This window comes from Strongylocentrotus purpuratus, unplaced genomic scaffold (genome assembly GCF_000002235.5).
Source record: "Strongylocentrotus purpuratus isolate Spur 01 unplaced genomic scaffold, Spur_5.0 spur5_scaffold_8, whole genome shotgun sequence".
NCBI classification, from domain to species: domain Eukaryota; kingdom Metazoa; phylum Echinodermata; class Echinoidea; order Camarodonta; family Strongylocentrotidae; genus Strongylocentrotus; species Strongylocentrotus purpuratus.
In genome coordinates, this window is record NW_022145614.1 from 29,495,057 (window position 1) to 29,554,584 (window position 59,528).

Below are 59,528 nucleotides of genomic sequence, written 5' to 3' on the forward strand. Positions count from 1 at the left end.
AAGATTGTTTCGTGACAGTTTATGGCTCACAAAAAAATCTCAAGTTTAATAAGGCTTAATTAAGTGCGCACACATAGCTATAGATATAGCAAGCGCATTTGCATGCAGGTTGTAGAACATTTTCCTATATCTATTTATCTATCTTTCCTAGTTTAAGAATGAGTCAATTTATCATATTGATAATTCCAAAACCTTGCTGTACACTTAATTTTTATTTATTATGTTATGTATATGTAATCAATCTTTCATTGTTGATTCAAGACAGTCAGAACTCAATTACCATAAATATCTGTGTATAAGACGCACCCCTATTTTTAAGACAAAAAAAAAGAAAAAGTGTTATTTTAGCAGACAACGTAGTATGTTTGAAAAGCCAAGCGACTTTCATTTTGCTACGAGGTAAAGTTGAAGGCGCCGATTTGTGATTGTGAAATTGGCACAAATAATATGAACAATGTCATTTTTTAAATTAAAGATTGCAGACAAATTTTCCTCCGAGTCCTAATTGTGCACACACTTTGTATGGTTCTTTTTATGAGAGTTAAGAAATGTTAGATTGTACACATGTACCACATGTATACTGCATGTAGGTCTAGTTTCATAGTAGACAGGTTATACATGTATGTGTCACGTGTCATGTGAGAATGAGCCATTTTGTACATGTAAAGCAAAAGAGGCATCCTTGATAAGGGAAGTCCACCCTGATATTAAGTTGGTTTTGATAGAAGCAGAAAAATGAGAGAGAAAGGGCCGGTGAAAACCTATCAAAAATAAGAAAGTTATGAATTTTAGAGGTGCGATCAATCAAACATGAATTAGCAACTCTGTGACGTATCTTGCAAGGTCCCCTCACATTTGTCCTGTACAAAAAAAAACTTAAAACTATAAGTAAATTTTTAATCATACATTCACCCTAAAAATAATTATTGCAAATATGTTTTTATACAACCCCTGTATAAAAAGGATTTTATTCCATCATCAATACGTAATTTACCACAATAAATCAGATGTATCTACCTATTATTGATTAGTCTTCCAGACAAAGCAGTCATCAAAATAAAAAAAGTCACAGTTGTGCATACCCCACCCCAAGACCCCGCTATCCCACCTAGCTTGCACGTGTGCACCACGCACCCATGCAACTTCCTCTCTCTTTTTCGCTGTCAATCGATACAGGTAAGTCACTAACGCAAAATTTGGAGTTTTTGACTCCTAGCAGCGTTTTGGGTGCCTTTCTTTCTGTAATTTCCATTTCCATTTTTTTTTATACAATTTGGTATGGGACTTTTTAACCCTCAGTCACTTTAGTTTAGCAGTTTTAGTGTTCACTTTTGCCAAGCATATTTCCTTTTTTGAGTTCAGTTTTTTTGTGTCCCGGGTTTTTCACAGTAAAACATTTTCCTGTAATTTGACTGGGTCGGGGCCGACAGGCCAGTGGTAGAGTCAAGTTTTCATGAAAATCTGATTTTTTTAGGACACTCAGTCTGTTTTTTATGTCAAGAGGTATTGATCTTGTTATCGAATCAATTTTAACAATAACATGCCTGGACGATATACCTTTGTATACCATTGAGCTCACAGTTGATGAAATCGTTTCTAAAAACTTATGATATTCTCCATGGGTGCAATGTTTCTTTCTTTCTTATTATTCTTTCTTTTTATTTCTTTCTCATTCTTTTTTGTGCAACGGATAACTCAAGATCAATACAGTCAATTTCTTTCAATTTTGGTGCAGTCATGGGTCATCATTCTCATTAGACGTAACAGGAAAATTTTCAAATTCATCAAGTACTGATGACCTCATCCATGGGTCATTTTTTTTTCTTTTCTTTTTTTGGACATTCCAGTTATTGTCCGTGCTCTGAAACTTGGTATCTTGTTATAATCTACAAGCATATAGATTTTCGTTATGCTGCCTCCAGTGTTCCAGAAAATATAGTACACACACAAAATCAATGGATATGTTTGAAAGTATCTTATTATCCTTTAATGAATCCCTCAGGTACTAATACAAAGATCTGATTGAAAGCTAATTATCTTGAGATGCCATTTTGAAACATGGATTGAAGGCCAATTAGCATTCATGCCCTCTAGTATTTCCATTTCATTATGTATCAAACAGGAAATGACTATATTCTATAACTATTGAGTCTTTACGTCACAAAATGAGGAATCAAAGCATCGTGCATGATGTTGGGTAATATTTCTTTTTACAGCAGCAGTCAGATCAAGCGTTTTTCCCGCTTCAATTAACTTAGAATTGCTTCCGAACAAGAGAATGGTAGGAAGAGGAAAGGAAAACTTTGTCTGGGCATGATCAGCAGTATACATCCAAACATAAGACATTTAGATCATTCAATGATCTGCTTCTGCATTTGCATGCAGTTTGTAGAACATTCTCCCTCAGCTACTCTGCTCTTGCTATACATTGTTTGTTTTCTACCTTGAAGACTTTAAGTTCGCATACAACCAGCCACTCTTCAAATCTTGAAGGAAGGAATCATGGACTGCTCTTGTCATAGGTGTCTTTTGTCAGGCTTTTAAATGCTTGCACTCTAAAAGTTCCCAGATTGACTTCTATGGATTGGACATTCTACTTCAATCTGCTTTCGCTCCTGTCCATTAAACCGGCAAGATGAATCTTCATATCTTCTTGTTTGTGCTTGCCTTCATTGGGAGAACAGTCCAAGGAAAATGTCCTGTTGGTTGTGACTGTGACACGGTTAACGGTTTGGTCAATGTGGACTGCGCTTGGTGTGGTCTTAACAATGTTCCAGAGGACATTCCATGCGATGCTGGTGAAGTTGACCTGCATACTAACTATATCACTAGACTAAATAAAAAGTCGTTCTCCTGCCAAGCCCAGTTGAGTAAACTTTTCCTATCACAAAATAAATTGAAATACATTGAGAAAAATGTTTTTGAACGCTTGATGAAACTAACATACATCGAATTTGAATCAAATGAACTTGTGAGCATTCCATATCTTGGCTCATTACCTCGCCTTATTGATGTATCTATCTTTAAAAATTTCTTTGTAGAGTGGCCACAGTTGTTTCTTTCTAGTATGCCAGAAAGACAGCCTTTCAAGATGAGTTTGGCATACAACAAACTATCTGATGCACCAAAAGTTCCCTTCAAAATATGGAACCTTAATCTTGAAGGAAACACTGTTACTGATCTGTCCAATGCAGTGTTTACACATCCTGAAGTGATTTTAGAGCTGAATATTGATAAAAATAATGTAGAGTACCTGGAGAAGTTGCAGAAGATGGACAATCTTACGATACTTTCCCTGGAATACAATGGAATTCGAAGCATTGCTGACACAACATTTGCCTACCTTCCTTCACTTAAAAGAATTAACCTGGCAAGAAATAAAATTGTTGATGTCTCACCCTTCAGAAACATGTCATACATTACAGATATAATACTGGCAAAAAACAGTATAAGACATATCCGTCACCCTGCTTTTACTAACATTCCAAACATAGCTGTCATCTATCTTAACGATAATGAAATTGTTTGTTATATGCCTCACTCGGACTTCAGTGTACCATCGAGCCTTCTTCTTGGCCGCAACAAAATATCAGTTATGGACATGAATCCTGCAGGGAACTATTCAAACGTAGTAATTCTATATATCGACAACAACCATCTTGGTAACTTTTCCATTCATCCGTTCCCTGGTTTATCTAGTCTTTATGCTTCAAACAATTTCATTAAAGATGTGATATCTCTCAAGTATGAACATCGTTTTCTAAGATACATCAACTTGTGCTATAACCAAATCGGGAGTGTGAAAAACTTTGAAAACCTACCTGCCCTAAAGTGGCTGTTTCTCTGTCATAACTCCATCAAAACCTTGGATGATAACAGCCTCATCGACTCGTTTAGTCTTCTTACCCTTGACCTAAGCTACAATAAGTTGTCAGAACTCCTAAACTTCACAGCTTTGCCTGCTCTGAGACGTCTTGATTTATCAGGCAACATCCTTCATGTGATAGGAAATGCAACCTTTGACCACCTACCAAGGCTTGTTACTCTCAACCTTAGCCAAAATCAAATCTCAAAACTTGGTTTTTTCAGTTCGATGCCATCACTTGAAACTCTATCTTTAAGTCACAACCAGCTGAGGACCATCCACCCCCATGACTTCTCTAATCTAAATAATCTTAGAGTTTTGCAGTTAGCTTCCAATTTTATTGTAGAGTTTGAAAACATCAACTTGCCTTCTCTTCAAAGACTTGACATCGGTTTTAATTTCTTAACTCGTATGAATTTTAATCATGTATTGGATCACAGAATTCTATATATCAATGTTGAGAGTAACAGAATAGCTGAGGTTATATCCACTCATGCTCCACTTGTAAGTATCATTGTAAACAACAATCGGATTGGATCATTAAATTCAAGTTTGTTATCTGGGTATAATGTTTTTGCATCCAGCAATAACCTGACCGATTTCAACCAGGTTCGTATTACACCCGGTTTGATGGGACTTTACCTCTATAAAAACCACCTCTCGTGCATACCTGATTACACTTTCTCCCTAGCATCCTCTCTCATATTTCTTGAATTGGCTGACAATATGATAGTCAAAGTAACAAATTTATCCTTTGTTGGCCTTCAGCTTGTTAGAACTCTGAATCTGGAAAGAAATCAAATAGTCCACCTTCCTTCTGGGGTGTTTTCATATATTGGGGATCTGAAAACTCTTGAACTGAGTGGAAATCCTTTGACATATAAGTCAAGTCGGCCATTTATGGGAATACAGGGTCTTGAATATCTTAAACTTGCTAATATGCCATTTTCAAATTTGTCCCTTCATGTGTTGGAGGACATTCAACTTGTATATTCACTAAACATTGACAAAAACATGGCTTTAAGACAATTTTTCATCAACAAAGCAAGTGTCTTACCTTTCACAAATTTCCCAAACCTACGGCGTATTTCCCTGTCGTCCAATGAACTTAGAAACCAGTGTCCATTATTACATATTAAATATTTACAAGTGATAGATTTATCCAATAATCTGTTTAGTTCTATTCCTACATATTGCTTGCCAAACTATGCAGACTCTCTGAACTTGTCTCGCAATAGAATCAGGAGTGTCAATAAAGATTCTTTTGGAGAACTTCAACATCTCTGGGTACTGGATCTGAGTTACAACAGAATTGTGTCTTTCAAATTCCGTGCCCTGGAACATCAGAAGAACTTGGCAACTTTACATCTTGCAGGCAATCTACTGACAACACTTGATATTAGTTTCTTGTCCTTCTCTTTGAAGTCAATAGTAATGGATTTACAAGATAATCCTTGGTTATGTGATTGTGACCTGATCATGGCTGTCCGTATGCTGGAGTCCTGGATAGATGATCCTGTTGTTTGCAGTCAACCTGCTGGTTATTCCAATTCTAGTTTAGCTGAACTGGCCATGTCCAACAACTTCACATGTCTGCCTCAACTGTGTTCTCAGCCACTGCAGACACTGTTGACATTCATTGGTGATCAGTCCGTCGAGATACCTTGCCCAATCATCACCTCAAATCTGTCAGTCATCATTCACTGGTCATTTACCTCTCATAGGCAACAACTGCCCTCTATTGGTAGTGAACTACTAGACAGTGTTTCTGTCCTTCCTCACAATGCCCTCTTTATTGAACATGTCAGCCTGAACCTGACAGGGACCTATACCTGTTGGAGTGAGAATGGGGCTGGGCGGACAAAATTCATGGTGAACTTGCTTGTAGAGGAACGATCAGGGACGGTTCAGAAACTTATGGAGGATAATACGTCTACAGTGTTGGCCAAGAATTGGAAGGAAACGCTCTCCTGTGGTAACTCTGGACGCCGTAATAATGACAGATCAATCACAACAATGATATCGTCTTTATTAGTAGCCCTCTGGCAGCTGAGGAAATGGAAGAAAAATATTTAATTTGAAAACAAATGGGATGAGTGTAATTTCTTGGAAGCGTAGAAAAAAGCCCTTTTTATTCAAGAGAGCATTTTTGAAAGTGAAATGTTGATTTTTTTTCCCCTATACAATTGTGCTATAATGAACACTAAGCAAAATCAAAAATACAAATGTCTTTTTCTGAGAATTAATTTTAATCTTTGTTTTTATTGATTGTTTTTGTCTCGCCTGTGTAGCAAAAAGCGAGACATAGGCGCTGCTTTTCCGGTGACGACTACGGCGGCGGCGGCGGCGGCGTCAACATCAAAAACTTGACCTAAGGTTAAGTTTTCTTAGTTAATGAAACTTTGACTTTAGGGTAATCAAGTCTCCCCAATCATGTGAGTAGAATTTCAGATCACAAAGTCAAGGTCAAAGGTCATTTCAGGTCAACAGACTTGGACTATGTTGTAGCATCATCATCGAAAACTTAACCTAAGGTTAAGTTTTTGAATTTTTGATATAATTTTGAAAGTATAAGTTCTTAGTCAATGAAACTTAGACTATAGGGTTATCAAGTCTCCCCAATCATGTAAATAGAATTTCAGGTCACTAAGTTAAGGTCAAAGGTCATTTTCAAGATTTTCAAAATGCTTCTTTTTCGTTATTTTTCAACCGATTTTGATTCTGATTGTTTCATATGATAGGACTAGGAGGGGGATTTAAAATTTCTACACAAAATCTTAAAATTCATTATCTATGCTAATTTATGCAAATTTATTCGAAATCACAAAAAAGGCTTCTTCTCCTTCATTTCTCAACCGATTTTGATTTGGTTTGCTTTATATCGTAGAGCTAACTTTGGTACACTAACCTTCTACACAGAATTTCGAAATTGTTCTCCATTAATTAATTGTTGTAATTTATGCCAATTTATTCCAAAAATAACAAAAATTGCTTCTTTTCCCTCATTTCTTGACCAATTTTGATTTGGTTTCCCCCATCTGGTAGAGCTAAATTTGGAACACTAAACTTCTACGCAGAATTGTGAGATTTTGCTCCATTGATTATTTTTGGTACTTTATGCAAATCAAATGAAATTATGTCCCTTTCAGGACATCAGATTTTTATTTTTTGACCAGTTCAAAAGTGTACCATATAAAATTTACGATATTTGTTGTTGCGAGATCTGGATGAGCGCTACGTCATTGATGTTCTGGTTTATCATATTGAATTGCGTTATGCAGGCGAGACCGCCGAGAGCGTTTCCCTTGTTTATTATTCAAACACTTTGTATGGTTCTTTTATTTGTGAGAGTTAAGAAATATAAGATTGTACCAATGTACCACATGTATACTGTATATATATATCTATCTATCTATCTATTTATCTATCTATATCTATCTATCTATCTATCCTAGTTTAAGAATGTGTCAAGTTCTTATCATATTGATAATTCCAAAACCTTGTTGTACACTTAACTTTTATTTATTATGTGATATATATGTAATCAATCTTTCATTGATGATTCAAGACAGTCTCGCTTTAACAGAGTAAGCATATTTAGAACTCAACTACCGTAAATCTCTGTGTATAAGACGCACCTGTGTATAAGACGCACCCCTATTTTTAAGACAAAAAAAAAAAGAAAAAGTGGCTTTTTTAGCAGACACCTTAGTATGTTTGAAAAGCCAAGCGACTTTCATTTTGCTACGAGGTGAAGTTGAAGGCGCTGATTTGTGATTGTGAAATTGGCACAAATAATATTAAGAATGTCATTTTTTTAAATACCGTAAATCTCCGTGTAATAGGCGCACCTGTGTATAAGGCGCACCCCTATGTTGTTGTTTTTTTTGTTTGTTTTGTTTCGTTGCCGAAAACCCATGCGGGGAAGGACTTTCATTTAACATCGAGGTACAGTTGAAGGCGCCAATTTGTGTTTGTGAACTTGTCACAAATTATAGTAACAATGTCGTTTTTTAGAAGAATGTGTAAGATCATTGATGTAAATTAAAAACAGTAGATTACCTAGGATAGAACCTGGTGGTACTCCATGTAAAAGAAGAAAAATTTGAGGAATTATTATTGTAAACTACATATTTTGATCTATTAGGATTACTTTCAAACCAAGATGACAGCCAAATTTGAGTGTTGTTGTAGTTTCCGAGTGGTCAACACACAGATTACTGAGCTGGGAGACATTGCCAGGCATATGGTGCCAGGTGGAGGGGCATAAATCGAAACTTTAAAAAAAAAAAAATTTGGCGGCAAAAAAGTGCGGTTAATACAACGTTAATTACGGTAGGCTATATAGTTCTAGTTTCTGAATGGTCAGTCGACATCCAGTGTGTGAGTGAGCTGGGACCATGTTGGCGCTCTTCCGGGCACGGGTGGGTGTCGCCTGGCACAGAGCTACAGACAGTGCTTGAGAGTGAGCATTTATGCTGCAAAAACTAGTGGAGTTTCAATTGCGTTTCAAAAACCCAAACTCCAGAGGTAGGAGTTTTTTTAACTCTGGTTTTAATTGTGGTTTTGGATAGTTGCCTAGCAACTTCCAACACAAGTCAGGAATGTGAACAAAATGATGGTTTCTGCTTGCAGTGTAAATGTATCTTACAAAAATCAAACCTGATTTATCTAGGGAGTCTAGGCAATATAATAGGATGAGGGAATTGCCCTGAAGTTTAGTTGATTTCATGAAGGTTTATAAGAACATATATTCTTAACCCTTTATATGAAGGGAAAGATAAAGGGAATGGATGTAAATGTAAAATAAAGATTTATAAATTCATAATGTTTTTAGTTCATGGATGTTGAATCTGTATTGAAATTCATGCACAAAGAAAAATCAATAAAACATTGACTTAAAAAGATAAATCCTCACCTCTTGTTTATATTACCTTGTTCTGTATATTTGGTTAACCTTGGTTGCTTGATGTTTGAACAAGAAAAAAGGGGGTAACCCAGAAAATTAAAATAACCACCGATTGAATATTATAGAAGGAATTATGAGATAACAATCAGTCATGTACAGGATGATTTTCTCAATTTCACAGAATTATCTTTTTATGTTTATCCAGATTGAAAAGGACAAATACTTTAGCTGAAAGTAAAATGGACATTTACACATATACTCTTTTCACACTGGTTTTGCTTAAACCCGTACTTTGCTTAGCCCCGTACTATCCTTAACCCCGGACTATTTTTTTGGCTTTTCACACTCGCTGTTTTTAGTCCCGTACTAGCGCCTATTCCGGAGTAAGAAAATTTCCGCTGTTCTCACTGCATTTCGTTAACCCCGGATATCGTGTATGTTATGATTGGACATACTTCGCATCTGGCCAGCTGCGATACGCTCCATTGCGTAGTACCGGACTATTTTTCGTTTCTGTTCTCATTCATTTGCTTAACATCGTAATTGCGGGGTTAGCAGGAGTTAGCACCACAATTGCGGAGTTAGCCCTGCTATTTTGCAGGGTTAGTTAACCCCGTACTATAGGTGGGGTTAGCCAACTTTAGCCCACTTTGGTAAAAACCAGTCTGAACAGAAAGTGGAATAGGCTTAACCCCGTACTATAGGTGGGGCTAAGACCCCCCCCCCCCCCTTAACCCCACCTATAGTACGGGGTTAAGCAAAATATTGCCAGTGTGAAAACAGTAATAGAGTAAAGGAATTGCATCACATTTGGCGGTCTTCCATTTCTTTTATCTCAGGGACGTTTCCTCTGGGGAGGTGTTCTGCCATTAATCCCCAGTAATCTCCTTCTTTTTGGGACATGCCTCCCGGTCCTTTCTGTGCTGGTCTAGCAAATAATAGGTAGATACATTGATTTATTGTGGTAAATCAGAAAAATCAGAACTGGTTTTATTATTTACTATATAAATCTATCTACCTATCCCTCTGTTCCCTCTCCTTGCCCAGCAACATGTCCAAAGCGTAGCAAATAATAGGTAGATACATTGATTTATATAGTAAATAATAAAATCAGTTCTGATTTTTCTGATTTACATAGTAAATAATAAAATTAGTTTTAATTTTTGTAGAATGCCCTGCCAAAATATAGTATGCCAACAAACTTTTTATTGTATCCCCCGGCAGTACGCTGGTGAGGTACTTTGGATTGAGCAGCGTTACGCCATGTTCGCCCCCGCCACCGCCGGTCATATTTTGGTGGCTGTCTTTTGTGTGCTCTAACTGCCACATTTCTTGACACATTTCTTTCATACTTTCTACAGAAATGCATTATACTCTAATCTACACACATTGTTTTGGTGATGCTACTCCTAGTGATCATCTCCAAGTCATCTTTTTGTTTCAGAGAGGGGAGAGGGGATTTTTGTCCTTCCTTCCAACATAAGGATGACACAAAATGGTTGCCACTGCCGGGGGATACAGATTGCGATATTTCTAGTTTTAATCCCGTCTGTTAGTATTTTTTATGCTTCTTCTTGCTAATGCCCATCACACATTCAAATATCTTATTTTTAGTATGTTTAACAATATTTTCATACATTTTTCGTAATAATCTACTCTTGAAATTGCTTGAAAATCATGAAAAATCACTGTGATTACGACCAGAAAATAAAGTACACATACACAATCAATGGATGTAATATGTCTGAAAGTATCTTTTTATCCTTTAATGAATCCTTCAGGCACTTACAAAGGTCTCATTGAAAGCTAATTATCTTGAGATGAAACATGAGATTTTGAATCATGGATTGAAGGCAAATTAGCATTTATGCCCTCTAGTATTTCCACTTCATTATGTATCAAACAGGAAATTACTATATTCTATAACTATTGAGTCGTTACGTCAGGAAAATTTTCAAATTCATCAAGTACTGATGACCTCATCCATGGGTCATTTTTTTTCTTTTTTCTTTTTTTGGACATTCCAGTTATTGTCCGTGCTCTGAAACTTGGTATCTTGTTATAATCTACAAGCATATAGATTTTCGTTATGCTGCCTCCAGTGTTCCAGAAAATATAGTACACACACAAAATCAATGGATATGTTTGAAAGTATCTTATTATCCTTTAATGAATCCCTCAGGTACTAATACAAAGATCTGATTGAAAGCTAATTATCTTGAGATGCCATTTTGAAACATGGATTGAAGGCCAATTAGCATTCATGCCCTCTAGTATTTCCATTTCATTATGTATCAAACAGGAAATTACTAAATTCTATAACTATTGAGTTTTTACGTCACAAAATTAGGAATCAAAGCACCGTGCATGATGTTGGGTAATATTTCTTTTTACAGCAGCAGTCAGATCAAGCTTTTGTCCCGCTTCAATTCACTTAGAATTGCTTCCGAACAAGACAATGGTAGGAAGAGGAAAGGAAATCTTTGTCTGGGCATGATCAGCAGTATACGTCCAAACATAAGACATTTAGATCATTCAATGATCTGCTTCTGCATTTGCATGCAGTTTGTAGAACATTCTCCCTCAGCTACTCTGCTCTTGCTATACATTGTATGTTCTGTCCCTTGAAGACTTAAAGTTCGCATACAACCAGCCACTCTTCAAATCTTGAAGGAAGGAATCATGGACTGCTCTTGTCATAGGTGTCTTTTGTCAGGCTTTTAAATGCTTGCACTCTAAAAGTTCCCAGATTGGCTTCTATGGATTGGACATTCTACTTCAATCTGCTTTCGCTCCTGTCCATTAAACCGGCAAGATGAATCTTCATATCTTCTTGTTTGTGCTTGCCTTCATTGGGAGAACAGTCGAAGGAAAATGTCCTGTTGGTTGTGACTGTGAGAGGGTAAACGGTTTGGTCAATGTGGACTGCGCTTGGTGTGGTCTTAACAATGTTCCAGAGGACATTCCATGCGATGCTGGTGAAGTTATCCTGCATACTAACTATATCACTAGACTCAATAAAAAGTCATTCTCCTGCCATATCCAAATGAATAAACTTTTCCTATCACAAAATAAATTGAAATATATTGAGAAAAATGTTTTTGAACGATTGGTGGAACTAACATACATCGAACTTGATTCAAATGAACTTGTGAGCATTCCATATCTTGGCTCATTACCTCACCTTTTCGATGTATCTATCTCTAAAAATTCTTTGTTAGAGTGGCCACAGTTGTTTCTTTCTAGTATGCCAGGAAGACGACCTTTCAAGATGAGTTTGGCATACAACAAACTACCTGATGCACCAAAGGTTCCCTTCAAAATATGGAACTTTAATCTTGAAGGAAACGCTGTTACTGATCTGTCCAATGCAGTGTTTACATATCCTAAAGTGATTTTAGAGCTGAATATTGATAAAAATAACGTAGAGTACCTGGACAAGTTGCAGAAGATGGACAATCTTATGATACTTTCCCTGGAATCCAATGGAATTCGAAGCATTGCTGACACCATATTTGCCTACCTTCCTTCACTTGAAAGAATTAGCCTGGCAAGAAATAAAATTGTTGATGTCTCACCCTTCAGAAACATGTCATATATTACAGAGATTATACTGACAGAAAACAATATAAGACATATCCGTCACCCAGCTTTTACTAACATTCCAAATATAGCTTTCATCGATCTAAAGGATAATGAAATTGTTTGTTATATATCTCACTCTGACTTCAGTGTACCATCGAGCCTTCTTCTTGGCAGCAACAAAATTTCAGTTATAAACATGAATCCTGCAGGGAACTATTCAAATGTAGTAATTCTAAATATCAACAACAACCATCTTGGTAACTTTTCTATTCATCCGTTCCCTGGTTTATCTAGTCTTTATGCTTCAAACAATTTCATTAAAGATGTGATATCTCTCAAGTATGAACATCGTTTTCTAACATACATCAACTTGTGCTATAACCAAATCGGGAATGTGAAAAACTTTGAAAACCTACCTGCCCTAAAGTGGCTGGTTCTCTGTCATAACTCCATCAAAACCTTGGATGATAACAGCCTCATCGACTCGTTTAGTCTTCTTACCCTTGACCTAAGCTACAATAAGTTGTCAGAACTCCTAAACTTCACAGCTTTGCCTGCTCTGAGTTGTCTTGATTTATCAGGCAACATCCTTCATGTGATAGGAAATGCAACCTTTGACCACCTACCAAGGCTTGTTACTCTAAACCTTAGCCAAAATCAAATCTCAAAACTTGGTTTTCTCAGTTCAATGCCATCCCTTGAAACTCTAACTTTAAGTCACAACCAGCTAAGGACCATCCACCCCCATGACTTCTCTAATCTAAACAATCTTAGAATTTTGCAGTTAGCTTCTAATTTTATTGTAGAGTTTGAAAACATCAACTTGCCTTCTCTTCAAAGACTTGACATCGGTTTTAATTTCTTAACTCATATGAATTTTAATCATTTATTGGATCACAGAATTCTATATATCAATGCTGAGAGTAACAGAATCGTTAGTGCTATATCCACACATGCTTCACATGTAAGTATCAATGTCAACAACAATGGGATTGGATCATTAAATTCAAGTTTGTTATCTGGGTATAATGTTTTTGCATCCAGCAATAACCTGACCAATTTCAACCAGGTTCGTATTACACCAGGTTTGATTGGACTTTACCTCAATAAAAACCACCTCTCATGCATACCTGATTTTACTTTCTCCCTAGCATCCTCTCTCGAATTTCTTGAATTGGCTGACAATCTAATAGTCAAAGTAACAAATTTATCCTTTGTTGGCCTTCAGCTCGTTAGAACTCTGAATCTGGAAAGAAATCAAATAGTCCACCTATCTTCTGGGGTGTTTTCATATATTGGGGATCTGAAAACTCTTGAACTGAGTGGAAATCCTTTGACATATAAGTCAAGTCGGCCATTTATGGGAATACAGGGTCTTGAATATCTTAAACTTGCTAATATGCCATTTTCAAATGTGTCCCTTCATGTGTTGGAAGACATTCAACTTGTATATTTACTAAACATTGACAAAAACATGGCTTTAAGACAATTTTTCATCAACAAAGCAAGTGTCTTTTCTTTCACGATTTTCCCAAACCTACGGCATATTTCCCTGTCGTCCAATGAACTCAGAAACCATGAGTGTCCATTATTACATATTAAATATTTACAAGGGATGGATTTATCCAATAATCTGTTTAGTTCTATTCCTAAATACTGCTTGCCAAACTATGCAGACTCTCTGAACTTGTCTCGCAATAGAATCAGGAGTGTCAATAAAGATTCTTTTGGAGAACTTAAACAGCTCTGGGTACTGGATTTGAGTTACAACCAAATTGTGTCTTTCGAATTCAGTGCCCTGGAACATCAGAAGAACTTGGTAACTCTACATCTTGCAGGCAATCTACTGACAACACTTGATATTAGTTTCTTGTCCTTCTCTTTGAAGTCAATAGTAATGGATTTACAAGATAATCCTTGGTTATGTGATTGTGACCTGATCATGGCTGTCCGTATGCTGGAGTCCTGGATAGATGATCCTGTTGTTTGCAGTCAACCTGCTGGTTATTCCAACTCTAGTTTAGTTGAACTGGCCACGTCCAATAACTTCACATGTCTACCTCAACTGTGTTCTCAGCCACTGCAGACACTGTTGACATTCATTGGTGATCAGTCAGTCGAGATACCTTGCCCAATCATCACCTCAAATCTGTCGGATATCATTCACTGGTCATTTACCTCTCATAGGCAACAACTGCCCTCTATTGGTAGAGAACTGCCAGACAGTGTTTCTGTCCTTCCTCACAATGCCCTCTTTATTGAACATGTCAGCCTGAACCTGACAGGGACCTATACCTGTTGGAGTGAGAATGGGGCTGGGCGGACAAAATTCATGGTGAACTTGCTTGTAGAGGAACGATCAGGGACGGTTCAGAAACTTATGGAGGATAATGCATTGACAGTGTTGGCCAAGAATTGGAAGGAAACGCTCTCCTGTGGTAACTCTGGAAGCCGTAATATTGATAGATCAATTACAAGAATGATATCGTCTTTATTAGTAGCCCTCTGGCAGCTGAGGGAATGGAAGAAAAATATTTTAATTTGAAAACAAATGGGATGAGGGTAATTTCTGTTGCCTAATACATGTTCATGTGTCTGGGAGGCGAATGAATCAATGTATAAAAAAAAATTGAAAAGGAAATGTTGATTATTTTCCCCCTATACAATTGTGCTATAATGAACACTTAGCGAAATCAAAAATACAAATGTCTTTTTCTGAGAATGTATTTTAATCTTTGTTTTTATTGATTGTTTGTTATTATTCAAACCATTTGTATGGTTCTTATTTTTGTGAGAGTTAAGAAATATTAGATTGTATCAATGTACCACATGTATACTGTTTATATCTATCTATCTATCTATTTATCTATCTATATCTATCTATCTATCTATCCTAGTTTAAGAATGAGTCCATTTCATATCATATTGATAATTCCAAAACCTTGCTGGACACTTAATTTTTATTTATTATGTTATGTAGATGTAATCAATCTTTCATTGTTGATTCAAGACAGTCTCTCTTTAACAGAGTAAGCATATTTAGAACTCAACCACCGTCAATCTCTGTGTATAAGACGCACCTGTGTATAAGACGCAACCCTATTTTTAAGACAAAAAAAAAGAAAAAGTAGCTTTTTTTAGCAGACACCGTAGTACGTTTGAAAAGCCAAGTGACTTTCATTTTGCTACGAGGTGAAGTTGAAGGCGCTGATTTGTGATTGTGAAATTGGCACAAATAATATTAACAATGTCGTTTTTTTAATTACCGTAAATCTCCGTGTATAAGGCGCACCTGTGTATAAGGCGCACCCCTATGTTGTTTCTGTTGTTGTTTTGTTTGTTGCCGAAAACCCACGCGGGGAAGGACTTTCATTTAACATCGAGGTACAGTTGAAGGCGCCGATTTGTGCTTGTGAACTTGTCACAAATTATAGTAACAATGTCGTTTTTAGAAGAATGTGTAAGATCATTAATGTAAATTAAAAACAGTAGAGTACCTAGGAAAGAACCTTGTGGTACGCCATGTAATAGAAGAAAAATTTGAGGAATTATTATTGTAAAGTACATATTTTGAAAGTAAAATGGACATTTACACATATACTCTTTTCACACTGGTTTTGCTTAACCCCGTACTTTGCTTAGCCCCGTACTATCCTTAACCCCGGACTATTTTTTTGGCTTTTCACACTCGCTGTTTTTAGTCCCGTACTAGCGCCTATTCCGGAGTAAGAAAATTTCTGCTGTTCTCACTGCATTTCGTTAACCCCGGATATCGTGTATGTTATGATTGGACATACTTCGCATCTGGCCAGCTGCGATACGCTCCATTGCGTAGTACCGGACTATTTTTCATTTCTGTTCTCATTCATTTGCTTAGCACCGCAATTGCGGGGTTAGCAGGAGTTAGCACCACAATTGCGGAGTTAGCCCTGCTATTTTGCAGGGTTAGTTAACCCCGTACTATAGGTGGGGTTAGCCAACTTTAGCCCACTTTGGTAAATACCAGTCTGAACAGAAAGTGGAATAGGCTTAACCCAGTACTATAGGTGGGGCTAAGACCCCCCCCCCCCCCTTAACCCCACCTATAGTACGGGGTTAAGCAAAATATTGCCAGTGTGAAAACAGTAATAGAGTAAAAGGGATTGCATCACATTTGGCGGTATTCCATTTCTTTTATCTCAGGGACGTTTCCTCTGGGGAGGTGTTCTGCCATTAATCCCCAGTAATCTCCTTCTTTTTGGGACATGCCTCCCGGTCCTTTCTGTGCTGGTCTAGCAAATAATAGGTAGATACATTGATTTATTGTGGTAAATCAGAAAAATCAGAACTGGTTTTATTATTTACTATATAAATATCTACCTATCCCTCTGTTCCCTCTCCTTGCCCAGCAACATGTCCAAAGCGTAGCAAATAATAGGTAGATACATTGATTTATATAGTAAATAATAAAATTAGTTTTAATTTTTGGAGAATGCCCTGCCAAAATATAGTATGCCAACAAACTTTTTATTGTATCCCCCGGCAGTACGCTGGTGAGGTACTTTGGATTGAGCAGCGTTACGCCATGTTCGCCCCCGCCACCGCCGGTCATATTTTGGTGGCTGTCTTTTGTGTGCTCTAACTGCCACATTTCTTGACACATTTCTTTCATACTTTCTACAGAAATGCATTATACTCTAATCTACACACATATTGTTTTGGTGATGCTACTCCTAGTGATCATCTCTACGTCATCTTTTTGTTTCAGAGAGGGGAGAGGGGAGTTTTGTCCTTCCTTCCAACATAAGGATGACACAAAATGGTTGCCACTGCCGGGGGATACAGATTGCGATATTTCTAGTTTTAATCCCGTCTGTTAGTATATTTTATGCTTCTTCTTGCTAATGCCCATCACACATTCAAATATCTTATTTTTAGTATGTTTAACAATATTTTCATACATTTTTCGTAATAATCTACTCTTGAAATTGCTTGAAAATCATGAAAAATCACTGTGATTACGACCAGAAAATAAAGTACACATACACAATCAATGGATGTAATATGTCTGAAAGTATCTTTTTATCCTTTAATGAATCCTTCAGGCACTTACAAAGGTCTCATTGAAAGCTAATTATCTTGAGATGAAACATGAGATTTTGAATCATGGATTGAAGGCAAATTAGCATTTATGCCCTCTAGTATTTCCACTTCATTATGTATCAAACAGGCAATTACTATATTCTATAACTATTGAGTTTTTACGTCACAAAATTAGGAATCAAAGCACCGTGCATGATGTTGGGTAATATCTCTTTTTACAGCAGCAGTCAGATCAAGCTTTTGTCCCGCTTCAATTCACTTAGAATTGCTTCCGAACAAGACAATGGTAGGAAGAGGAAAGGAAATCTTTGTCTGGGCATGATCAGCAGTATACGTCCAAACATAAGACATTTAGATCATTCAATGATCTGCTTCTGCATTTGCATGCAGTTTGTAGAACATTCTCCCTCTGCTACTCTGCTCTTGCTATACATTGTATGTTCTCTACCTTGAAGACTTTAAGTTCGCATACAACCAGCCACTCTTCAAATCTTCCAGTAAGGAATCATGGACTGCTCTTGTCATCAGTGTCTTTTGTCAGGCTTTTAAATGCTTGCACTCTAAAAGTTCCCAGATTGGCTTCTATGGATTGGACATTCTACTTCAATCTGCTTTCGCTCCTGTCCATTAAACCGGCAAGATGAATCTTCATATCTTTTTGTTTGTGCTTGCCTTCATTGGGAGAACAGTCGAAGGAAAATGTCCTGTTGGTTGTGACTGTGAGAGGGTAAACGGTTTGGTCAATGTGGACTGCGCTTGGTGTGGTCTTAACAATGTTCCAGAGGACATTCCATGCGATGCTGGTGAAGTTGACCTGCATACTAACTATATCACTAGACTAAATAAAAAGTCGTTCTCCTGCCAAGCCCAGTTGAGTAAACTTTTCCTATCACAAAATAAATTGAAATACATTGAGAAAAATGTTTTTGAACGCTTGATGAAACTAACATACATCGAATTTGAATCAAATGAACTTGTGAGCATTCCATATCTTGGCTCATTACCTCGCCTTATTGATGTATCTATCTTTAAAAATTTCTTTGTAGAGTGGCCACAGTTGTTTCTTTCTAGTATGCCAGAAAGACAGCCTTTCAAGATGAGTTTGGCATACAACAAACTATCTGATGCACCAAAAGTTCCCTTCAAAATATGGAACCTTAATCTTGAAGGAAACACTGTTACTGATCTGTCCAATGCAGTGTTTACACATCCTGAAGTGATTTTAGAGCTGAATATTGATAAAAATAATGTAGAGTACCTGGAGAAGTTGCAGAAGATGGACAATCTTACGATACTTTCCCTGGAATACAATGGAATTCGAAGCATTGCTGACACAACATTTGCCTACCTTCCTTCACTTAAAAGAATTAACCTGGCAAGAAATAAAATTGTTGATGTCTCACCCTTCAGAAACATGTCATACATTACAGATATAATACTGGCAAAAAACAGTATAAGACATATCCGTCACCCTGCTTTTACTAACATTCCAAACATAGCTGTCATCTATCTTAACGATAATGAAATTGTTTGTTATATGCCTCACTCGGACTTCAGTGTACCATCGAGCCTTCTTCTTGGCCGCAACAAAATATCAGTTATGGACATGAATCCTGCAGGGAACTATTCAAACGTAGTAATTCTATATATCGACAACAACCATCTTGGTAACTTTTCCATTCATCCGTTCCCTGGTTTATCTAGTCTTTATGCTTCAAACAATTTCATTAAAGATGTGATATCTCTCAAGTATGAACATCGTTTTCTAAGATACATCAACTTGTGCTATAACCAAATCGGGAGTGTGAAAAACTTTGAAAACCTACCTGCCCTAAAGTGGCTGTTTCTCTGTCATAACTCCATCAAAACCTTGGATGATAACAGCCTCATCGACTCGTTTAGTCTTCTTACCCTTGACCTAAGCTACAATAAGTTGTCAGAACTCCTAAACTTCACAGCTTTGCCTGCTCTGAGACGTCTTGATTTATCAGGCAACATCCTTCATGTGATAGGAAATGCAACCTTTGACCACCTACCAAGGCTTGTTACTCTCAACCTTAGCCAAAATCAAATCTCAAAACTTGGTTTTTTCAGTTGGATGCCATCACTTGAAACTCTATCTTTAAGTCACAACCAGCTGAGGACCATCCACCCCCATGACTTCTCTAATCTAAATAATCTTAGAGTTTTGCAGTTAGCTTCCAATTTTATTGTAGAGTTTGAAAACATCAACTTGCCTTCTCTTCAAAGACTTGACATCGGTTTTAATTTCTTAACTCGTATGAATTTTAATCATGTATTGGATCACAGAATTCTATATATCAATGTTGAGAGTAACAGAATAGCTGAGGTTATATCCACTCATGCTCCACTTGTAAGTATCATTGTAAACAACAATCGGATTGGATCATTAAATTCAAGTTTGTTATCTGGGTATAATGTTTTTGCATCCAGCAATAACCTGACCGATTTCAACCAGGTTCGTATTACACCCGGTTTGATGGGACTTTACCTCTATAAAAACCACCTCTCGTGCATACCTGATTACACTTTCTCCCTAGCATCCTCTCTCATATTTCTTGAATTGGCTGACAATATGATAGTCAAAGTAACAAATTTATCCTTTGTTGGCCTTCAGCTTGTTAGAACTCTGAATCTGGAAAGAAATCAAATAGTCCACCTTCCTTCTGGGGTGTTTTCATATATTGGGGATCTGAAAACTCTTGAACTGAGTGGAAATCCTTTGACATATAAGTCAAGTCGGCCATTTATGGGAATACAGGGTCTTGAATATCTTAAACTTGCTAATATGCCATTTTCAAATTTGTCCCTTCATGTGTTGGAGGACATTCAACTTGTATATTCACTAAACATTGACAAAAACATGGCTTTAAGACAATTTTTCATCAACAAAGCAAGTGTCTTACCTTTCACAAATTTCCCAAACCTACGGCGTATTTCCCTGTCGTCCAATGAACTTAGAAACCAGTGTCCATTATTACATATTAAATATTTACAAGTGATAGATTTATCCAATAATCTGTTTAGTTCTATTCCTACATATTGCTTGCCAAACTATGCAGACTCTCTGAACTTGTCTCGCAATAGAATCAGGAGTGTCAATAAAGATTCTTTTGGAGAACTTCAACATCTCTGGGTACTGGATCTGAGTTACAACAGAATTGTGTCTTTCAAATTCCGTGCCCTGGAACATCAGAAGAACTTGGCAACTTTACATCTTGCAGGCAATCTACTGACAACACTTGATATTAGTTTCTTGTCCTTCTCTTTGAAGTCAATAGTAATGGATTTACAAGATAATCCTTGGTTATGTGATTGTGACCTGATCATGGCTGTCCGTATGCTGGAGTCCTGGATAGATGATCCTGTTGTTTGCAGTCAACCTGCTGGTTATTCCAATTCTAGTTTAGCTGAACTGGCCATGTCCAACAACTTCACATGTCTGCCTCAACTGTGTTCTCAGCCACTGCAGACACTGTTGACATTCATTGGTGATCAGTCCGTCGAGATACCTTGCCCAATCATCACCTCAAATCTGTCAGTCATCATTCACTGGTCATTTACCTCTCATAGGCAACAACTGCCCTCTATTGGTAGTGAACTACTAGACAGTGTTTCTGTCCTTCCTCACAATGCCCTCTTTATTGAACATGTCGGCCTGAACCTGACAGGGACCTATACCTGTTGGAGTGAGAATGGGGCTGGGCGGACAAAATTCATGGTGAACTTGCTTGTAGAGGAACGATCAGGGACGGTTCAGAAACTTATGGAGGATAATACGTCTACAGTGTTGGCCAAGAATTGGAAGGAAACGCTCTCCTGTGGTAACTCTGGACGCCGTAATAATGACAGATCAATCACAACAATGATATCGTCTTTATTAGTAGCCCTCTGGCAGCTGAGGAAATGGAAGAAAAATATTTTAATTTGAAAACAAATGGGATGAGTGTAATTTCTTGGAAGCGTAGAAAAAAGCCCTTTTTATTCAAGAGAGCATTTTTGAAAGTGAAATGTTGATTTTTTTTCCCCCTATACAATTGTGCTATAATGAACACTAAGCAAAATCAAAAATACAAATGTCTTTTTCTGAGAATTAATTTTAATCTTTGTTTTTATTGATTGTTTTTGTCTCGCCTGTGTAGCAAAAAGCGAGACATAGGCGCTGCTTTTCCGGTGACGACTACGGCGGCGGCGGCGGCGGCGTCAACATCAAAAACTTGACCTAAGGTTAAGTTTTCTTAGTTAATGAAACTTTGACTTTAGGGTAATCAAGTCTCCCCAATCATGTGAGTAGAATTTCAGATCACAAAGTCAAGGTCAAAGGTCATTTCAGGTCAACAGACTTGGACTATGTTGTAGCATCATCATCGAAAACTTAACCTAAGGTTAAGTTTTTGAATTTTTGATATAATTTTGAAAGTATAAGTTCTTAGTCAATGAAACTTAGACTATAGGGTTATCAAGTCTCCCCAATCATGTAAATAGAATTTCAGGTCACTAAGTTAAGGTCAAAGGTCATTTTCAAGATTTTCAAAATGCTTCTTTTTCGTTATTTTTCAACCGATTTTGATTCTGATTCTGATTCTGATTGTTTCATATGATAGGACTAGGAGGGGGATTTAAAATTTCTACACAAAATCTTAAAATTCATTATCTATGCTAATTTATGCAAATTTATTCGAAATCACAAAAAAGGCTTCTTCTCCTTCATTTCTCAACCGATTTTGATTTGGTTTGCTTTATATCGTAGAGCTAACTTTGGTACACTAACCTTCTACACAGAATTTCGAAATTGTTCTCCATTAATTAATTGTTGTAATTTATGCAAATTTATTCCAAAAATAACAAAAATTGCTTCTTTTCCCTCATTTCTTGACCAATTTTGATTTGGTTTCCCCCATCTGGTAGAGCTAAATTTGGAACACTAAACTTCTACGCAGAATTGTGAGATTTTGCTCCATTGATTATTTTTGGTACTTTATGCAAATGAAATGAAATTATGTCCCTTTCAGGACATCAGATTTTTATTTTTTGACCAGTTCAAAAGTGTACCATATAAAATTTACGATATTTGTTGTTGCGAGATCTGGATGAGCGCTACGTCATTGATGTTCTGGTTTATCATATTGAATTGCGTTATGCAGGCGAGACCGCCGAGAGCGTTTCCCTTGTTTATTATTCAAACACTTTGTATGGTTCTTTTATTTGTGAGAGTTAAGAAATATAAGATTGTACCAATGTACCACATGTATACTGTATATATATCTATCTATCTATCTATTTATCTATCTATATCTATCTATCTATCTATCCTAGTTTAAGAATGTGTCAAGTTCTTATCATATTGATAATTCCAAAACCTTGTTGTACACTTAACTTTTATTTATTATGTTATATATATGTAATCAATCTTTCATTGATGATTCAAGACAGTCTCGCTTTAACAGAGTAAGCATATTTAGAACTCAACTACCGTAAATCTCTGTGTATAAGACGCACCTGTGTATAAGACGCACCCCTATTTTTAAGACAAAAAAAAAAAGAAAAAGTGGCTTTTTTAGCAGACACCTTAGTATGTTTGAAAAGCCAAGCGACTTTCATTTTGCTACGAGGTGAAGTTGAAGGCGCTGATTTGTGATTGTGAAATTGGCACAAATAATATTAAGAATGTCATTTTTTAAATACCGTAAATCTCCGTGTAATAGGCGCACCTGTGTATAAGGCGCACCCCTATGTTGTTGTTTTTTTGTTTGTTTTGTTTCGTTGCCGAAAACCCATGCGGGGAAGGACTTTCATTTAACATCGAGGTACAGTTGAAGGCGCCAATTTGTGTTTGTGAACTTGTCACAAATTATAGTAACAATGTCGTTTTTTAGAAGAATGTGTAAGATCATTAATGTAAATTAAAAACAGTAGATTACCTAGGATAGAACCTGGTGGTACTCCATGTAAAAGAAGAAAAATTTGAGGAATTATTATTGTAAACTACATATTTTGATCTATTAGGATTACTTTCAAACCAAGATGACAGCCAAATTTGAGTGTTGTTGTAGTTTCCGAGTGGTCAACACACAGATTACTGAGCTGGGAGACATTGCCAGGCATATGGTGCCAGGTGGAGGGGCATAAATCGAAACTTTAAAAAAAAAAAATTTGGCGGCAAAAAAGTGCGGTTAATACAACGTTAATTACGGTAGGCTATATAGTTCTAGTTTCTGAATGGTCAGTCGACATCCAGTGTGTGAGTGAGCTGGGACCATGTTGGCGCTCTTCCGGGCACGGGTGGGTGTCGCCTGGCACAGAGCTACAGACAGTGCTTGAGAGTGAGCATTTATGCTGCAAAAACTAGTGGAGTTTCAATTGCGTTTCAAAAACCCAAACTCCAGAGGTAGGAGTTTTTTTAACTCTGGTTTTAATTGTGGTTTTGGATAGTTGCCTAGCAACTTCCAACACAACTCAGGAATGTGAACAAAATGATGGTTTCTGCTTGCAGTGTAAATGTATCTTACAAAAATCAAACCTGATTTATCTAGGGAGTCTAGGCAATATAATAGGATGAGGGAATTGCCCTGAAGTTTAGTTGATTTCATGAAGGTCTATACGAACATATATTCTTAACCCTTTATATGAAGGGAAAGATAAAGGGAATGGATGTAAATGTAAAATAAAGATTTATAAATTCATAATGTTTTTAGTTAATGGATGTTGAATCTGTATTGAAATTCATGCACAAAGAAAAATCAATAAAACATTGACTTAAAAAGATAAATCGTCACCTCTTGTTTTGTATTACCTTGTTCTGTATATTTGGTTAACCTTGGGTGCTTGATGTTTGAACAAGAAAAAAGGGGGTAACCCAGAAAATTAAAATAACCACCGATTGAATATTATAGAAGGAATTATGAGATAACAATCAGTCGTGTACAGGATGATTTTCTCAATTTCACAGAATTATCTTTTTATGTTTATCCAGATTGAAAAGGACAAATACTTTAGCTGAAAGTAAAATGGACATTTACACATAGAGTAAAAAGGGATTGCATCACATTTGGCGGTCTTCCATTTCTTTTATCTCAGGGACGTTTCCTCTGGGGAGGTGTTCTGCCATTAATCCCCAGTAATCTCCTTCTTTTTGGGACATGCCTCCCGGTCCTTTCTGTGCTGGTCTAGCAAATTATAGGTAGATACATTGATTTATTGTGGTAAATCAGAAAAATCAGAACTGGTTTTATTATTTACTATATAAATCTATCTACCTATCCCTCTGTCCCCTCTCCTTGCCCAGCAATATGTCCAAAGTGTTGTCTCTGGCGGCTCGTGAAAGAGGATAATGGCAGGCTTGCGAAGCGCACATGAACCCTGGGAAGGCGATGTATTGGGGGTGGGGCATGCACGAATGTGACGTTTTAAGTTCTTGATGGTGGCGTAGTTTAGAAAAACTACTGTAGCAAATAATAGATAGATACATTGATTTAAATAGTAAATAATAACATCAGTTCTGATTTTTCTGATTTACATAGTAAATAATAAAATTAGTTTTAATTTTTGTAGAATGCCCTGCCAAAATATAGTATGCCAACAAACTTTTTATTGTATCCCCCGGCAGTACGCTGGTGAGGTACTTTGGATTGAGCAGCGTTACGCCATGTTCGCCCCCGCCACCGCCAGTCATATTTTGGTGGCTGTCTTTTGTGTGCTCTAACTGCCACATTTCTTGACACATTTCTTTCATATTTTCTACAGAAATGCATTATACTCTAATCTACACACATATTGTTTTGGTGATGCTACTCCTAGTCTTGACAATAGTCTGAGCCACTAGTGATCATCTCTACGTCATCTTTTTGTTTCAGAGAGGGGACTTGTCCTTCCTTCCAACATAAGGATGACACAAAATGGTTGCCACTGCCGGGGGATACAGATTGCGATATTTCTAGTTTTAATCCCGTCCGTTAGTATTTTTTATGCTTCTTCTTGCTAATGCCCATCACACATTCAAATATCTTATATTTAGTATGTTTAACAATAATTTCATACATTTTTCGTAATAATCTACTCTTGAAAGTGCTTGAAAATCATGATAAATCACTGTGTTTACTACCAGCAAATAAAGTACACACACACAACCAATGGATGTAATATGTCTGAAAGTGTCTTTTTATCCTTTAATGAATCCTTCAGGCACTTTAAAAGGTCTCATTGAAAGCTAATTATCTTGAGATGAAACATGAGATTTTGAATCATGGATTGAAGGCCAATTAGCATTCATGCCCTCTAGTATCAAACAGGAAATGACTATATTCTATAACTATTGAGTTTTTAAGTCACAAAATGAGGAATCAAAGCATCGTGCATGATGTTGGGTAATATTTCTTTTTACAGCAGCAGTCAGATCAAGCTTTTTTTCCCGCTTCAATTAACTTAGAATTGCTTCCGAACAAGAGAATGGTAGGAAAAGGAAAGGACATCTTTGTCGGGGCATGATCAGCAGTATACATCCAAACATAAGACATTTAGATCATTCAATGATCTGCTTCTGCATTTGCATGCAGTTTGTAGAACATTCTCCCTCAGCTACTCTGCTCTTGCTATACATTGTTTGTTCTCTACCTTGAAGACTTTAAGTTCGCATACAACCAGGCACTCTTCATATCTTCCAGTAAGGAATCATGGACTGCTCTTGTCATCAGTGTCTTTTGTCAGGCTTTTAGATGCTGTCGCTCTACAAGTTCCCAGATTTGCTTGGATTGGACATTCTACTTCAATCTGCTTTCGTTCCTGTCGTTTAAACCAGCAAGATGAATCTTCATATCTTCTTGTATGTGCTTGCCTTCATTGGGAGAACAGTCCAAGGAAAATGTTCTGTTGGTTGTGACTGTGAGAGGGTAAACGATTTGGTCAATGTGGACTGCGCTTGGTGTGGTCTTAACAATGTTCCAGAGGACATTCCATGCGATGCTGGTGAAGTTAACCTGCATACTAACTATATCACTAGACTAAATAAAAAGTCATTCTCCTGCCAAGCCCAGTTGAGTAAACTTTTCCTATCACAAAATAAATTGAAATACATTGAGAAAAATGTTTTTGAACGCTTGATGAAACTAACATACATCGAATTTGAATCAAATGAACTTGTGAGCATTCCATATCTTGGCTCATTACCTCACCTTATTGATGTATCTATCTTTAAAAATTTCTTTGTAGAGTGGCCACAGTTGTTTCTTTCTAGTATGCCAGAAAGACAGCCTTTCAAGATGAGTTTGGCATACAACAAACTATCTGATGCACCAAAAGTTCCCTTCAAAATATGGAACCTTAATCTTGAAGGAAACACTGTTACTGATCTGTCCAATGCAGTGTTTACACATCCTGAAGTGATTTTAGAGCTGAATATTGATAAAAATAATGTAGAGTACCTGGATAAGTTGCAGAAGATGGACAATCTTACGATACTTTCCCTGGAATCCAATGGAATTCGAAGCATTGCTGACACAACATTTGCCTACCTTCCTTCACTTAAAAGAATTAACCTGGCAAGAAATAAAATTGTTGATGTCTCACCCTTCAGAAACATGTCATACATTACAGATATAATACTGGCAAAAAACAGTATAAGACATATCCGTCACCCTGCTTTTACTAACATTCCAAACATAGCTGTCATCTATCTTAACGATAATGAAATTGTTTGTTATATGCCTCACTCGGACTTCAGTGTACCATCGAGCCTTCTTCTTGGCCGCAACAAAATATCAGTTATGGACATGAATCCTGCAGGGAACTATTCAAACGTAGTAATTCTATATATCGACAACAACCATCTTGGTAACTTTTCCATTCATCCGTTCCCTGGTTTATCTAGTCTTTATGCTTCAAACAATTTCATTAAAGATGTGATATCTCTCAAGTATGAACATCGTTTTCTAAGATACATCAACTTGTGCTATAACCAAATCGGGAATGTGAAAAACTTTGAAAACCTACCTGCCCTAAAGTGGCTGTTTCTCTGTCATAACTCCATCAAAACCTTGGATGATAACAGTCTCATCGACTCGTTTAGTCTTCTTACCCTTGACCTAAGCTACAATAAGTTGTCAGAACTCCTAAACTTCACAGCTTTGCCTGCTCTGAGACGTCTTGATTTATCAGGCAACATCCTTCATGTGATAGGAAATGCAACCTTTGACCACCTACCAAGGCTTGTTACTCTCAACCTTAGCCAAAATCAAATCTCAAAACTTGGTTTTTTCAGTTCGATGCCATCACTTGAAACTCTATCTTTAAGTCACAACCAGCTGAGGACCATCCACCCCCATGACTTCTCTAATCTAAATAATCTTAGAGTTTTGCAGTTAGCTTCCAATTTTATTGTAGAGTTTGAAAACATCAACTTGCCTTCTCTTCAAAGACTTGACATCGGTTTTAATTTCTTAACTCGTATGAATTTTAATCATGTATTGGATCACAGAATTCTATATATCAATGTTGAGAGTAACAGAATAGCTGAGGTTATATCCACTCATGCTCCACTTGTAAGTATCATTGTAAACAACAATGGGATTGGATCATTAAATTCAAGTTTGTTATCTGGGTATAATGTTTTTGCATCCAGCAATAACCTGACCGATTTCAACCAGGTTTGTATTACACCTGGTTTGATTGGACTTTTATGGTGGCCCTGAAGGGACATCGCGAATAGACTAAATCGTGAAAAATATGCGATAAAATTCACGATATCGTCAATTTTATCGCATATTTTTCACGAAGAAATTCACGAAATTGACGATATCGTGAAATTTATCGTGAACTTTTCACGATGAAATTGACGATATCGTGAATTTTATCGTGAAAAGTTCACGATATAAAGTTCACGATATCGTCAATTTTATCGTGTACTCTATCGTGTACTCTATCGTGTACTCTATCGTGTACTCTCCTGACGGGCGCTTCGTAAACAAAACCAGCCCTAGCTGGGGGAGACAGAGAGAAGGACAAAAGGGAAAGGGAAAGAGAAGATAAAAGGAAAGAAAGAATAATAAGAAGAAAAGAGGGAAACGGGGGGGGGGGGGGGCGAAGGGCTCTTGCCTCCTCCTCATTCCCCCCCCCCCCCCTCCCCGCCAAAAAATAAATCAGAGAGAGAGAGAAGGGAAAGGGAAAGGGAAAGAGAAGATAAAAGGAAAGAAAGAAGAGGAAGAAGAAGAAAAGAGGAAAACGGGGGAAGGGCAAAGGACTCTTGCCCCCCCTCCCCCCCCCCCCCCCCCGCCAAAAAATAAATCAGAGAGAGAGAGAGAAGGGAAAGGGAAAGGGAAAGAGAAGATAAAAGGAAAGAAAGAAAGAGGAAGAAGAAGAAAAGAGGGAAACGGGGGCAAAGGGCTTTTGCCTCGTCCCCCCGCCCCCCGCCAAAAAATAAATAAGAGAGAGAGAGAGAAGGAAAGGGAAAGAGAAGAAAGAAAGAGAAAAACGAAAAAGAGGGAGAATAGGAAAGAAAGGAAAAGAAAGAAAAGAAAGGAGGCAAGAGCCCTTCGCCCCTGTTTCCCTCTTTTCTTATTCTTTTTCCTCTTCTTTCTTTCCTTTTATATTTTCTTTCCCTCTCCCTTCTCTTTCCCTTTATGGCGGGAGGGGGGAGGGGGAGGTAAGAGCCTTTCGCCCTTTCCCCGTTTCCCTCTTTCCGTCTTCTTCTTTCTTTCCTTTTATATTTTCTTTCCCTTTCCCTTTCCCTTCTCTCTATCTCTCTCTCCTATTTATTTGTTGGCGCGGGAGGGGGGGGGAGGAGGCAAGAGCCCCTCTTTTCTTCTTATTCTTCTTCCTTTCCTTTTTTATTCTCTTTCCCTTTCCCTTCTCTCTCTCTCTCTCTTATTTATTTTTTGGGCGGGGGGATGCAAGAGCCCTTCGCCCCCGTTTCCCTCTTTTCTTCTTCTTCTTCCTCTTCTTTCTTTCCTTTTATCTTCTCTTTCCCTTTCCCTTTCCCTTCTCTCTCTATCTCTTATTTATTTTTTTGGCGGGGGGTGGGGAGGGAGGAGCTAGGCAAGAGCCCTTCGCCCTTCCCCGTTTCCCTCTTTCCTTCTTATTCCTCTTCTTTTCTTTCCTTTTATATTTTCTTTCCCTTTCCCTTCTCTCTCTTATTTATTTTTGGCGGGGGGGGGGGGGGAGGAGGCAAGAGCCCTTCGCCCTTTCCCTGCCCTGTTTCCCTCTTATTCCTCTTCTTTCTTTCCCTTTCCCTTCTCTCTCTCTCTCTCTCTCTCTTATTTATTTTTTTGGCGGGGGGGGGGGGGGGGGGGAGGTAAGAGCCTTTCGCCCTTCCCCCGTTTCCCTCTTTCCTTCTTCCTCTTCTTTCTTTCCTTTTATATTTTCTTTCCCTTTCCCTTTTTTCCTTCTCTCTGTCTCCCCCAGCTAGGGCAGGTTTTGTTTACGAAGCGCCCGTCAGGAGAGTACACGATAGAGTACACGATAGAGTACACGATAGAGTACACGATAAAATTGACGATATCGTGAACTTTATATCGTGAACTTTTCACGATAAAATTCACGATATCGTCAATTTCATCGTGAAAAGTTCACGATAAAGTTCACGATATCGTCAATTTCGTGAATTTCTTCGTAAAAAATATGCGATAAAATTGACGATATCGTGAATTTTATCGCATATTTTTCACGATTTAGTCTATTCGCGATGTCCCTTCAGGGCCACCATAGACTTTACCTCAATAAAAACCACCTCTCATGCATACCTGATTTCACTTTCTCCCTAGCATCCTCTCTCAAATTTCTTGAATTGGCTGACAATCTGATAGTCAATGTAACAAATTTATCCTTTGTTGGCCTTCAGCTCGTTAGAACTCTGAATCTGGAAAGAAATCAAATAGTCCACCTATCTTCTGGGGTGTTTTCATATATTGGGGATCTAAGAGTTCTTGAACTGAGTGGAAATCCTTTGACATATAAGTCAAGTCGGCCATTTATGGGAATACAGGGTCTTGAATATCTTGAACTTGCTAATATGCCATTTTCAAATGTGTCCCTTCATGTGTTGGAGGACATTCAACTTGTATATTCACTAAACATTGACAAAAACATGGCTTTTGGACAATTTTTCATCAACAAAGCAAGTGTCTTACCTTTCACAAATTTCCCAAACCTACGGCGTATTTCCCTGTCGTCCAATGAACTTAGAAACCAGTGTCCATTATTACATATTAAATATTTACAAGTGATGGATTTATCCAATAATCTGTTTAGTTCTATTCCTACATATTGCTTGCCAAACAATGCCGACTCTCTGAACTTGTCTCGCAATAGAATCAGGAGTGTCAATAAAGATTCTTTTGGAGAACTTCAACATCTCTGGGTACTGGATCTGAGTTACAACAGAATTGTGTCTTTCAAATTCCGTGCCCTGGAACATCAGAAGAACTTGGCAACTTTACATCTTGCAGGCAATCTACTGACAACACTTGATATTAGTTTCTTGTCCTTCTCTTTGAAGTCAATAGTAATAAATTTACAAGATAATCCTTGGTTATGTGATTGTGACCTGATCATGGCTGTCTGTATGCTGGAGTCCTGGATGGATGATCCTGTTGTTTGCAGTCAACCTGCTGGTTATTCCAATTCTAGTTTAGCTGAACTGGCCATGTCCAACAACTTCACATGTCTGCCTCAACTGTGTTCTCAGCCACTGCAGACACTGTTGACATTCATCGGTGATCAGTCCGTCGAGATACCTTGCCCAATCATCACCTCAAATCTGTCGGTCATCATTCACTGGTCATTTACCTCTCATAGGCAACAACTGCCCTCTATTGGTAGTGAACTACCAGACAGTGTTTCTGTCCTTCCTCACAATGCCCTCTTTATTGAACATGTCAGCCTGAACCTGACAGGGACCTATACCTGTTGGAGTGAGAATGGGGCTGGGCGGACAAAATTCATGGTGAACTTGCTTGTAGAGGAACAATCAGGGACGGTTCAGAAACTTATGGAGGATAATACGTCTACAGTGTTGGCCAAGAATTGGAAGGAAACGCTCTCCTGTGGTAACTCTGGATGCCGTAATAATGACAGATCAATCACAACAAGGATATCGTCTTTATTAGTAGCCCTCTGGCAGCTGAGGGAATGGAAGAAAAATATTTTAATTTGAAAACAAATGGGATAAGTGTAATTTCTGGGAGGCATAGAAAAAAGCCCTTTGTTTATGTGTCTGGGAGGCAAATGAATCAATGTAGAAAAAAGCCCTTTTTATTCAAGAGAGCATTTTTTAAAGTGAAATGTTGATTTTTTTCCCCCTATACAATTGTGCTATAATGAACACTTAGCAAAATCAAAAATACAAATGTCTTTTTCTAAGAATTAATTTTAATCTTTGTTTTTATTGATTGTTTTTGTCTCGCCTGCGTAGCAAAAAGCGAGACATAGGCGCCGCTTTTCCGGTGACCGCGACGGCAGCGTCAACATCAAAAACTTAACCTAAGGTTAAGTTTTTGAATTTTTGATATAATTTTTAAAGTATAAGTTCTTAGTCAATGAAACTTTGACTATAGGGTAATCAAGTATCCCCAATCATGTGAGTAGAATTTCAGATCACAAAGTCAAGGTCAAAGGTCATTTCAGGTCAACAGACTTGGACTATGTTGTAGCATCATCATCGAAAACTTAACCTAAGGTTAAGTTTTTGAATTTTTGATATAATTTTGAAAGTATAAGTTCTTAGTCAATAAAACTTGGACCATAGCATTATCAAGTCTCCCCAATCATGGAAGTAAAATTTCAGGTCACTAAGTTAAGGTCAAAGGTCATTGAAGGTCAACAAACTTAGACTTTGTTGTGGCATCAACATCAAGATTTTCAAAATGCTTCTTCTTCGTTATTTTTCAACCGATTTTGATTCTGATTCTGATTCTGATTGTTTCATATGATAGGACTAGGAGGGGGATTTAAAATTTCTACACAGAATCTTGAAATTCATTATCTATGCTAATTTATGCAAATTTATTCGAAATCACAAAAAAGGCTTCTTCTCCTTCATTTCTCGACCGATTTTGATTTGGTTTGCTTTATATCGTAGAGCTGACTTTGGTACACTATACTTCTACACAGAATTTTGAAATTGTTCTCCATTAATTAATTATGGTAATTTATGCAAATTTATTCCAAAAATAACAAAAATTGCTTCTTTTCCCTCATTTCTTGACCGATTTTGATTTGGTTTCCCCCATCTGGTAGAGCTAAATTTGGAACACTAAACTTCTACACAGAATTGTGAGATTTTGCTCCATTGATTATTTATGGTACTTTATGCAAATGAAATGAAATTATGTCCCTTCCAGGACATCAGATTTTTATTTTTTGACCAGTTCAAAAGTGTACCATATAAAATTTACGATATTTGTTGTTGCGAGATCTGGATGAGCGCTACGTCATTGATGTTCTGGTTTATCATATTGAATTGCGTTATGCAGGCGAGACCGCCGAGAGCGTTTCCCTTGTTTATTATTCAAACACTTTGTATGGTTCTTTTATTTGTGAGAGTTAAGAAATATAAGAATATTGTACCAATGTACCACATGTATATTGTATATATCTATCTATCTATCTATTTATCTATCTATATCTATCTATCTATCTATCCTAGTTTAAGAATGTGTCAAGTTCTTATCATATTGATAATTCCAAAACCTTGTTGTACACTTAACTTTTATTTATTATGTTATATATATGTAATCAATCTTTCATTGATGATTCAAGACAGTCTCTCTTTAACAGAGTAAGCATATTTAGAACTCAACTACCGTAAATCTCTGTGTATAAGACGCACCTGTGTATAAGATGCACCCCTATTTTTAAGACAAAAAAAAAGAAAAAGTGGCTTTTTTAGCAGACACCTTAGTATGTTTGAAAAGCCAAGCGACTTTCATTTTGCTACGAGGTGAAGTTGAAGGCGCTGATTTGTGATTGTGAAATTGGCACAAATAATATTAAGAATGTCATTTTTTTAATTACCTTAAATCTCCGTGTATAAGGCGCACCTGTGTATAAGGCGCACCCCTATGTTGTTTTGTTTTTTTTGTTTTGTTTTGTTGCCGAAAACCCACGCGGGGAAGGACTTAACATCGAGGTACAGTTGAAGGCGCCAATTTGTGTTTGTGAACTTGTCACAAATTATAGTAACAATGTCGTTTTTAGAAGAATGTGTAAGATCATTAATGTAAATTAAAAACAGTAGATTATAGGATAGAACCTGGTGGTACTCCATGTAATAGAAGAAAAATTTGAGGAATTATTATTGTAAACTACATATTTTGATCTATTAGGATTACTTTCAAACCAAGATGACAGACAAATTTGAGTGTTGTTGTAGTTTCCGAGTGGTCAACACACAGATTACTGAGCTGGGAGACATTGCCAGGCATATAGTGCCAGGTGGAGGGGCATAAATCAAAACTTAAAAAAAAAAAAAATTTGGCGGCAGAAAAGTGCGGTTAATACAACGTTAATTACGGTAGGCTATATAGTTCTAGTTTCTGAATGGTGAGTCGACATCCAGTGTGTGAGTGAGCTGGGACCATGTTGGCGCTCTTCCGGGCACGAGTGGGTGTCGCCTGGCACAGAGCTACAGACAGTGCTTGAGAGTGAGCATTTATGCAGCAAAAACTAGTGGAGTTTCAATTGCGTTTCAAAAACCCAAACTCCAGAGGTAGGAGTTTTTTTAACTCTGGCTTTTAGTTGTGGTTTTGGATAGTTGCCTAGCAACTTCCAACACAACTCAGGAATGTGAACAAAATGATGGTTTCTGCTTGCAGTGTAAATGTATCTTACAAAAATCAAACCTGATTTATCTAGGGAGTCTAGGCAATATAATAGGATGAGGGAATGAAGTTTAGTTGATTTCATGAAGGTCTATACGAACATCATTCTTAACCCTTTATATGAAGGGAAAGATAAAGGGAATGGATGTAAATGTAAAATAAAGATTCATGAATTCATAATGTTTTTAGTTCATGGATGTTGAATCTGTATTGAAATTCATGCACAAAGAAAAATCAATAAAACATTGACTTAAAAAGATAAATCCTCACCTCTTGTTTATATTACCTTGTTCTGTATATTTGGTTAACCTTGGTTGCTTGATGTTTGAACAAGAAAAAAGGGGGTAACCCAGAAAATTAAAATAACCACCGATTGAATATTATAGAAGGAATTATGAGATAACAATCAGTCATGTACAGGATGATTTTCTCAATTTCACAGAATTATCTTTTTATGTTTATCCAGATTGAAAAGGACAAATACTTTAGCTGAAAGTAAAATGGACATTTACACATATACTCTTTTCACACTGGTTTTGCTTAAACCCGTACTTTGCTTAGCCCCGTACTATCCTTAACCCCGGACTATTTTTTTGGCTTTTCACACTCGCTGTTTTTAGTCCCGTACTAGCGCCTATTCCGGAGTAAGAAAATTTCCGCTGTTCTCACTGCATTTCGTTAACCCCGGATATCGTGTATGTTATGATTGGACATACTTCGCATCTGGCCAGCTGCGATACGCTCCATTGCGTAGTACCGGACTATTTTTCGTTTCTGTTCTCATTCATTTGCTTAACATCGTAATTGCGGGGTTAGCAGGAGTTAGCACCACAATTGCGGAGTTAGCCCTGCTATTTTGCAGGGTTAGTTAACCCCATACTATAGGTGGGGTTAGCCAACTTTAGCCCACTTTGGTAAAAACCAGTCTGAACAGAAAGTGGAATAGGCTTAACCCCGTACTATAGGTGGGGCTAAGACCCCCCCTTAACCCCACCTATAGTACGGGGTTAAGCAAAATATTGCCAGTGTGAAAACAGTAATAGAGTAAAGGAATTGCATCACATTTGGCGGTCTTCCATTTCTTTTATCTCAGGGACGTTTCCTCTGGGGAGGTGTTCTGCCATTAATCCCCAGTAATCTCCTTCTTTTTGGGACATGCCTCCCGGTCCTTTCTGTGCTGGTCTAGCAAATAATAGGTAGATACATTGATTTATTGTGGTAAATCAGAAAAATCAGAACTGGTTTTATTATTTACTATATAAATCTATCTACCTATCCCTCTGTTCCCTCTCCTTGCCCAGCAACATGTCCAAAGCGTAGCAAATAATAGGTAGATACATTGATTTATATAGTAAATAATAAAATCAGTTCTGATTTTTCTGATTTACATAGTAAATAATAAAATTAGTTTTAATTTTTGTAGAATGCCCTGCCAAAATATAGTATGCCAACAAACTTTTTATTGTATCCCCCGGCAGTACGCTGGTGAGGTACTTTGGATTGAGCAGCGTTACGCCATGTTCGCCCCCGCCACCGCCGGTCATATTTTGGTGGCTGTCTTTTGTGTGCTCTAACTGCCACATTTCTTGACACATTTCTTTCATACTTTCTACAGAAATGCATTATACTCTAATCTACACACATATTGTTTTGGTGATGCTACTCCTAGTGATCATCTCCAAGTCATCTTTTTGTTTCAGAGAGGGGAGAGGGGATTTTTGTCCTTCCAACATAAGGATGACACAAAATGGTTGCCACTGCCGGGGGATACAGATTGCGATATTTCTAGTTTTAATCCCGTCTGTTAGTATTTTTTATGCTTCTTCTTGCTAATGCCCATCACACATTCAAATATCTTATTTTTAGTATGTTTAACAATATTTTCATACATTTTTCGTAATAATCTACTCTTGAAATTGCTTGAAAATCATGAAAAATCACTGTGATTACGACCAGAAAATAAAGTACACATACACAATCAATGGATGTAATATGTCTGAAAGTATCTTTTTATCCTTTAATGAATCCTTCAGGCACTTACAAAGGTCTCATTGAAAGCTAATTATCTTGAGATGAAACATGAGATTTTGAATCATGGATTGAAGGCAAATTAGCATTTATGCCCTCTAGTATTTCCACTTCATTATGTATCAAACAGGAAATTACTATATTCTATAACTATTGAGTCGTTACGTCAGGAAAATTTTCAAATTCATCAAGTACTGATGACCTCATCCATGGGTCATTTTTTTTCTTTTTTCTTTTTTTGGACATTCCAGTTATTGTCCGTGCTCTGAAACTTGGTATCTTGTTATAATCTACAAGCATATAGATTTTCGTTATGCTGCCTCCAGTGTTCCAGAAAATATAGTACACACACAAAATCAATGGATATGTTTGAAAGTATCTTATTATCCTTTAATGAATCCCTCAGGTACTAATACAAAGATCTGATTGAAAGCTAATTATCTTGAGATGCCATTTTGAAACATGGATTGAAGGCCAATTAGCATTCATGCCCTCTAGTATTTCCATTTCATTATGTATCAAACAGGAAATTACTAAATTCTATAACTATTGAGTTTTTACGTCACAAAATTAGGAATCAAAGCACCGTGCATGATGTTGGGTAATATTTCTTTTTACAGCAGCAGTCAGATCAAGCTTTTGTCCCGCTTCAATTCACTTAGAATTGCTTCCGAACAAGACAATGGTAGGAAGAGGAAAGGAAATCTTTGTCTGGGCATGATCAGCAGTATACGTCCAAACATAAGATATTTAGATCATTCAATGATCTGCTTCTGCATTTGCATGCAGTTTGTAGAACATTCTCCCTCAGCTACTCTGCTCTTGCTATACATTGTTTGTTCTCTACCTTGAAGACTTTAAGTTTGCATACAACCAGCCACTCTTCAAATCTTGAAGGAAGGAATCATGGACTGCTCTTGTCATAGGTGTCTTTTGTCAGGCTTTTAAATGCTTGCACTCTAAAAGTTCCCAGATTGGCTTCTATGGATTGGACATTCTACTTCAATCTGCTTTCGCTCCTGTCCATTAAACCGGCAAGATGAATCTTCATATCTTCTTGTTTGTGCTTGCCTTCATTGGGAGAACAGTCCAAGGAAAATGTCCTGTTGGTTGTGACTGTGACACGGTAAACGGTTTGGTCAATGTGGACTGCGCTTGGTGTGGTCTTAACAATGTTCCAGAGGACATTCCATGCGATGCTGGTGAAGTTATCCTGCATACTAACTATATCACTAGACTCAATAAAAAGTCATTCTCCTGCCATATCCAAATGAATAAACTTTTCCTATCACAAAATAAATTGAAATATATTGAGAAAAATGTTTTTGAACGATTGGTGGAACTAACATACATCGAACTTGATTCAAATGAACTTGTGAGCATTCCATATCTTGGCTCATTACCTCACCTTTTCGATGTATCTATCTCTAAAAATTCTTTGTTAGAGTGGCCACAGTTGTTTCTTTCTAGTATGCCAGGAAGACGACCTTTCAAGATGAGTTTGGCATACAACAAACTACCTGATGCACCAAAGGTTCCCTTCAAAATATGGAACTTTAATCTTGAAGGAAACGCTGTTACTGATCTGTCCAATGCAGTGTTTACATATCCTAAAGTGATTTTAGAGCTGAATATTGATAAAAATAACGTAGAGTACCTGGAGAAGTTGCAGAAGATGGACAATCTTATGATACTTTCCCTGGAATCCAATGGAATTCGAAGCATTGCTGACACCATATTTGCCTACCTTCCTTCACTTGAAAGAATTAACCTGGCAAGAAATAAAATTGTTGATGTCTCACCCTTCAGAAACATGTCATATATTACAGAGATTATATTGACAGAAAACAATATAAGACATATCCGTCACCCAGCTTTTACTAACATTCCAAATATAGCTTTCATCGATCTAAAGGATAATGAAATTGTTTGTTATATACCTCACTCTGACTTCAGTGTACCATCGAGCCTTCTTCTTGGCAGCAACAAAATTTCAGTTATAAACATGAATCCTGCAGGGAACTATTCAAATGTAGTAATTCTAAATATCAACAACAACCATCTTGGTAACTTTTCTATTCATCCGTTCCCTGGTTTATCTAGTCTTTATGCTTCAAACAATTTCATTAAAGATGTGATATCTCTCAAGTATGAACATCGTTTTCTAACATACATCAACTTGTGCTATAACCAAATCGGGAATGTGAAAAACTTTGAAAACCTACCTGCCCTAAAGTGGCTGGTTCTCTGTCATAACTCCATCAAAACCTTGGATGATAACAGCCTCATCGACTCGTTTAGTCTTCTTACCCTTGACCTAAGCTACAATAAGTTGTCAGAACTCCTAAACTTCACAGCTTTGCCTGCTCTGAGTTGTCTTGATTTATCAGGCAACATCCTTCATGTGATAGGAAATGCAACCTTTGACCACCTACCAAGGCTTGTTACTCTAAACCTTAGCCAAAATAAAATCTCAAAACTTGGTTTTCTCAGTTCAATGCCATCCCTTGAAACTCTAACTTTAAGTCACAACCAGCTAAGGACCATCCACCCCCATGACTTCTCTAATCTAAACAATCTTAGATTTTTGCAGTTAGCTTCCAATTTTATTGTAGAGTTTGAAAACATCAACTTGCCTTCTCTTCAAAGACTTGACATCGGTTTTAATTTCTTAACTCATATGAATTTTAATCATTTATTGGATCACAGAATTCTATATATCAATGTTGAGAGTAACAGAATAGCTGAGGTTATATCCACTCATGCTCCACTTGTAAGTATCATTGTAAACAACAATGGGATTGGATCATTAAATTCAAGTTTGTTATCTGGGTATAATGTTTTTGCATCCAGCAATAACCTGACCAATTTCAACCAGGTTCGTATTACACCAGGTTTGATTGGACTTTACCTCAATAAAAACCACCTCTCATGCATACCTGATTACACTTTCTCCCTAGCATCCTCTCTGGAATTTCTTGAATTGGCTGACAATCTAATAGTCAAAGTAACAAATTTATCCTTTGTTGGCCTTCAGCTCGTTAGAACTCTGAATCTGGAAAGAAATCAAATAGTCCACCTATCTTCTGGGGTGTTTTCATATATTGGGGATCTGAAAACTCTTGAACTGAGTGGAAATCCTTTGACATATAAGTCAAGTCGGCCATTTATGGGAATACAGGGTCTTGAATATCTTAAACTTGCTAATATGCCATTTTCAAATGTGTCCCTTCATGTGTTGGAAGACATTCAACTTGTATATTTACTAAACATTGACAAAAAACATGGCTTTAAGACAATTTTTCATCAACAAAGCAAGTGTCTTTTCTTTCACGATTTTCCCAAACCTACGGCATATTTCCCTGTCGTCCAATGAACTCAGAAACCATGAGTGTCCATTATTACATATTAAATATTTACAAGGGATGGATTTATCCAATAATCTGTTTAGTTCTATTCCTAAATACTGCTTGCCAAACTATGCAGACTCTCTGAACTTGTCTCGCAATAGAATCAGGAGTGTCAATAAAGATTCTTTTGGAGAACTTAAACAGCTCTGGGTACTGGATTTGAGTTACAACCAAATTGTGTCTTTCGAATTCAGTGCCCTGGAACATCAGAAGAACTTGGTAATTCTACATCTTGCAGGCAATCTACTGACAACACTTGATATTAGTTTTTTGTCCTTTTCTTTGAAGTCAATAGTAATAGATTTACAAGATAATCCTTGGTTATGTGATTGTGACCTGATCATGGCTGTCCGTATGCTGGAGTCCTGGATAGATGATCCTGTTGTTTGCAGTCAACCTGCTGGTTATTCCAACTCTAGTTTAGTTGAACTGACCACGTCCAATAACTTCACATGTCTACCTCAACTGTGTTCTCAGCCACTGCAGACACTGTTGACATTCATTGGTGATCAGTCCGTCGAGATACCTTGCCCAATCATCACCTCAAATCTGTCGGATATCATTCACTGGTCATTTACCTCTCATAGGCAACAACTGCCCTCTATTGGTAGAGAACTGCCAGACAGTGTTTCTGTCCTTCCTCACAATGCCCTCTTTATTGAACATGTCAGCCTGAACCTGACAGGGACCTATACCTGTTGGAGTGAGAATGGGGCTGGGCGGACAAAATTCATGGTGAACTTGCTTGTAGAGGAACGATCAGGGACGGTTCAGAAACTTATGGAGGACAATGCATTGACAGTGTTGGCCAAGAATTGGAAGGAAACGCTCTCCTGTGGTAACTCTGGAAGCCGTAATATTGATAGATCAATTACAAGAATGATATCGTCTTTATTAGTAGCCCTCTGGCAGCTGAGGGAATGGAAGAAAAATATTTTAATTTGAAAACAAATGGGATGAGGGTAATTTCTGTTGCCTAATACATGTTCATGTGTCTGGGAGGCGAATGAATCAATGTATAAAAAAAAATTGAAAAGGAAATGTTGATTATTTTCCCCCTATACAATTGTGCTATAATGAACACTTAGCGAAATCAAAAATACAAATGTCTTTTTCTGAGAATGTATTTTAATCTTTGTTTTTATTGATTGTTTGTTATTATTCAAACCATTTGTATGGTTCTTATTTTTGTGAGAGTTAAGAAATATTAGATTGTACCAATGTACGACATGTATACTGTATATATCTATCTATCTATCTATTTATCTATCTATATCTATCTATCTATCTATCCTAGTTTAAGAATGAGTCAAGTTCTTATCATATTGATAATTCCAAAACCTTGCTGGACACTTAATTTTTATTTATTATGTTATGTAGATGTAATCAATCTTTCATTGTTGATTCAAGACAGTCTCTCTTTAACAGAGTAAGCATATTTAGAACTCAACTAATCAGGGTACTATTGGATAATTCGTTTTTCTGATTCTGTCACGACACAGAAAAGTCCAAAATTCCTTTGTCATTTCTTAATTAAAAACAAAAAATTAAAATCACGAAGCAAAAAACGTGTGGCGGTTTCGTTTCTGGTGTTAAAAAAAACAAATCAGAAATCAGAGAACACAGAATAGAAAAAAACTCTTTCTGATTTATAATTTGTGTTTTTTACCACCAGAAACAAAATCACAGATTGCAAACGCGGTCTCGGCTCTCTGATTTCTAATTTCGTTTTCATTTCACGAATATTAAAGAGCGCCCTCTACGTTGTAAGAAACGGCGCGTACGTACGTACACGTATTTTCTCGCGAAGAAGGTATACTTTTACATGCACATACGTACAGTACGTAGATATGATAGATATTTTTTAGTCGGCTTTCATCGAAAGGGTGGGGTGCGGTGCGGCGCGGTGTGGTGTGCTCAACGCACCCATTCGATAAAAGAGGGGGGGGGGGCTTTTCTCGAAAGGGTGCGTTGAGAGCGGAGTACCGTTTTAACACACCATTTCGAAAAAAGCGGGGGGGGGGGGCTTTTCTCGAAAGGGTGCGTCGACTAGTCTTTCGCATCAGTCGTTTAAAATGAGGATCTCGGACAGAAGGTAATAGTTGCCAATTTAAGTATATCGAAAATGTATTAAATAAAATGGAATGGTCTTGATTACAGAGTGGTCTGTTTCGTTATTACTATGTTGAGTGGGGAGACAGAGAGAAGGAAAACAAGGGAAAGGGAAAGGGAAGATAAAAGGAAAGAAAGAAGAATAAGAAGAAAAGAGGGAAACTGGGGGGGGGGGAGGGGGCGAAGGGCTCTTGCCTCCTCCTCAACCCCCCCCCCCCCCCCCCCGCCAAAAAATAAATAAGAGAGAGAGAGAGAAGGGAAAGGGAAAGGGAAAGAAAATATAAAAGGAAAGAAAGAAGAGGAAGAAGGAAAGAGGGAAACGGGGGAAGGGCGAAAGGCTCTTACCTCCCCCCCCCCCCCCCGCCAAAAAAATAAATAAGAGAGAGAGAGAGAGAGAGAAGGGAAAGGGAAAGAAAGAAGAATAATTAGAAGGAAAGAGGGAAACGGGGGAAGGGCAAAGGGCTCTTGCCTCCTCCCCCCCCCCCCCCCCGCCAAAAATAAATAAGAGAGAGAGAGAAAAGGGAAAGGGAAAGAAAATATAAAAGGAAAGAAAGAAGAGGAATAAGAAGAAAGAGGGAAACGGGGGAAGGGTGAAGGGCTCTTGCCTACTCCCTCCCCACCCCCCGCCAAAAAATAAATAAGAGATAGAGAGAGAAGGGAAAGGGAAAGGGAAAGAGAAGATAAAAGGAAAAAAAGAAGAATAATTAGAAGGAAAGAGGGAAACGGGTGAAGGGAAAAGGGCTCTTGCCTCCTCCCTCCCCCCCCCCCCCCGCCAAAAATAAATAAGAGAGAGAGAGAAAAGGGAAAGGGAAAGGAAATATAAAAGGAAAGAAAGAAGAGGAATAAGAAGGAAAGAGGGAAACGGGGGAAGGGCGAAGGGCTCTTGCCTCCTCCCTCCCCACCCCCCGCCAAAAAATAAATAAGAGATAGAGAGAGAAGGGAAAGGGAAAGGGAAAGAGAAGATAAAAGGAAAGAAAGAAGAGGAAGAAGGAGAAGAAAAGAGGTAAACGGGGGCGAAGGGCTCTTGCCTCTCCCCCGCCAAAAAATAAATAAGAGAGGGAGAGAGAATGGAGAGGGAAAGAAAATATAAAAGGAAAGAAAGAAGAGGAAGAAGAAGAAAAGAGGGAAACGGGGGCAAAGGGCTCTTGCCTCCTTTCTTTTCTTTCTTTCCTATTCTCCCTCTTTTTCGTTTTTCTCTTTCTTTCTTTTCTTTTCTTTCCTTTCTTTTCTTTTTTCTTTTTTTCTTTTCTTTTTCTTTTTTTCTTTTCTTTCCCTTTTCCTCTCTTTTTTCCCCTCCCCCTTTTCTCTTTTTCCCCGACGGCAGCGCAATTTTACCGACAATATCTTGACAGGTGGGGGGGGGGGTGTCGCACCCCCACACCCCCCTTTGGAGACGCCCCTGCCTACGCCACTGTTGGCGACCACAAGGCTATCAATACAAATTAAGACATATTAATGAAGATTCTTTTTTAATGTTGCAGAGAGATAAGTATTTTCTCTATGAACTTGTTTAATGGACAATAAATAATATTATAAACATGAAAACTATAGCGGTATAATTCATATTCAAGCGTTCTTTTTCACTACATATATTCGTTAGAATAATAATACGACAACAAAGTTGGAAGAGCCAGTTTATCCCTATGTTATCTCTTGTTTTGATAATTTGTATTTATGTATTATATTATTTTTGTTGTTTTATTTCATTTCTAACCTCAATTCAACTATTTTGACACAAAATCAAACACATTAACTTGAAACAAGACCAAATAACCAATGTTTTCTCTTTTTTTAAAAGAATAAATGGTATTTCCATATGTTTGGTACATAAATCACAAAAATGAGCGATTTTAGGGTTGACATGCAAAAACAAAGGTCACGTGACTCCGCAACTATACGTCCGATTTTCAACAAAAAAATGTTTCAAAAGATGCGTAAGACTCGAAAGAAAAAAGTCATGAAAGAAAAACTTTATATCTGCCGCGGTTCCGGAGTAGTCGCGAAATTACTAGAGAGCACTAATATTTTTGGGGGCCCTCGAAAATTTGAAAAATCTTACCCACCCCCCCCCCCCTTGAACGCCAGGGGGGGGGATATCTCCTAAAAACGGTAAAATTAACGTGTTTTTTCACAGGGCGGAGCCCTCAGAAGCTCAGGGGTATTAAACATCAAAATTAACGTCGGATGAGCAAATTTTATACCTTATTTGTGACAGTGGCAGGACACAATTTGGTGTTGGGTCCAGGGGGCGGAGCCCCCAGAAGCTCAGGAGTTTTGTACATTAAATTATTATTATTTTATACCTTATTTGTGACACTGGGGTCACGAATTGGCGTAGGGTCCAGGGGGAGCACCCGGAAGCTCAGGGGTTTTGGGCAATAAATAACGGTCAGTTGAGCATATTTTTATATCTATTTGTGACACTGGCAAGACACACATTGGTGTTGGATCCAAGGGGCAGAGCCCCAAGAAGGTGAGGGGTTTTATACATCAAATTATCGTCAGATGAGCATATTTATATATCTATTTGTGACACTGGTAGAACCAGGCGCGGATCCAGGGGGGGGGGCCGAGCGGGCCTTGGCCCCCCCCCCCCCCCGCAAAAAAAAAAAAAAAAAAAAAAGAGAAGAAAGGAAAAGAAGGGAAAGGGAAAGAGGAGAGAAAGGGAAAGAAAGAAGAAGAAGAAGAAAAGAAAAGGGGGGAGAAGGAGATCGGAGGGTGGGGGGGGGGGGGAAGGGCCTTGCCTCCAGTCCCAGGCTATTGACCCCCTCCCCCCCCCCCCCAATCAAAAAAATAAGAGAGAAGGAAGGAAAGGGAAATAAAAAAAGAAAAGAGGAGATACTGGCGTACTGATAGGGGAGGGGGGGGGGGAAGGGGGGCTTGGGGGAAATCAAATTCAAACGTGGTTTATTTCTAATTCCACAACGGTGGATTACAAATCAGGCTGAAATGACATAATTTCCGAGATTTTTCCTCACTTTTTAGTAAATTATTTGTTTGTATGTGTTTGTTGGAAAATGACAAATTCCTAAATTTACAGCCAGGCAAGAAATATGATTCTTGAGATTCCTAAATGTCAGGGCCCGAGGTACGGCGGGGATCGGGAGCCCCGAGCTCCCCCCCCCCCCCCCCCCCCCCCCCGCCACTTTTTTGAAAAAACCCCAAATCCCCCCAAATCGGAAGAGGACGTAGGAAGAAAAAGGAGCAGAAGGGGGAAAACTGAATTCAGACGAGGATTAAGAGTCGAGAACTGTACAACGAATCGTCTTCTTTCTCTCATAATCTTATGAAACGTCAAAGCTTCCGCACTTCGCGCGGGAGGGGGGGAACCTGAATTCAGACGTGGATTCAGAGGCGAGAACGGTAATACGAATCTTTAATGATTTAATGAAACGTAAAAGCTTCCGCGCTTCGCGCGGGATGGAGTGGGAACTAGATTCCGATAAGGATAATTTTCGAGAACGGTACAACGAATCGTCTTCTTTCTCTAATGATTTAATGAAAATTAAAAGCTTCCGCGCTTCGCGCGAGAGGGGGGAACCTGAATCCAGACAAGGATTAAGAGTCGAGAACTGTACAGCCAATCGTCTTCTTTCTCTCATAATCTTATGAAACTTAAAAGCTTCCGCGCTTTGCACGGGAGGGGGGGAACCTGAATTCAGACGAGGATTAAGAGTCGAAAACTGTACAACGAATCGTCTTCTTTCTCTCATAATCTTATGAAACTTAAAAACTTCCGCGCTTTGCACGGGAGGGGGGGGGGGAACCTGAATTCAGACGAGGATTAAGAGTCGAGAACATTACAACGAATCGTCTTCTTTCTCTCATAATCTTATGAAACGTCAAAGCTTCCGCGCTTCGCGCGGGAGGGGGGAACCTGAATTCAGACGAGGATTCAGAGGTGAGAACGGTATTAATCTTTAATGATTTAATGTAACGTAAAAGCTTCCGCGCTTCGCACGGGATGGAGGGGGAACTAAATTCCAAAGAGGATTATTTTCGAGAACGGTACAACGAATCGTCTTCTTTCTCTAATGATTTAATGAAAATTAAAAGCTTCCACGCTTCGCGCGTGAGGGGAACCTGAATCCAGACGAGGATTAAGAGTCGAGAACTGTACAGCCAATCGTCTTCTTTCTCTCATAATCTTATGAAACTTAAAAGCTTCCGCGCTTTGCGCGGGAGGGGGGGGGGGACCTGAATTCAGACGAGGTTTAAGAGTCGAGAACTGTACAACGAATCGTCTTCTTTCTTTAATAGTTTAATGAAACGTCAAAGCTTCCGCGCTTCGCGCAGTAGGGGGAGGGGGGAGACTGAATTTAGACAAGGATTAAGAGTCGAGAACGGTACAACGAATCGTCTTCTTTCTCTAATGATTTAATGAATCGTAAAAGCTTCCACGCTTCGCGCGGAAGGGGGAAAACTGAATTCAGACGAGGATTAAGAATCGTGAACTGTACAACGAATCGTCTTGTTTCTCTAATGATTAAATAAAACGTAAAAGCTTCCGCGCTTCGCGCGGGAGGAGGGGGTGGGGGGAATCTAAATTCAGACGAGGAATATTTTCGAAAACGGTACAACGAATCGTCTTCTTTCTCTAATGATTTAAGGAAATTTAAAAGCTTCCGCGCTTCGCGCAGGAGGGGGGGGGGGGGACCTAAATTCAGACGAGGTTTAAAAGTCGAGAAATCGACAACGAATCGTCTTCTTTCTCTAATAATTTAATGAAACGTCAAAGCTTCCGCGTTTCGCGGAGGAGGCGGGGGAAAATCGCCCCTCCCTGCACCGACCCCCCCCCCCCCCCCGCATTACGTCATTTGTTAATCACCATTACGTACCAATATTTGTCTGGCATAATTTCAAATTTGGGCCCCCCCCCCCTAAGAAATCCTGGATCCGCACCTGGGTAGAACACAAATTCTTCTTCCTCTTCCTCTTCTTTCTTTCCTTTTATCTTCTCTTTCCCTCTCCTTCTTCAACATAAGATGCAAGACGGATATAATTATATCGACTCACCTTCTTTCCAAGAACCATACGGGCCTGGAATTTACTTCCCCCCAGCATCTTTGCCTGCGACGCAGTCGAAACCTTCAAAGCCAGACTCTGGGAAGCCATCCAAGGGGGTAATATAATCATAGTTCCTCCCCACAACTGCAATGTGATGGGACTTAATTCTAAAATGTTCTAGAAGCAACAAACACTCTCTCTCGAACGATAACGTTCTTATTGGTCATCTTTATATCCCTTTTGAGGATCAGGACCAGGATCAGAACAGATTCTCTCTCTCTCTCTCTCTTATTTATTTTTTGGCGGGGGGGGGGGGGGGGAAGGGAGGAGGCAAGAGCCCTTTGCCCTTCCCCCGTTTCCCTCTTTCCTTCTTATTTTTTTTCCTCTTCTTTCTTTCCTTTTATATTTTTTTTCCCTCTCCCTTCTCTCTCTCTCTCTTATTTATTTTTTGGCGAGGGGAGGCAAGAGCCCTTCGCCGTTCCCCCGTTTCCCTCTTTCCTTCTTATTCCTCTTCTTTCTTTCCTTTTAGATTTTCTTTCCCTCTCCCTTCTCTCTCTCTCTCTCTCTCTTAGTTATTTTTTTGGCGGGAGGGGGGGGGGAGGTAAGAACCTTTCGCCCTTCCCTCGTATCCATCTTTCCTTCTTCTTCTTTCTTTCCTTTTATATTTTCTTTCCCTTTCCCTTCTCTCTCTCTCTCCTATTTATTTTTTGGCGGGGGGGGGGGGGGCAAGAGTCCTTCGCCCTTCCCCCGTTTCCCTCTTTTCTTCTTCTTCCTCTTCTCTCTTTCCTTTTATCTTCTCTTTCCCTTTCCCTTTCCCTTTCCCTCTATCACTCTTATTTATTTTTTGGCGAGGGGAGGCAAGAGCCCTTCGCCCTTCCCCCGTTTGCGTCTTTTATTCTTCTTCCTCTTCTTCCTTTCCTTTTATCTTCTCTTTCCCTTTCACTTTCCCTTCTCTCTCTCTCTTATTTTTTTTTTTGGCTGGGGGGGGGGGGGGGAGGAGGCAAAAGCCCTTTGCCCCCGTTTCGCGAAGATCAGTTTGTACAACGTGCGCATAAAATTAAAAAACCACATGCTGGCATGCCGACGTAGAGGGCGCTCTTTAATATTCGTGAGATGAAAACAAAATCAGAAATCAGAGAGCCGAGATCGCAATGCGATTTGTGATTCTTGAACAAGAAACAAAATCACGAAGCAAAAAACGTGTTGCGATTTCCTTTTCTGTGGTGCGAATCAGAATTCAGAAATCAGAAAGAGTTTTTCTAGTTTTAGTTTTCTGATTTCTGATTCGTGTTTTTCACCACCAGAAACGAAATAGCAACACGTTTTTTGCTTCGTGATTTTAATTTTTTGTTTTTAAATAAGAAATGACAAAGGAATTTTGGACTTTTCTGTGTCGTGACAGAATCAGAAAAACGAATTATCCAATAGTACCGTCAATCTCTGTGTATAAGACGCACCTGTGTATAAGACGCAACCCTATTTATTAAGACAAAAAAAAGAAAAAGTGGCTTTTTTTAGCAGACACCGTAGTACGTTTGAAAAGCCAAGTGACTTTCATTTTGCTACGAGGTGAAGTTGAAGGCGCTGATTTGTGATTGTGAAATTGGCACAAATAATATTAACAATGTCGTTTTTTTAATTACCGTAAATCTCCGTGTATAAGGCGCACCTGTGTATAAGGCGCACCCCTATGTTGTTTCTGTTGTTGTTTTGTTTGTTGCCGAAAACCCACACGGGGAAGGACTTTCTTTTAACATCGAGGTACAGTTGAAGGCGTCGATTTGTGCTTGTGAACTTGTCACAAATTATAGTAACAATGTCGTTTTTAGAAGAATGTGTAAGATCATTAATGTAAATTAAAAACAGTAGAGTACCTAGGAAAGAACCTTGTGGTACGCCATGTAATAGAAGAAAAATTTGAGGAATTATTATTGTAAAGTACATATTTTGATCTATCAATATTTGGATTACTTTCAAACCAAGATGACAGACAAATTTGAGTGTTGTTGTAGTTTCCGAGTGGTGAGTGAACACACGGATTACTGAGCTGGGAGACATTGCCAGGCATAGAGGTAGGAGTTTTTTTAACTCTGGTTTTTAGTTGTGGTTTTGGATAGTTGCCTAGCAACTTCCAACACAACTCAGGAATGTGAACAAAATGATGGTTTTTGCTTGCATTGTAAATGTATCTTACAAAATCCAAACCTGATTTATCTAGGGAGCCTAGGCAATATAATAGGATTAGGGAATTGCCCTGAAGTTTAGTTGATTTCATGAAGGTCTATACGAACATATATTCTTAACCCTTTATATGAAGGCAAAGATAAAGGGAATGGATGTAAATGACGATTTGCCGAGTGTTTTCACTAATATGTTTTTTATAAATAGTGACATTCATTCTTATCCAACCAGGCAAACATGCAATTTTCATCTCTCCCCTGTACGCACCGTTCTTGCCTTTAACACAATAACCAATACAGGACCTTCGTTTTGGAACAGTTTGGACGCTGAGATAATTCAATCACCCTCGCTGTATTCATTCAAGCGTAAACTCAAAGACTTTCTCTTGAAATCATACGAATAAGGCACATTATCGTTATTTTTATCTATTCATGGCTTTTTAAAATTCTTTTTTGCTCCTTGCTCGAGTGACTATTACGACTATTATGTAACCACATATCTGTATTCATTGTGTATCAATTATATTTCCCAGATTCATCTTTTTTTCATTGCATTGGAATTTTTTATACAATCATTGGTATATGGAAACCTATATTGTACAAGCATGCTTTTTAATAGGTTCCTCATATTTCACGATACCGATTATTTCCTGCCATCATTGTTTTTTTGTAATTATGCTTTATCTTGCGGACCTTAATAATATGTAAACTGTTATGTTGTGGAATGTGAAACAATACAAAAAAAATATTAATTATTAGCAAGAAAATACAAGAGAAATGATGGTCGAGATCAAATTGAAGACCAGATTGAAACAGAGCTCTTTTTTTAAACTTCGAGAAAAATGGCCTTATCCGGTTGGAGAGACGGGGCATTAGTCTTGTATTCAGGCCCTCCTTTTTGGCTAAGACCCAGTTGGTTTCCTACAGGCCAGGTGAGGTTTCCTCAACTTGCTCTTTGACTTCTCCTGAGTCCAGGAGAACTAAGTCTGGTGTCCGGTGAGGGCATTTAAATGGTACTTGGTCAGGACCAAAGTTTTTTGTGAGGGCGTCTGGCTCTGCCTCGGTGCCTGGGGACCTTTCTCCCCTGCGTCCAAGGTTCCATTTCTAGATGAATTGTGGGAGCCATCCGGGCTGCTGGCCTTGCGGCCCTCCTGGAGGGCGAGGCCTGAGCCCATGATACTAGGAGTATCGGTTCTTCCGGGGCTCTTTTCGAGGTATTGGTCTAAAGGATCTTTTGGGGGCCGCCTTTTGGCCGTCTCCTATTTCTTTTCTTTTTTATCTCAGGGATGTTCCTTCTTGGGGAGGTACTGTTTGGGTCTCCTGAGAGCAGCTTTGTATGCCATTAATCTCCATTAATCCCCTTCTACTTGGGACATGCCACCCGGTCTTATCTGTGCTGGTCTAGCAAATAATAGGTACCGGTAGATACATTGATTTATTGAGGTAAATCAGAAAAATCAGTACTGGTTTTATTATTTACTATATAAATCTATGTATCTACCTATGTCCCTCCCTCCGTCCCCTCTCCTTGCCCGGCAACTTGTCCGAAGTATTATCTCTAGCTCTTTAAAGAGAAGATGATGGGCATGCGGTTGCACATGTGAACCCTGGGCAGACGATGTGGGGCATGCGCGAATGTGATGTTTTAGTTCTTGATGGGTGAACTAGCAAATAATAGGTAGATACCATACATAGATTTGTATAGTAAAAAATAAAATTAGTTCACATGCGCGAATGTGATGTTTTAGTTCTTGATGGGTGAACTAGCAAATAATAGGTAGATACCGTACATAGATTTGTATAGTAAAAAATAAAATTAGTTCTAATTTTTCTGACTTAACTGTAAAATGCCCTGCCAAAATATAGTATGCCAACAGACTCTTTATTGTATCCCCCGGCAGTATGCTGGTGGGGTACTTTGGATTCAGCAGCGTTATGCCGCGTTCGCCACCGCCGCGTTAAATTCTTGTGTGCGCTCTAACTTCCAAATTCCTTGATGAATTTCTTTCAAATGTTGTATAGAGGTGTGTCTTAGTAGTCCATTAGTATTTTAGATGAGTTTTCGCACCTGCCAATGAACACAATCAAAGAAAGTTTAGATTGTTCTTTATATGCTTGTTCTTGCTCTTGCCCATGACACATTCTAATATCTTATTTTTAGTATGTTAAACAATAATTTCATACATTTTTCGTAATAATCTAATCTTGAAAGTGCTTGAAAATCATGATAAATCACTGTGATTACGACCAGAAAATAAAGTACACACACACGTACAGTCAATGGATATTTCTGAAAGTATCTTGTTATCCTTTCAGTAATGAATCCTTCAGGCACTTACCAAGGTCTCATTCAAATTAAGCTAATTATCTTGAGATGCCATTTTGAAACATGGATTGAAGGCCAATTAGCATTCATGCCCTCTAGTATTTCCATTTCATTATGTATCAAACAGGAAATGACTATATTCTATAACTATTGAGTCTTTACGTCACAAAATGAGGAATCAAAGCATCGTGCATCATGTTGGGTAATATTTTATTTTCAGCAGCTGTCAGATCAAGCTTTTTTCCCACTTCAATTCACTTAGAATAGCTTCCAAACAAGAGAATGGTAGGAAGAGGAAAGGAAATCTTTGTTGAGGCATGGTCATCAGTATACATCCAAACATATTAGACGTTTAGATCATTCACTGCTTCTGCATTTGCATGCAGGTTGTAGAACATTTTCCCTCAGCTACTCTGCTCTTGCTATACATTGTTTGTTCTCTACCTTAAAGACTTTAAGTTCGCATACAACCAGCCACTCTTCAAATCTTCCAGTAAGGAATCATGGACTGCTCTTGTCATCAGTGTCTTTTGTCAGGCTTTTAGATGCTGGTGCTCTACAAGTTCCCAGATTGGCTTGGATTGGACATTCTACTTCAATCTGCTTTCGTTCCTGTCCATTAAACCGGCAAGATGAATCTTCATATCTTCTTGTATGTGCTTGCCTTCATTGGGAGAACAGTCCAAGGAAAATGTCCTGTTGGTTGTGACTGTGACACGGTAAACGGTTTGGTCAATGTGGACTGCGCTTGGTGTGGTCTTAACAATGTTCCAGAGGACATTCCATGCGATGCTGGTGAAGTTAACCTGCATACTAACTATATCACTAGACTAAATAAAAAGTCGTTCTCCTGCCAAGCCCAGTTGAGTAAACTTTTCCTATCACAAAATAAATTGAAATACATTGAGAAAAATGTTTTTGAACGCTTGATGAAACTAACATACATCGAATTTGAATCAAATGAACTTGTGAGCATTCCATATCTTGGCTCATTACCTCGCCTTATTGATGTATCTATCTTTAAAAATTTCTTTGTAGAGTGGCCACAGTTGTTTCTTTCTAGTATGCCAGAAAGACAGCCTTTCAAGATGAGTTTGGCATACAACAAACTATCTGATGCACCAAAAGTTCCCTTCAAAATATGGAACCTTAATCTTGAAGGAAACACTGTTACTGATCTGTCCAATGCAGTGTTTACACATCCTGAAGTGATTTTAGAGCTGAATATTGATAAAAATAATGTAGAGTACCTGGAGAAGTTGCAGAAGATGGACAATCTTACGATACTTTCCCTGGAATCCAATGGAATTCGAAGCATTGCTGACACAACATTTGCCTACCTTCCTTCACTTAAAAGAATTAACCTGGCAAGAAATAAAATTGTTGATGTCTCACCCTTCAGAAACATGTCATACATTACAGATATAATACTGGCAAAAAACAGTATAAGACATATCCGTCACCCTGCTTTTACTAACATTCCAAACATAGCTGTCATCTTTCTTAACGATAATGAAATTGTTTGTTATATGCCTCACTCGGACTTCAGTGTACCATCGAGCCTTCTTCTTGGCCGCAACAAAATATCAGTTATGGACATGAATCCTGCAGGGAACTATTCAAACGTAGTAATTCTATATATCGACAACAACCATCTTGGTAACTTTTCCATTCATCCGTTCCCTGGTTTATCTAGTCTTTATGCTTCAAACAATTTCATTAAAGATGTGATATCTCTCAAGTATGAACATCGTTTTCTAACATACATCAACTTGTGCTATAACCAAATCGGGAGTGTGAAAAACTTTGAAAACCTACCTGCCCTAAAGTGGCTGTTTCTCTGTCATAACTCCATCAAAACCTTGGATGATAACAGCCTCATCTACTCGTTTAGTCTTCTTACCCTTGACCTAAGCTACAATAAGTTGTCAGAACTCCTAAACTTCACAGCTTTGCCTGCTCTGAGACGTCTTGATTTATCAGGCAACATCCTTCATGTGATAGGAAATGCAACCTTTGACCACCTACCAAGGCTTGTTACTCTCAACCTTAGCCAAAATCAAATCTCAAAACTTGGTTTTTTCAGTTCGATGCCATCACTTGAAACTCTATCTTTAAGTCACAACCAGCTGAGGACCATCCACCCCCATGACTTCTCTAATCTAAATAATCTTAGAGTTTTGCAGTTAGCTTCCAATTTTATTGTAGAGTTTGAAAACATCAACTTGCCTTCTCTTCAAAGACTTGACATCGGTTTTAATTTCTTAACTCGTATGAATTTTAATCATGTATTGGACCACAGAATTCTATATATCAATGTTGAGAGTAACAGAATAGCTGAGGTTATATCCACTCATGCTCCACTTGTAAGTATCATTGTAAACAACAATGGGATTGGATCATTAAATTCAAGTTTGTTATCTGGGTATAATGTTTTTGCATCCAGCAATAACCTGACCAATTTCAACCAGGTTTGTATTACACCTGGTTTGATTGGACTTTACCTCAATAAAAACCACCTCTCATGCATACCTGATTTTACTTTTTCCCTAGCATCCTCTCTCATATTTCTTGAATTGGCTGACAATCTAATAGTCAAAGTAACAAATTTATCCTTTGTTGGCCTTCAGCTCGTTAGAACTCTGAATCTGGAAAGAAATCAAATAGTCCACCTATCTTCTGGGGTGTTTTCATATATTGGGGATCTGAAGAGTTCTTGAACTGAGTGGAAATCCTTTGACATATAAGTCAAGTCGGCCATTTATGGGAATACAGGGTCTTGAATATCTTAAACTTGCAAATATGCCATTTTCAAATGTGTCCCTTCATGTGTTGGAGGACATTCAACTTGTATATTCACTAAACATTGACAAAAACATGGCTTTTGGACAATTTTTCATCAACAAAGCAAGTGTCTTACCTTTCACAAATTTCCCAAACCTACGGCGTATTTCCCTGTCGTCCAATGAACTTAGAAACCAGTGTCCATTATTACATATTAAATATTTACAAGTGATGGATTTATCCAATAATCTGTTTAGTTCTATTCCTACATATTGCTTGCCAAACTATGCCGACTCTCTGAACTTGTCTCGCAATAGAATCAGGAGTGTCAATAAAGATTCTTTTGGAGAACTTCGACATCTCTGGGTACTGGATCTGAGTTACAACAGAATTGTGTCTTTCAAATTCCGTGCCCTGGAACATCAGAAGAACTTGGCAACTTTACATCTTGCAGGCAATCTACTGACAACACTTGATATTAGTTTCTTGTCCTTCTCTTTGAAGTCAATAGTAATAGATTTACTAGATAATCCTTGGTTATGTGATTGTGACCTGATCATGGCTGTCCGTATGCTGGAGTCCTGGATAGATGATCCTGTTGTTTGCAGTCAACCTGCTGGTTATTCCAACTCTAGTTTAGCTGAACTGGCCACGTCCAACAACTTCACATGTCTACCTCAACTGTGTTCTCAGCCACTGCAGACACTGTTGACATTCATTGGTGATCAGTCAGTCGAGATACCTTGCCCAATCATCATCTCAAATCTGTCGGATATCATTCACTGGTCATTTACCTCTCATAGGCAACAACTGCCCTCTATTGGTAGAGAACTACTAGACAGTGTTTCTGTCCTTCCTCACAATGCCCTCTTTATTGAACATGTCGCCTGAACCTGACAGGGACCTATACCTGTTGGAGTGAGAATGGGGCTGGGCGGACAAAATTCATGGTGAACTTGCTTGTAGAGGAACATCAGGGACGGTTCAGAAACTTATGGAGGATAATGCATTGACAGTGTTGGCCAAGAATTGGAAGGAAACGCTCTCCTGTGGTAACTCTGGAAGCCGTAATAATGATAGATCAATTACAAGAATGATATCGTCTTTATTAGTAGCCCTCTGGCAGCTGAGGGAATGGAAGAAAAATATTTTAATTTGAAAACAAATGGGATGAGTGTAATTTCTTGGAAGCGTAGAAAAAAGCCCTTTTTATTCAAGAGAGCATTTTTGAAAGTGAAATGTTGATTTTTTTTCCCCCTATACAATTGTGCTATAATGAACACTAAGCAAAATCAAAAATACAAATGTCTTTTTCTGAGAATTAATTTTAATCTTTGTTTTTATTGATTGTTTTTGTCTCGCCTGTGTAGCAAAAAGCGAGACATAGGCGCTGCTTTTCCGGGGCGGCGGCGGCGGCAGCGTCAACATCAAAAACTTGACCTAAGGTTAAGTTTTTGAATTTTTGATAAAATTTTTCAAAGTATAAGTTCTTAGTCAATGAAACTTGGACTATAGGGTTATCAAGTCTCCCCAATCATGTAAATAGAATTTCAGGTCACTAAGTTAAGGTCAAAGGTCATTTAAGGTCAACAAACTTAGACTTTGTTGTGGCACCAACATCATGATTTTCAAAATGCTTCTTTTTCGTTATTTTTCAACCGATTTTGATTCTGATTCTGATTCTGATTGTTTCATTTGATAGGACTAGGAGGGGGATTTAAAATTTCTACACAAAATCTCGAAATTCATTATCTATGCTAATTTATGCAAATTTATTCGAAATCACAAAAAAAGGCTTCTTCTCCTTCATTTCTCAACCGATTTTGATTTGGTTTGCTTTATATCGTAGAGCTAACTTTGGTACACTAACCTTCTACACAGAATTTCGAAATTGTTCTCCATTAATTAATTATGGTAATTTATGCAAATTTATTCCAAAAATAACAAAAATTGCTTCTTTTCCCTCATTTCTTGACCGATTTTGATTTGGTTTCCCCCATCTGGTAGAGCTAAATTTGGAACACTAAACTTCTACACAGAATTCTGAGATTTTGCTCCATTGATTATTTATGGTACTTTATGCAAATGAAATGAAATTATGTCCCTTTCAGGACATCAGATTTTTATTTTTTGACCAGTTCAAAAGTGTACCATATAAAATTTACGATATTTGTTGTTGCGAGATCTGGATGAGCGCTACGTCATTGATGTTCTGGTTTATCATATTGAATTGCGTTATGCAGGCGAGACCGCCGAGAGCGTTTCCCTTGTTTATTATTCAAACACTTTGTATGGTTCTTTTATTTGTGAGAGTTAAGAAATATAAGAATATTGTACCAAAGTACCACATGTATATTGTATATATCTATCTATCTATCTATTTATCTATCTATATCTATCTATCTATCTATCCTAGTTTAAGAATGGTCAAGTTCTTATCATATTGACAATTCCAAAACCTTGTTGTACACTTAACTTTTATTTATTATGTTATATATGTAATCAATCTTTCATTGATGATTCAAGACAGTCTCTCTTTAACAGAGTAAGCATATTTAGAACTCAACTACCGTAAATCTCTGTGTATAAGACGCACCTGTGTATAAGACGCACCCCTATTTTTAAGACAAAAAAAAAAGAAAAAGTGGCTTTTTTAGCAGACACCTTAGTATGTTTGAAAAGCCAAGCGACTTTCATTTTGCTACGAGGTGAAGTTGAAGGCGCTGATTTGTGATTGTGAAATTGGCACAAATAATATTAAGAATGTCATTTTTTTAATTACCGTAAATCTCCGTGTATAAGGCGCACCTGTGTATAAGGCGCACCCCTACGTTGTTGTTTTTTTTTTTTTTTTTTTTTGTTGCCAAAAACCCATGCGGGGAAGGACTTTCATGTAACATCGAGGTACAGTTGAAGGCGCCAATTTGTGTTTGTGAACTTGTCACAAATTATAGTAACAATGTCGTTTTTAGAAGAATGTGTAAGATCATTAATGTAAATTAAAAACAGTAGATTACCTAGGATAGAACCTGGTGGTACTCCATGTAAAAGAAGAAAAATTTGAGGAATTATTATTGTAAAGTACATATTTTGATCTATTAGGATTAGGCCTAAAAAAAAAATTGATGACTTGGCGTAACCCGCCCGACCCTATTTTTATCGCTGACCCTACGCTTTTTTATTTTTTTGATCCGATTGCGATTGCGTAAATATCGATATCGCAGTGGGGAAAACCCGGATGTTTGTTGCTTTAATTCGTTCTGGGCTTTGCCGCGCCGTGTTTGGGCCAGCTCGCGCACCGAGTACGCCATAGTACTGCTAGGCGATTGTATCCCCAACATGGCGTCCTATGGCGTTCAGTTCTCGGGTAAATTTGGTGCTCACGTTTTATTCAGCATTCTTCGGAAGGTGGACATTGAAGCAACAATCGAAGAAATCGTTCAAGATCTGGCCGCTGATAATTTTGTGGTTAAGAACATCAAGGCATCTAAGGAAAACTGTGGTCCGTTTTCTGATTTGCTGTTGTCTGAAACAGTGTCACTATCACAAGATTTCGGGTATCGATACGTGGTTGCAACACTCACGCCTGTCAGTGTCACGGATACCGAGGAGGATCGCACGAAGCCCAATGCCTTTGAGGTATTGATGTCTTCGTCAAAACGACGAGACAAAGTCGATCTTCAAGTCATGAAGAAAACGACAAGCTCTGGCAAAGTGGATGACCTAAATATTTGAACATATTGTGGTCTACCCCTCTCATCAGATCATCCCCAAGGTCTGAGGACCTATCTACGCCACTGTATGTATGTATGTGTATGAATGGCTAATTTCATGTATGCAAATATAAGCAACAACAACAACAACAACAACAAAAAATCGCCCTACCTACCCTAATTTTCAGTGACCCGTTACGCCAAGTCATCAATTTTTTTTTTAGGCCTTACTTTCAAACCAAGATGACAGACGAATTTGAGTGTTGTTGTAGTTTCCGAGTGGTCACACACAGATTACTGAGCTGGGAGACATTGCCAGGCATATAGTGACAGGTGGAGGGGCATAAATCGAAACTTTAAAAAAAAAAAATTGGCGGCAAAAAAGTGCGGTTAATACAACGTTAATTACGGTAGGCTATAAGTTCTAGTTTCTGAATGGTCAGTCGACATCCAGTGTGTGAGTGAGCTGGGACCATGTTGGCGCTCTTCCGGGCACGGGTTGGTGTCGCCTGGCACAGAGCTACAGACAGTGCTTGAGAGTGAGCATTTTATGCTGCAAAAACTAGTGGAGTTTCAATTGCGTTTCAAAAAGCCAAACTCCAGAGGTAGGAGTTTTTTTAACTCTGGTTTTTAGTTGTGGTTTTGGATAGTTGCCTAGCAACTTTCAACACAACTCAGGAATGTGAACAAAATGATGGTTTCTGCTTGCAGTGTAAATGTATCTTACAAAAATCAAACCTGATTTATCTAGGGAGTCTAGGCAATATAATAGGATGAGGGAATTGCCCTGAAGTTTAGTTGATTTCATGAAGGTCTATAAGAACATATATTCTTAACCCTTTATATAAAGGGAAAGATAAAGGGAATGGATTTAAATGTAAAATAAAGATTTATAAATTCATAATGTTTTTAGTTCATGGATGTTGAATCTGTATTGAAATTCATGCACAAAGAAAAATCAATAAAACATTGACTTAAAAAGATAAATCCTCACCTCTTGTTTATATTACCTTGTTCTGTTATTTGGTTAACCTTGGTTGCTTGATGTTTGAACAAGAAAAAAGGGGGTAACCCAGAAAATTAAAATAACCACCGATTGAATATTATAGAAGGAATTATGAGATAACAATCAGTCGTGTACAGGATGATTTTCTCAATGTCACAGAATTATCTTTTTATGTTTATCCAGATTGAAAAGGACAAATACTTTAGCTGAAAGTAAAATGGACATTTACACATATACTCTTTTCACACTGGTTTTGCTTAACCCCGTACTTTGCTTAACCCCGGACTATTTTTTTGGCTTTTCACACTCGCTGTTTTTAGTCCCGTACTAGCGCCTATTCCGGAGTAAGAAAATTTCTGCTGTTCTCACTGCATTTCGTTAACCCCGGATATCGTGTATGTTATGATTGGACATACTTCGCATCTGGCCAGCTGCGATACGCTCCATTGCGTAGTACCGGACTATTTTTCGTTTCTGTTCTCATTCATTTGCTTAGCACCGCAATTGCGGGGTTAGCAGGAGTTAGCACCACAATTGCGGAGTTAGCCCTGCTTTTTTGCAGGGTTAGTTAACCCCGTACTATAGGTGGGGTTAGCCAACTTTAGCCCACTTTGGTAAAAACCAGTCTGAACAGAAAGTGGAATAGGCTTAACCCCGTACTATAGGTGGGGCTAAGACCCCCCCCCCCCCCTTAA

The 59,528-nt window shown here is 38.1% G+C and overlaps 7 protein-coding genes across 7 annotated transcripts; all 7 read left to right on the plus strand.

Moving 5' to 3' along the window:
• Positions 1-993: 993 nt before the first annotated feature.
• Positions 994-5,941, plus strand: LOC105437192 (protein artichoke-like). Its single transcript, XM_030976150.1, has one exon. The coding sequence runs from the start codon at positions 2,636-2,638 to the stop codon at positions 5,939-5,941; it is 3,306 nt and encodes a 1,101-aa protein (XP_030832010.1). The 5' UTR covers positions 994-2,635.
• A 12,140-nt stretch (positions 5,942-18,081) lies between these two features.
• On the plus strand, positions 18,082-21,599 carry LOC105437420 (protein artichoke-like). Its single transcript, XM_011663984.2, has one exon. It carries the CDS (start codon positions 18,082-18,084, stop codon positions 21,391-21,393), a length of 3,312 nt encoding a protein of 1,103 aa, XP_011662286.2. The 3' UTR covers positions 21,394-21,599.
• A 4,344-nt stretch (positions 21,600-25,943) lies between these two features.
• LOC115920403 (internalin I-like) lies at positions 25,944-28,144 on the plus strand. The gene has a single exon (XM_030976151.1). It carries the CDS (start codon positions 26,261-26,263, stop codon positions 28,142-28,144), a length of 1,884 nt encoding a protein of 627 aa, XP_030832011.1. The 5' UTR covers positions 25,944-26,260.
• A 2,028-nt stretch (positions 28,145-30,172) lies between these two features.
• LOC115920356 (SLIT and NTRK-like protein 4) lies at positions 30,173-31,608 on the plus strand. Its single transcript, XM_030976004.1, has one exon. It carries the CDS (start codon positions 30,421-30,423, stop codon positions 31,600-31,602), a length of 1,182 nt encoding a protein of 393 aa, XP_030831864.1. The 5' UTR covers positions 30,173-30,420; the 3' UTR covers positions 31,603-31,608.
• A 3,692-nt stretch (positions 31,609-35,300) lies between these two features.
• LOC115920323 (insulin-like growth factor-binding protein complex acid labile subunit) lies at positions 35,301-39,551 on the plus strand (the record flags this gene model as incomplete). Its single annotated transcript, XM_030975894.1, has 1 exon — positions 35,301-39,551. A coding segment is annotated over exon 1 (2,217 nt), but the record flags the coding sequence as incomplete, so codon positions are not given.
• Positions 39,552-39,582: 31 nt separating this feature from the next.
• On the plus strand, positions 39,583-41,383 carry LOC115920324 (leucine-rich repeat-containing protein 4B-like). Its single transcript, XM_030975895.1, has one exon. The coding sequence runs from the start codon at positions 39,721-39,723 to the stop codon at positions 40,648-40,650; it is 930 nt and encodes a 309-aa protein (XP_030831755.1). The 5' UTR covers positions 39,583-39,720; the 3' UTR covers positions 40,651-41,383.
• Positions 41,384-48,856: 7,473 nt separating this feature from the next.
• On the plus strand, positions 48,857-55,005 carry LOC115920404 (insulin-like growth factor-binding protein complex acid labile subunit). Its single transcript, XM_030976152.1, has 2 exons — positions 48,857-53,930; positions 54,619-55,005. The coding sequence occupies exons 1-2, from the start codon at positions 51,963-51,965 to the stop codon at positions 55,003-55,005; spliced, it is 2,355 nt and encodes a 784-aa protein (XP_030832012.1). The 5' UTR covers positions 48,857-51,962.
• Positions 55,006-59,528: the final 4,523 nt, after the last annotated feature.

Coding starts and splice junctions, on each gene's coding strand:
- LOC105437192 (XM_030976150.1), top strand. CDS start 2,636: ATGAATCTTCATATCTTCTTGTTTGTGCTTGCCTTCATTGGGAGAACA.
- LOC105437420 (XM_011663984.2), top strand. CDS start 18,082: ATGAATCTTCATATCTTTTTGTTTGTGCTTGCCTTCATTGGGAGAACA.
- LOC115920403 (XM_030976151.1), top strand. CDS start 26,261: ATGAATCTTCATATCTTCTTGTATGTGCTTGCCTTCATTGGGAGAACA.
- LOC115920356 (XM_030976004.1), top strand. CDS start 30,421: ATGGGAATACAGGGTCTTGAATATCTTGAACTTGCTAATATGCCATTT.
- LOC115920324 (XM_030975895.1), top strand. CDS start 39,721: ATGGATTTATCCAATAATCTGTTTAGTTCTATTCCTAAATACTGCTTG.
- LOC115920404 (XM_030976152.1), top strand. CDS start 51,963: ATGAATCTTCATATCTTCTTGTATGTGCTTGCCTTCATTGGGAGAACA. Junction 53,931..54,618: donor CTGACAATCTAATAGTCAAA/GTAACAAATTTA, acceptor TTCTCTTTGAAG/TCAATAGTAATAGATTTACT.